The sequence below is a fragment of the Struthio camelus genome, chromosome 3 (genome assembly GCF_040807025.1).
Source record: "Struthio camelus isolate bStrCam1 chromosome 3, bStrCam1.hap1, whole genome shotgun sequence".
Taxonomy (NCBI): Eukaryota; Metazoa; Chordata; class Aves; order Struthioniformes; family Struthionidae; genus Struthio; species Struthio camelus.
In genome coordinates, this window is record NC_090944.1 from 22,097,770 (window position 1) to 22,165,944 (window position 68,175).

A 68,175-nucleotide genomic window follows, 5' to 3' on the forward strand; every position below is an offset into this window, starting at 1 on the left:
AACCATCTAGGGACGCCCCCCACCACCGCCACCCCCGCCACCACCCCGCTACACGCTCCTTTCCACTGCAAAGCGGCCTAGGGCAGAAGGGCTGTCAGGAGGCACGGTGGCAACAAAATGTGCAAGGTGGCAAGGATTACACTGTTACCAGAGGCTGGAAGTTTTGGCAAGGGTCCCAGCCGAGGCACCCTGCCTTGGAGCAAGTGTTGCGAGCTGCCTAAGAAGGGCAGCTCACGACTGAGCCACGGTGGCCAGAGGGGGAAAAAGCTCTGTGTGCTGGGCAGTGTAGAAGGCCCTCGTCGGAACGCAGCTACCGAAGAACTCTTATTCGCCTTGCCAGGGAGTGCAGCGACTAGGCACGCTCCTGCAAAAAGCAAGACTGGAGGCCGACGGGCTCTCCTTCCTGGCGTCCTTCAGGGGAACACGTGGGTACCTACGGCGGCAGGAGCTGCTTTGCCTGGCCTCAGGCACGGCACTTAGGAGAGCAGTAAGCGCTGCAGCTCCTGGCTAGGCAGTCGAGGATGGAGCTGTCCTACCGTGGCCAGAGCTCGGGAGGAAACACTGCAGGAGGAAACGCTGCCCCGGGGCCTGCGTCTGGCAACGCGGCTGTGCTACTGAGGCAGCGGCATGTGGCAATGGCTTGGGAGGCGTCTGTGTCTCCACCTTCAAGACTATTCGCGGCAAAGAGGAGGTCAAGTGGGAAGCTGGCAACCTTAGGCATCGTAACGTGCCGTACGCTTCGCAACAAATCGCCGAGGAGAACGACTGCTTACCTTCTCGTGTGACTGAACCCGAGGCGTCTTCTGTGGCACCGCTGAATACCTCCGTAACACTGCCAGTAACCTTCCCTCAACTAGACAACTGCCTCCAAACCAAGAAAACCAACCGCCCAGCAACCTCCCAAAGAAGCCAAGGTTACTGAATGCCTGTCCACCAAGTGGACAACACTTTGAAGGGGAGGAAGCAAAAAGGAGGTAGGGCAACAGTACCAAACCGGCTGAGTGAGCAACAGTGGACAGCAGTCTCAGTGGTCGTCAGTGGGATGAGAGCTTGAATGGCTGCTCCCCAAAAGCTCTCAAGGCCTTGCGAATGACGGTGCATCCTCTGCTCGTCCAGTTCCTAAACACCGCCTTGTTCTTTGTTGTAGCCTTGCTATGGACCTGTTACTTTGGAATGTGACTAGCTCCCCTGCCACGCGGGGAAGCCCTCTGCGAAGCTGCTCAGAGAGGACGGGGCTGTGAGAGCCCGCCCTCCTGAGAGGGGCTGCAGGCAGTAGGCCTGCTCTGCACACCCAGGAGCCCTGAGAGCGGGGCAAAGCAGGCGCAAAATGCTGCTTTCTTGGGCCACCTTGCCTGCCTCTGCATGGCTGGAGGCCCCCGGCTCCCATGGCAAGCAGCGCAGCAAGGCCGGCGCGAAGGTCACTTGGCAACTCAGCCAGGCAGGCAACCTCGGAAGGGAACCTCAGTGGTGAGTTCCCTGAGCCCACAAGTGATGGAGTGCCCGTAGCTGAGCACGTCCCGCTGCAAAACTCAGAGGAGAACAGGCTGTTGCTCTGCTACTGCTTACCCTTCTGTCTGAACTGCCGTAGCAGGCCGTCCTTACTGCCTGCCTCACCTGGACAAAGAGGGAAAGCTTCTGAGCAACTGCTGAAGGCTCCACAGGGAGAAGAGGAGGCGACTTTGTAAAGCAAGAGGCTGAGAGGAGCAGCAAGGCAAATGCCTGGCGAAAGGGCATCTGCTCCGGCGAAAGCGATCTAACGCCCATCCGCACAGCCGGCTCACCTCTGCCCGGGCAGCCACGAGCCTGCGCGGGCGTTGGGGCAGCAGCTGTTCTGAAGGCCTCCCCGAACCAAGCGCTAAAGAAATGGTTCACAGATCCCCAGGAGACGTTGACTCTCGCAAGCTCCTCTTCACCTGCCCTGGAAGAATGTCCAGAGGTTTCACCCGCTCCAAACAAAACTGGCTCTTTAGGCAAGCAGCTCGTGACAGAAGGGATCCCGCGGCCGCTCCACGCTCGCCCGTCCTACCAGCCACAGTGCTGCCGCCAGCCTCGCTGACCGAGGCGGCCATCGAAACGCAAAGCCTGCACCTTCAGGCTGCCACGCGCAACGCTGGCAGCACGGAGCAGCATTTTGTTCAGTTGTGAGGCCCCCGGCAAGACACTTGCAGGACACGTGTGCCGGGAGGACAGCCTGGGGATAAAGGCTGAAGGCTTGCAGTTGGGTAATTTCACTGCAGCCTCCTTTTGCCTCATGCTTGCTGCACAGCCTGGCCCTTTGCCCTTCAAGCCCACGGCTCGCAGGGCACATGCCTGTCTACTTCCTCCATGCCCTGAGGAGGAGGTTGCTGTGCTCAGCTTTCTCCGCGCCCCCCCACCCCGCGCCGCTGACTTCTCTGCCTCTGGTTCTGCAGCACAAAGGTGGGACTTCCCACAGCACGGGCAGCTGGCCACCTCTGTCTGGGATTCGCCAGCCCGCTCTCTCGAGCACCACCGCTTAGGCGGTGAGTGAGGGACGGCAGCGTCACTCCCGAGCTTGGCAGAGCCCTGTCCTCCAAGGGCGACGGCACGTGGCACGACACAAAGCACGCCGGCGCACCCACTCGGTGCCTAACAGACGCCAGAAGACACGGTGTTTGAGAAGCCTCCTTGGGCTGTGCAAAAGAGAAGAGCAGTCCCGCCTTCTGCACGGGTGACCGGGGACGATGGCCTGGAGAGGAAGATGGGAGACCTGGAGAAAGCCTTCACTTGTCTTTCACGCCAAGGTCTGCTTTTGCCACAGCCTTGCTGCCCAGCCGGAAACAGCCCAGCTGGGGCACCAGCAATCGCATGCAGCTGCGGGAGCGTGGTGCCAGGCTCCCCACTCTCCCTCCTGCTCCTCCGCACCGCCTCACCTGCCAGCCCTCGCTGCCCCAGCCGCAGGCTCCCGGAACGGGCAAGGCACAGCATACGCGTCCACACTCCAATAAAAGAATTACTGACGCTAGAGCGGGTGTTGCGCGGTGTATCAAAAGCTACAGCTCGGCAAAAACGACCGCAAAACAACTGCAGAGCAGCTTTGCGCTCGGGCAAAGCCTGCCCCATGTACGAGGCCGAGCTCTTTGCAGCCCCCAGCAGGAGGGGAAAAGCAAGCGTTAGGCCAGCCTGAGTGCGTTTTTGGGAAGCGAGCACACAGGACAGTCCCTTTTGCTCCCACCTGCGCCTCACTCCTTGGCTCTCCCTGGTCTTGTTTTTCAAGGGCTCATTGAGGAGCGGCAGACCTCCTCCAAGCGGGGCTGGAGGAAAGGAGAGGTGCACATCTTCTGCTACTCAGCAGTCATGCCTTCGCCCCCGCCTGGCCGTGCATGCCCTCAGCTACAGCCGCAAAGGCCATGGCCATGGCCAGGCAGCCTCCCGCAAAGCAAGAGGTTCTCCTGGCAATACAAAAGCAGGCTGTTTCTGCCTCCAAGGCGTGTTCAGAGAGCCCCAGGAAAGCAGGAGGCAGAGCAGCCCCTGGTCTGCAGCTTGCAGATCAGCCAGGTTGCTTGTGGCTGCCCAAGGGGCAGAAGGGGCTGAGAGCCTGGAGGGTGGTGCTGCCGTTGGGAGGGATCTGGACAGGCTGGACCGTCAGGCAGACAGGACCCTCGTGAAGGTCAGCACAGGCAAGGGCAGAGTGGCAGTGCCCGCCAGGAGGACTAAGGCCCGCCAGCCGGGCCGCGTGCGGGCCGACCTGCTGCAGAGCAGCTTGGCAGAGGAGAGCGTGGGGGTGCTGGTGGAAAAGAGGTTGCGCAGGAGGCAGCAGGGTGCCCTGGTGGCAAATGTGGTCTCTGGGGCTGCGTTAGGAAGGGTGTTGCCAGCAGGCTGAGGGAGGTGATGGGGCCGGGCGGCTGAGCATGGCTGAGAGCCCTGTGGAGTGCTGGGTGCAGCGCTGGGCTGCGCAGGGCAAGGGAGCCACGGAGCTCGGGGAGCGACTGCAGCAAAGGGCTCCTCAGGGGAGGAAGGGGCTGACGCAGGTGTGCTGTGAGGAACGGCTGCGAGAGCTGGGCCTGTTGCGCGTGGACAAGGGGAGAGCGAGGGCGGATCTGATCGCTGTGCAGCTGTGTGGAAATAGCTGAAGAGATGGGATAGGCAGGATGGAGGCAGACTCGTGTGCAGGCTGCCCAGTGACAGCACAAGAGGCCCTGGGCACCAACGGCAAATCGGCAGAACGGCAGCTGCTGTCCGACTCGACGGCAGACCTTCTTTGCTGTGAGGGTGCGGGAGCCCGGGAAGAGGTTGCCCAGAGAGGTGGTGGAGTCTCCACCTTAGGCGACAGGCAGAAGGCGGGTGCCCACGGTCCTGGGCAACCTGCTGCGGGGGAGCGTGCTGGAGCAGGGGGGTTGGACTAGATGATCTGCAGAGGGGCCTTGCAAACTCAGCCGGCCAGGCGGGAGAGCGAAGGGCGCCTGGCGGCAGCGAGCAACGGTGGCCCGGGCCACGCGCTGCGCTCCCAGGCTGCAGGCTTGGCAATCAGGCGGCGGCGGCGGAGGCGCTGGAGGCGGGGAGACCGCCCGGAGTTCCCGCAGCCCCCGCGGCCGGCGCATCACAATGTGCCACCGTGGCACCGTAGCGACCCCGGCCACGGGCGGCAGCGCGGGTGGCCCAGGTGGGCACTGTGCTGGTGCGGGACAGCGCAGGCTGAGGCGGCTCCCAGCCTGGTGACACTGCCCGGCACCGGGACGCGCTTCCAGGCTCGCGCAGGCCGGAGCAGCGCCGAGCACTGCGCGGCGCGGGACAGGGCCCCACGGCAGCCGCCTGCCCGGCGGCAGCGGCATGGGGCAGGCCCACTGCTGCGGCGCCCGGGGCGCTGCCGGCCCCGCTGCCGGCACGCGGGCACAGCCCGCGGCCCCCGGCCCCGCAGCTCCTGGCGCCCGCCACGGGCTCTGGGGCAGGGCAGCCTGCCGGCCCGCGCCGCCCCTCGGCCCCTTTGTCTCCAGCAGCAGCTCCCAGCTGCTGCTCGCCCTCCGCGTGCGGGTCACCCGGCACCACCGCACGCGCCACAGGCACCTCCTGCTCTTCCCCCACGCAGTCGCCATCGCCAGCTTCAGGTAAGAAGAGCGGCGCGCGCCTCCTTCCTCCCCGCCACCCCCTCCGCCCCCCGGCCCCGGGCACATCCCCTCGCCCAGGGGCTCCCGCCAAACCGGGCACGCCAGGAGCTTCTCTGCAAGGCGGCCGGGTGGCCGCACAAGGGCGCAGGCTCCTGCCCTTGTCCTCCTGCCCCGCGCGCCCTGCCCGAGCGTCCTGCTGCCAGCGCTGCCCGGCAGCGCCTTCGGCAAAGTGCCCTGCGCCTGCGCGGCCAAGGAGGCTCCTTGCTGCCGCCCGGGGCTCGGCGCCGCCCTGCCCACGCGCAGCTGGCCTTGCCCCCCGGCGCACCCGCGCACCGCAGGCGCTGCTCTTCCTCCCTGCAGATGCGGCTCCACCTTCCGCCTGAAGCACCGGCTGCATCTCAGCGACCTCTGGGTGCTGTGCAGCGAGGAGGTGGCCGCGGCCCGGCCGCAGGACGAGGAGGAGGTCTTTGGCCTCAAGTGCAGCCACAGCCTCATCCTCGTCTGGCCCAGCAACCTCTGCGTGGTGACTTTTGGGTGAGTCGGGGCGCCGCGTCCCAGGGCCGCGCACCGCTCCCTGCCCTGGCCCAGAGCTGCTTGGGGCCGCCTCTGCGGCACGGCGCAGGAGCAGGAGCAGCGCGGGCTGAGGCTGCGTCTCCTGTGCGCTGCAGGTCGCAGGAGGTGAAGCAGCTCTGGCTGGACGCCCTGCTCCGGTAAGCCCTGCCGGGCAATTGCACCTGGGGCCGCGGGGCTGCGGGCGGGCGAGCGCTGCAGGGGGAGCTGCAGGCGGGCAGAGCAAAGGAGCCGCGGGCAGAGGTGCAGCCGCTGCTCAGGGCAGCCGCTGGGCCGAGCGGCGGGAGTCGCTCCGCCTCGGCCTTGCACGGCAGCAGCGCCGCCCGCCCGCCCGCCCGCCCGCCCGCCGGGAGCGGAGAGCACAGCTGCTTGCGGGCAGGCCGGCGGGCCGCGAGCCGCGGGCGCCTGTCGCCGGCCGGAGGAAGGAGGCCCGCAGGCAGCCGGAGGCAGGGCGCTGCGGAGCGGTGCTGGCAGCCCGCCCTGCTGCAGGGCCTCGGGGGCCGGGGGCCGGCCGCGGAGAGCCGCGAGGGCGGGGGCTGAGAGAGCTCTTCCCGCGCCCTTCCCTGTGCGCAGGCCGAGCCCAGGAGCCCCGGGAGCCAGAGTCACCCGCCTGCCCTCCCTGCGGCTCCTCACCAAGGTGGTCGGCTTCTACGGCCCCGTAAGTGTCCTCCCGCAGCGCCCTCCGCCCCAACAGCCCCTCGCCGGCCCCCAAGGCACCCTCCGCCGAGTTGCTGACGGCGCCTCTCGCCTCTCTCGCCCAGGAGGTGTCGCTGACGGCCGCCACCGTGGAGACGCTCCTTGTGGTGGAGGTGAGCAGGGGCTCCCTTGCCGCGGCCCGGGCTGCCTGTGCACGGCACCCGGGGCAGCACCGTGGGGCAGCGGCCCGGGGCACGCCAAGGCAGCAGACGGCCCGTGCCGGGCAGAGCACCCCAGCGCAGACCGTGCCGCGCGGCCCCGCGCAGAGCCCTCGGGCCGCCCTGCGGCTGCTCGGCCCCAGGGCAGCCGCCTCCGCCTGCGCGCGGGCGGCTGTGGGCTGCAGGGCCCGTCTGGGGGCGCTGGCTCCAGCAGCAGCCTTTGCCACAGCCCCCGTGCCCCAGGCAGGCAGTGTCCGGCCCGCACCTGGGCCTCTCCTCCGCAGGCCTTGGGCCACCTCTGCTTCTCCCGGCAGCCTCGCACACAGCTGCCTGCCGCGCTGCAGCAGCTGCCTGCTGGCCCCAGCTGCTGACGGGCCGCCCTCTAACCTTCAGCCGTTTCTCCCAGGCGGACGCCAAGAAACGTCCCCGCTTGGACCCGTCCCCCACGGAGGAGGCACTCGGCCGCTCCGCTGGTGAGCCTGAGAAAGAAAGGCAGCAGCTGCCTTGTGACACGCTGCTGCTTTCCTCCCGCCCGGCACAACCTCTGCGCCCGGCCACAAGCTGGAGGAGCTGCCTCACAGGGCGCCGCACGCAGGCGGACGGCACCATCCGGCTCTCTCGGGCCGCTTTGCTCCCCTGAGTTTTGCTTTCCTTTTGCTTGCAGCAGAGGGAGCGAAGGCAAGGAGGCAGGGGATCTCCTGGCCGCTCGCTCGGACAGGGACCTCTGCCAGCGGGGACTGCCCAGGGCAGCGCGACTCTGGCGCCAGGCTCGCTCTCTTTGGGCAGCCTCTGGCAGTCACCTGCGCCGAAGACGGCAGCCTGGCCCAGCCAGTCCAGGTAAGCAAGCCTGCCGACAGAGGCGTCCCGCTTGGGCCTTCTGGAGCGAGGCAGCTTCCCGCCGCCAGCAGCTGTGCCGGGGCTCTGCAGAGAGAGGCGATGTGGGGATTTGCCCTCCTCACGCGCTGCCGACGCCCAGCCATGTGGCCGGATTCAGGATGCTCCTTTTCTGCCCATGTCTTGCTGCAGGATCTCCTGGCTATCTTGTACCAGAAAGGGCCGGGCACGGAGGGCATCTTCAGGAAGGCGGCCAACGAGAAGGCTCGCAAGGAGCTCAAGGAGGTCCTCAACCAGGGCGAGAGCGCTGACCTGCACAGCAAACCCGTGCACCTCTTGGCAGCGGTGCTGAAGGTGACTTGCTCTGGCGTTTAGCTCTCCGAGCACGGGGGTAATGCGCACGGGCCCCTGCCAGTGCCTCGACGGAGCTTGCTGGGACTCCAAGCTCAGAGCACACTGAAGCCACGCTCCGTGGCTCCGGCGCAGGACAGTTGGGCCTTTCTCTTTGCCAGGGCATTCTTCAGCCGCCCTCCTCCTGCCCCTCATTCCTTGCATGCCCGTGGCAAAGTCCCTGCCTCCGCCTGCGCCTGCGCCTCCTCCTCCTCAGCACCCTCGTCTCCTCACTGAGCACTGCCGAGCCTGAGGCCGGCCCCCAAGGCTCAGCTGGGAGCTGGGGCCCGCTCCTGCACTCGCCCCAGGGCACTTGGCCTGTGCTGCCGCAGCCCGCTCCTCTGCCAGCGGCCAGCAGCACCTCTGGCAGCTCTGGGCAGCTCAAACCTACCTGCCTCCGAGGGAGCCCAAGCCACGGCCAGGCTCCCGCTCTGCTCAGCAGCAGTGTCCAGAGCCTCCCCCTAAGTTCCTTGGCCTTGCAGGACTTCCTCCGAAGCATCCCCTCCAGTCTCCTCTTGGACAAGCTCTACGACGAGTGGATGCTAGCGCTGGAGGAGCCAAGGCAGCAGGACAAGATTGACAAACTGCAAGAGTAAGCTTTGGGAGCAGTCCGCCCGGGTGGGAGGGGCTGGGAGAGGCCCGGGCCTTCTCTGCAGAAGGGCGGTGTCCTGTAGAAAGCTGCCGTTCCTGTCAGCTTGCTGTTGCTCCGGAGGGGGCTGGTGTTGGGCGCCAGGGGCCCGGAGAAGCCCTTCTCTCCCAGGAGCTCTTCCACGAAAGACAGAGCACGAGGAAGCCTCGTTGCTCAGGAGAGCTTGCTGCGGGGAAGAAGGAGCGGCCCCTGCAGGCCGCATGACTCTGAGCTCTTGCTGGTGTTCCCGCAGGGTGGCTGGCAAGCTGCCGAGGGCCAACCGGCTCCTGCTGCAGCGTTTGCTCGCCGTGCTGCACCACGTCAGCGAAAACGTGGAGAGCAGCAGGATGAATGCCAGCAACCTGGCCATCTGTGTGGGGCCAAATATGCTGAGCGCCGACCCAGACAACGTGCTCCCGCTGGCCGTGCAGAGGGAGAGGACCGACAAGGTGTGCTGAAGTCAGCCCCGAGCTCTGGCCTTGCGGGCAGCTCTGGGCCACCCGCACAGCTCCCCCTGCCCTTGCCAAGCAGCACCGCTGAACAGGGCCCGTGCTCGACGCTCGGCACGCTCTGCCACGCGGCAGGCACATCTCTGAAACCAATGGGTGTCTGCGTGCAGGTCACAGCCCTGGTGCAGTTCCTCATCGACAACTGCCGAGCAGTATTTGGCCAGGACATCGCCTTGCCTTTCAGGCGCTCGGCCGAGGAGGCACCGCTGGAGCAGCCCGACAGCTGCCCAGGTAGGAGGCTGGGCGGGGGACGGCCACAGGCCAGGGCTGCTGCTTTACAGCCTTCCACTGGCTCTCAGAAGACATCGGTGGCAACGCAGGCAGGTGCCGAGGGTTGGCTACGGTCTTGCGGTGCTTTTCTACTGCTGCGCCAGGAAAAGGACAGCCGTGCCAGAGCAGCTTTCGTGGCAGACGGCCAACGTGTGTACGCTGCTGCTGTGTAGCTAGTTGCTAACTGTGGCCCAGAAGTGCCCTCGGCCCAGACGTTGCCCTGGGGGTCCCTTGTGCTTCCTTAGCTTCTCCTCTAGCGCAGAGGCCAGAGGAGATGGCATCAGGCGCGGCTGTGCCGGCCCACAGAGACTGTCCCCTTGGACCTCGGCATGGCCCCTAACAAATACCTGACGGGCTCTCGCTCCCCACAGGACAGCCAGGGGCTCCGCAGCACAACGCTCCTGCCTGCGACAGCCCAGAGCCGGCAGCTGCAGGCAGCCCCCCAACCTCACCGATGGAGCAGCCCAGCGGGAGCAGCAGCACTCGCCACCCACCATATCCTACCTGCGCCTCTTCCCCTTCCCTCCACAATGTTGACAACGGCATCCGCAGCATGCCCAGGTGGCTCTCGGAGCCGCAGCTCGCCTTCCACAACCGCTCGGAAGGCAGGCGAAGGGAGCAGGAGCTGAGCGCAAGCGAGGGCGGTTCTCCAGGCCAGCAGTAACAGCTGAGGCTGGCGAAGGAGACGCTTGAAACAAGGCCTTGCAGTGTTGCCTTGGCAAGTAGCCAACAGCCCTCTCCACACAAACCCTCCTCCAGCTGCTCCCTGCAGACCTCCTCCTCTGGTGGGATGCCTCCGTCTGCAGCAGCTCCACGCTGCTTTCACCCTCGCCTCCCGCCCAGACCTTGTGACACGGGCGCCAGGCTGCTTCCAGCAAGCGCCACCACCGGAGCCCAGCAGGACAGCTAGCAGCATTGCAGGTCATGCTCTGCAGCAAAGCGCAGGAAAACGTGTGCAATACAACCAGGGCTCGGGGCCTGGGAAAAGCCTGCGTTTCCAGATAGACAGCTCAACAAGGAGAGACCGTGTGTTCTCCTCCAGAAGTGGGCAGCAAAACAGGCCAGGCAATAAAAGCCATTGCATTGCCCGTGGCATATCAGCAGAGGCCCCGTTCCAGGGCAGCGGAGCAAGTGTTCAGAGAGGAGGGTGGACCAGACCAACGCGCTTGCAAAGAGGCCACCAGAAGCTGCCTGAGCCCACAGCTTCCCTCCTACAGCCTCCCAGTGCTTATTGCCTGAGAGCCCCGTCTCAATGCTGCCAAGCACCCACTGAAGGGCTTCCGTGCTTGGGCCCCCAGTGGCTACGAGGAGGGACAACTGTGCCTGAATCTATCGCAGCAGAGGTAGAAAACATTCCCGCAGCTTCTCCTCAAGAGCCTTGAGAACTGCCTGAGGACCTCTTGGCGGATGGCGAGCAGGCTCTCCTGGCTTCAGGAGTCAAGCAGGAGCTCTGCGTGATTGGCTGACGGTACGCTCCACGTGGAATTGGGACGCTCAGCCTCACGCAGCATGAAGTGCTTTCCACAACAAAATGCTTGCTTAACCATCTAGGGACGCCCCCCACCACCGCCACCCCCGCCACCACCCCGCTACACGCTCCTTTCCACTGCAAAGCGGCCTAGGGCAGAAGGGCTGTCAGGAGGCACGGTGGCAACAAAATGTGCAAGGTGGCAAGGATTACACTGTTACCAGAGGCTGGAAGTTTTGGCAAGGGTCCCAGCCGAGGCACCCTGCCTTGGAGCAAGTGTTGCGAGCTGCCTAAGAAGGGCAGCTCACGACTGAGCCACGGTGGCCAGAGGGGGAAAAAGCTCTGTGTGCTGGGCAGTGTAGAAGGCCCTCGTCGGAACGCAGCTACCGAAGAACTCTTATTCGCCTTGCCAGGGAGTGCAGCGACTAGGCACGCTCCTGCAAAAAGCAAGACTGGAGGCCGACGGGCTCTCCTTCCTGGCGTCCTTCAGGGGAACACGTGGGTACCTACGGCGGCAGGAGCTGCTTTGCCTGGCCTCAGGCACGGCACTTAGGAGAGCAGTAAGCGCTGCAGCTCCTGGCTAGGCAGTCGAGGATGGAGCTGTCCTACCGTGGCCAGAGCTCGGGAGGAAACACTGCAGGAGGAAACGCTGCCCCGGGGCCTGCGTCTGGCAACGCGGCTGTGCTACTGAGGCAGCGGCATGTGGCAATGGCTTGGGAGGCGTCTGTGTCTCCACCTTCAAGACTATTCGCGGCAAAGAGGAGGTCAAGTGGGAAGCTGGCAACCTTAGGCATCGTAACGTGCCGTACGCTTCGCAACAAATCGCCGAGGAGAACGACTGCTTACCTTCTCGTGTGACTGAACCCGAGGCGTCTTCTGTGGCACCGCTGAATACCTCCGTAACACTGCCGGTAACCTTCCCTCAACTAGACAACTGCCTCCAAACCAAGAAAACCAACCGCCCAGCAACCTCCCAAAGAAGCCAAGGTTACTGAATGCCTGTCCACCAAGTGGACAACACTTTGAAGGGGAAGAAGCAAAAAGGAGGTAGGGCAACAGTACCAAACCGGCTGAGTGAGCAACAGTGGACAGCAGTCTCAGTGGTCGTCAGTGGGATGAGAGCTTGAATGGCTGCTCCCCAAAAGCTCTCAAGGCCTTGCGAATGACGGTGCATCCTCTGCTCGTCCGGTTCCTAAACACCGCCTTGTTCTTTGTTGTAGCCTTGCTATGGACCTGTTACTTTGGAATGTGACTAGCTCCCCTGCCACGCGGGGAAGCCCTCTGCGAAGCTGCTCAGAGAGGACGGGGCTGTGAGAGCCCGCCCTCCTGAGAGGGGCTGCAGGCAGTAGGCCTGCTCTGCACACCCAGGAGCCCTGAGAGCGGGGCAAAGCAGGCGCAAAATGCTGCTTTCTTGGGCCACCTTGCCTGCCTCTGCATGGCTGGAGGCCCCCGGCTCCCATGGCAAGCAGCGCAGCAAGGCCGGCGCGAAGGTCACTTGGCAACTCAGCCAGGCAGGCAACCTCGGAAGGGAACCTCAGTGGTGAGTTCCCTGAGCCCACAAGTGATGGAGTGCCCGTAGCTGAGCACGTCCCGCTGCAAAACTCAGAGGAGGAGAACAGGCTGTTGCTCTGCTACTGCTTACCCTTCTGTCTGAACTGCCGTAGCAGGCCGTCCTTACTGCCTGCCTCACCTGGACAAAGAGGGAAAGCTTCTGAGCAACTGCTGAAGGCTCCACAGGGAGAAGAGGAGGCGACTTTGTAAAGCAAGAGGCTGAGAGGAGCAGCAAGGCAAATGCCTGGCGAAAGGGCATCTGCTCCGGCGAAAGCGATCTAACGCCCATCCGCACAGCCGGCTCACCTCTGCCCGGGCAGCCACGAGCCTGCGCGGGCGTTGGGGCAGCAGCTGTTCTGAAGGCCTCCCCGAACCAAGCGCTAAAGAAATGGTTCACAGATCCCCAGGAGATGTTGACTCTCGCAAGCTCCTCTTCACCTGCCCTGGAAGAATGTCCAGAGGTTTCACCCGCTCCAAACAAAACTGGCTCTTTAGGCAAGCAGCTCGTGACAGAAGGGATCCCGCGGCCGCTCCACGCTCGCCCGTCCTACCAGCCACAGTGCTGCCGCCAGCCTCGCTGACCGAGGCGGCCATCGAAACGCAAAGCCTGCACCTTCAGGCTGCCACGCGCAACGCTCGCAGCACGGAGCAGCATTTTGTTCAGTTGTGAGGCCCCCGGCAAGACACTTGCAGGACACGTGTGCCGGGAGGACAGCCTGGGGATAAAGGCTGAAGGCTTGCAGTCGGGTAATTTCACTGCAGCCTCCTTTTGCCTCGTGCTTGCTGCACAGCCTGGCCCTTTGCCCTTCAAGCCCACGGCTCGCAGGGCACATGCCTGTCTACTTCCTCCATGCCCTGAGGAGGAGGTTGCTGTGCTCAGCTTTCTCCGCGCCCCCCCACCCCGCGCCGCTGACTTCTCTGGTTCTGCTGCACAAAGGCGGGACTTCCCACAGCACGGGCAGCTGGCCACCTCTGTCTGGGATTCGCCAGCCCGCTCTCTCGAGCACCACCGCTTAGGCGGTGAGTGAGGGACGGCAGCGTCACTCCCGAGCTTGGCAGAGCCCTGTCCTCCAAGGGCGACGGCACGTGGCACGACACGAAGCACGCTGGCGCACCCACTCGGTGCCTAACAGACGCCAGAAGACACGGTGTTTGAGAAGCCTCCTCGGGCTGTGCAAAAGAGAAGAGCAGTCCCGCCTTCTGCACGGGTGACCGGGGACGATGGCCTGGAGAGGAAGATGGGAGACCTGGAGAAAGCCTTCACTTGTCTTTCACGCCAAGGTCTGCTTTTGCCACAGCCTTGCTGCCCAGCCGGAAACAGCCCAGCTGGGGCACCAGCAATCGCATGCAGCTGCGGGAGCGTGGTGCCAGGCTCCCCACTCTCCCTCCTGCTCCTCCGCACCGCCTCACCTGCCAGCCCTCGCTGCCCCAGCCGCAGGCTCCCGGAACGGGCAAGGCACAGCATACGCGTCCACACTCCAATAAAAGAATTACTGACGCTAGAGCGGGTGTTGCGCGGTGTATCAAAAGCTACAGCTCGGCAAAAACGACCGCAAAACAACTGCAGAGCAGCTTTGCGCTCGGGCAAAGCCTGCCTGATGTACGAGGCCGAGCTCTTTGCAGCCCCCAGCAGGAGGGGAAAAGCAAGCGTTAGGCCAGCCTGAGTGCGTTTTTGGGAAGCGAGCACACAGAGCAGTCCCTTTTGCTCCCACCTGCGCCTCACTCCTTGGCTCTCCCTGGTCTTGTTTTTCAAGGGCTCATTGAGGAGCGGCAGACCTCCTCCAAGCGGGGCTGGAGGAAAGGAGAGGTGCACATCTTCTGCTACTCAGCAGTCATGCCTTCGCCCCTGCCTGGCCGTGCATGCCCTCAGCTACAGCCGCAAAGGCCATGGCCATGGCCAGGCAGCCTCCCGCAAAGCAAGAGGTTCTCCTGGCAATACAAAAGCAGGCTGTTTCTGCCTCCAAGGCGTGTTCAGAGAGCCCCAGGAAAGCAGGAGGCAGAGCAGCCCCTGGTCTGCAGCTTGCAGATCAGCCAGGTTGCTTGTGGCTGCCCAAGGGGCAGAAGGGGCTGAGAGCCTGGAGGGTGGTGCTGCCGTTGGGAGGGATCTGGACAGGCTGGACCGTCAGGCAGACAGGACCCTCGTGAAGGTCAGCACAGGCAAGGGCAGAGTGGCAGTGCCCGCCAGGAGGACTAAGGCCCGCCAGCCGGGCCGCGTGCGGGCCGACCTGCTGCAGAGCAGCTTGGCAGAGGAGAGCGTGGGGGTGCTGGTGGAAAAGAGGTTGCGCAGGAGGCAGCAGGGTGCCCTGGTGGCAAATGTGGTCTCTGGGGCTGCGTTAGGAAGGGTGTTGCCAGCAGGCTGAGGGAGGTGATGGGGCCGGGCGGCTGAGCATGGCTGAGAGCCCTGTGGAGTGCTGGGTGCAGCGCTGGGCTGCGCAGGGCAAGGGAGCCACGGAGCTCGGGGAGCGACTGCAGCAAAGGGCTCCTCAGGGGAGGAAGGGGCTGAAGCAGGTGTGCTGTGAGGAACGGCTGCGAGAGCTGGGCCTGTTGCGCGTGGACAAGGGGAGAGCGAGGGCGGATCTGATCGCTGTGCAGCTGTGTGGAAATAGCTGAAGAGATGGGATAGGCAGGATGGAGGCAGACTCGTGTGCAGGCTGCCCAGTGACAGCACAAGAGGCCCTGGGCACCAACGGCAAATCGGCAGAACGGCAGCTGCTGTCCGACTCGACGGCAGACCTTCTTTGCTGTGAGGGTGCGGGAGCCCGGGAAGAGGTTGCCCAGAGAGGTGGTGGAGTCTCCACCTTAGGCGACAGGCAGAAGGCGGGTGCCCACGGTCCTGGGCAACCTGCTGCGGGGGAGCGTGCTGGAGCAGGGGGGTTGGACTAGATGATCTGCAGAAGGGCCTTGCAAACTCAGCCGGCCAGGCGGGAGAGCGAAGGGCGCCTGGCGGCAGCGAGCAACGGTGGCCCGGGCCACGCGCTGCGCTCCCAGGCTGCAGGCTTGGCAATCAGGCGGCGGCGGCGGAGGCGCTGGAGGCGGGGAGACCGCCCGGAGTTCCCGCAGCCCCCGCGGCCGGCGCATCACAATGTGCCACCGTGGCACCGTAGCGACCCCGGCCACGGGCGGCAGCGCGGGTGGCCCAGGTGGGCACTGTGCTGGTGCGGGACAGCGCAGGCTGAGGCGGCTCCCAGCCTGGTGACACTGCCCGGCACCGGGACGCGCTTCCAGGCTCGCGCAGGCCGGAGCAGCGCCGAGCACTGCGCGGCGCGGGACAGGGCCCCACGGCAGCCGCCTGCCCGGCGGCAGCGGCATGGGGCAGGCCCACTGCTGCGGCGCCCGGGGCGCTGCCGGCCCCGCTGCCGGCACGCGGGCACAGCCCGCGGCCCCCGGCCCCGCGGCTCCTGGCGCCCGCCACGGGCTCTGGGGCAGGGCAGCCTGCCGGCCCGCGCCGCCCCTCGGCCCCTTTGTCTCCAGCAGCAGCTCCCAGCTGCTGCTCGCCCTCCGCGTGCGGGTCACCCGGCACCACCGCACGCGCCACAGGCACCTCCTGCTCTTCCCCCACGCAGTCGCCATCGCCAGCTTCAGGTAAGAAGAGCGGCGCGCGCCTCCTTCCTCCCCGCCACCCCCTCCGCCCCCCGGCCCCGGGCACATCCCCTCGCCCAGGGGCTCCCGCCAAACCGGGCACGCCAGGAGCTTCTCTGCAAGGCGGCCGGGTGGCCGCACAAGGGCGCAGGCTCCTGCCCTTGTCCTCCTGCCCCGCGCGCCCTGCCCGAGCGTCCTGCTGCCAGCGCTGCCCGGCAGCGCCTTCGGCAAAGTGCCCTGCGCCTGCGCGGCCAAGGAGGCTCCTTGCTGCCGCCCGGGGCTCGGCGCCGCCCTGCCCACGCGCAGCTGGCCTTGCCCCCCGGCGCACCCGCGCACCGCAGGCGCTGCTCTTCCTCCCTGCAGATGCGGCTCCACCTTCCGCCTGAAGCACCGGCTGCATCTCAGCGACCTCTGGGTGCTGTGCAGCGAGGAGGTGGCCGCGGCCCGGCCGCAGGACGAGGAGGAGGTCTTTGGCCTCAAGTGCAGCCACAGCCTCATCCTCGTCTGGCCCAGCAACCTCTGCGTGGTGACTTTTGGGTGAGTCGGGGCGCCGCGTCCCAGGGCCGCGCACCGCTCCCTGCCCTGGCCCAGAGCTGCTTGGGGCCGCCTCTGCGGCACGGCGCAGGAGCAGGAGCAGCGCGGGCTGAGGCTGCGTCTCCTTTGCGCTGCAGGTCGCAGGAGGTGAAGCAGCTCTGGCTGGACGCCCTGCTCCGGTAAGCCCTGCCGGGCAATTGCACCTGGGGCCGCGGGGCTGCGGGCGGGCGAGCGCTGCAGGGGGAGCTGCAGGCGGGCAGAGCAAAGGAGCCGCGGGCAGAGGTGCAGCCGCTGCTCAGGGCAGCCGCTGGGCCGAGCGGCGGGAGTCGCTCCGCCTCGGCCTTGCACGGCAGCAGCGCCGCCCGCCCGCCCGCCCGCCCGCCGGGAGCGGAGAGCACAGCTGCTTGCGGGCAGGCCGGCGGGCCGCGAGCCGCGGGCGCCTGTCGCCGGCCGGAGGAAGGAGGCCCGCAGGCAGCCAGAGGCAGGGCGCTGCGGAGCGGTGCTGGCAGCCCGCCCTGCTGCAGGGCCTCGGGGGCCGGGGGCCGGCCGCGGAGAGCCGCGAGGGCGGGGGCTGAGAGAGCTCTTCCCGCGCCCTTCCCTGTGCGCAGGCCGAGCCCAGGAGCCCCGGGAGCCAGAGTCACCCGCCTGCCCTCCCTGCGGCTCCTCACCAAGGTGGTCGGCTTCTACGGCCCCGTAAGTGTCCTCCCGCAGCGCCCTCCGCCCCAACAGCCCCTCGCCGGCCCCCAAGGCACCCTCCGCCGAGTTGCTGACGGCGCCTCTCGCCTCTCTCGCCCAGGAGGTGTCGCTGACGGCCGCCACCGTGGAGACGCTCCTTGTGGTGGAGGTGAGCAGGGGCTCCCTTGCCGCGGCCCGGGCTGCCTGTGCACGGCACCCGGGGCAGCACCGTGGGGCAGCGGCCCGGGGCACGCCAAGGCAGCAGACGGCCCGTGCCGGGCAGAGCACCCCAGCGCAGACCGTGCCGCGCGGCCCCGCGCAGAGCCCTCGGGCCGCCCTGCGGCTGCTCGGCCCCACGGCAGCCGCCTCCGCCTGCGCGCGGGCGGCTGTGGGCTGCAGGGCCCGTCTGGGGGCGCTGGCTCCAGCAGCAGCCTTTGCCACAGCCCCCGTGCCCCAGGCAGGCAGTGTCCGGCCCGCACCTGGGCCTCTCCTCCGCAGGCCTTGGGCCACCTCTGCTTCTCCCGGCAGCCTCGCACACAGCTGCCTGCCGCGCTGCAGCAGCTGCCTGCTGGCCCCAGCTGCTGACGGGCCGCCCTCTAACCTTCAGCCGTTTCTCCCAGGCGGACGCCAAGAAACGTCCCCGCTTGGACCCGTCCCCCACGGAGGAGGCACTCGGCCGCTCCGCTGGTGAGCCTGAGAAAGAAAGGCAGCAGCTGCCTTGTGACACGCTGCTGCTTTCCTCCCGCCCGGCACAACCTCTGCGCCCGGCCACAAGCTGGAGGAGCTGCCTCACAGGGCGCCGCACGCAGGCGGACGGCACCATCCGGCTCTCTCGGGCCGCTTTGCTCCCCTGAGTTTTGCTTTCCTTTTGCTTGCAGCAGAGGGAGCGAAGGCAAGGAGGCAGGGGATCTCCTGGCCGCTCGCTCGGACAGGGACCTCTGCCAGCGGGGACTGCCCAGGGCAGCGCGACTCTGGCGCCAGGCTCGCTCTCTTTGGGCAGCCTCTGGCAGTCACCTGCGCCGAAGACGGCAGCCTGGCCCAGCCAGTCCAGGTAAGCAAGCCTGCCGACAGAGGCGTCCCGCTTGGGCCTTCTGGAGCGAGGCAGCTTCCCGCCGCCAGCAGCTGTGCCGGGGCTCTGCAGAGAGAGGCGATGTGGGGATTTGCCCTCCTCACGCGCTGCCGACGCCCAGCCATGTGGCCGGATTCAGGATGCTCCTTTTCTGCCCATGTCTTGCTGCAGGATCTCCTGGTTATCTTGTACGAGAAAGGGCCGGGCACGGAGGGCATCTTCAGGAAGGCGGCCAACGAGAAGGCTCGCAAGGAGCTCAAGGAGGTCCTCAACCAGGGCGAGAGCGCTGACCTGCACAGCAAACCCGTGCACCTCTTGGCAGCAGTGCTGAAGGTGACTTGCTCTGGCGTTTAGCTCTCCGAGCACGGGGGTAATGCGCACGGGCCCCTGCCAGTGCCTCGACGGAGCTTGCTGGGACTCCAAGCTCAGAGCACACTGAAGCCACGCTCCGTGGCTCCGGCGCAGGACAGTTGGGCCTTTCTCTTTGCCAGGGCATTCTTCAGCCGCCCTCCTCCTGCCCCTCATTCCTTGCATGCCCGTGGCAAAGTCCCTGCCTGCGCCTGCGCCTGAGCCTCCTCCTCCTCAGCACCCTCGTCTCCTCACTGAGCACTGCCGAGCCTGAGGCCGGCCCCCAAGGCTCAGCTGGGAGCTGGGGCCCGCTCCTGCACTCGCCCCAGGGCACTTGGCCTGTGCTGCCGCAGCCCGCTCCTCTGCCAGCGGCCAGCAGCACCTCTGGCAGCTCTGGGCAGCTCAAACCTACCTGCCTCCGAGGGAGCCCAAGCCACGGCCAGGCTCCCGCTCTGCTCAGCAGCAGTGTCCAGAGCCTCCCCCTAAGTTCCTTGGCCTTGCAGGACTTCCTCCGAAGCATCCCCTCCAGTCTCCTCTCGGACAAGCTCTACGACGAGTGGATGCTAGCGCTGGAGGAGCCAAGGCAGCAGGACAAGATTGACAAACTGCAAGAGTAAGCTTTGGGAGCAGTCCGCCCGGGTGGGAGGGGCTGGGAGAGGCCCGGGCCTTCTCTGCAGAAGGGCGGTGTCCTGTAGAAAGCTGCCGTTCCTGTCAGCTTGCTGTTGCTCCGGAGGGGGCTGGTGTTGGGCGCCAGGGGCCCGGAGAAGCCCTTCTCTCCCAGGAGCTCTTCCACGAAAGACAGAGCACGAGGAAGCCTCGTTGCTCAGGAGAGCTTGCTGCGGGGAAGAAGGAGCGGCCCCTGCAGGCCGCATGACTCTGAGCTCTTGCTGGTGTTCCCGCAGGGTGGCTGGCAAGCTGCCGAGGGCCAACCGGCTCCTGCTGCAGCGTTTGCTCGCCGTGCTGCACCACGTCAGCGAAAACGTGGAGAGCAGCAGGATGAATGCCAGCAACCTGGCCATCTGTGTGGGGCCAAATATGCTGAGCGCCGACCCAGACAACGTGCTCCCGCTGGCCGTGCAGAGGGAGAGGACCGACAAGGTGTGCTGAAGTCAGCCCCGAGCTCTGGCCTTGCGGGCAGCTCTGGGCCACCCGCACAGCTCCCCCTGCCCTTGCCAAGCAGCACCGCTGAACAGGGCCCGTGCTCGACGCTCGGCACGCTCTGCCACGCGGCAGGCACATCTCTGAAACCAATGGGTGTCTGCGTGCAGGTCACAGCCCTGGTGCAGTTCCTCATCGACAACTGCCGAGCAGTATTTGGCCAGGACATCGCCTTGCCTTTCAGGCGCTCGGCCGAGGAGGCACCGCTGGAGCAGCCCGACAGCTGCCCAGGTAGGAGGCTGGGCGGGGGACGGCCACAGGCCAGGGCTGCTGCTTTACAGCCTTCCACTGGCTCTCAGAAGACATCGGTGGCAACGCAGGCAGGTGCCGAGGGTTGGCTACGGTCTTGCGGTGCTTTTCTACTGCTGCGCCGGGAAAAGGACAGCCCTGCCAGAGCAGCTTTCGTGGCAGACGGTCAACGTGTGTACGCTGCTGCTGTGTAGCTAGGTGCTAACTGTGGCCCAGAAGTGCCCTCGGCCCAGACATTGCCCTGGGGGTCCCTTGTGCTTCCTTAGCTTCTCCTCTAGCGCAGAGGCCAGAGGAGATGGCATCAGGCGCGGCTGTGCCGGCCCACAGAGACTGTCCCCTTGGACCTCGGCATGGCCCCTAACAAATACCTGACGGGCTCTCGCTCCCCACAGGACAGCCAGGGGCTCCGCAGCACAACGCTCCTGCCTGCGACAGCCCAGAGCCGGCAGCTGCAGGCAGCCCCCCAACCTCACCGATGGAGCAGCCCAGCGGGAGCAGCAGCACTCGCCACCCACCATATCCTACCTGCGCCTCTGCCCCTTCCCTCCGCAATGTTGACAACGGCATCCGCAGCATGCCCAGGTGGCTCTCGGAGCCGCAGCTCGCCTTCCACAACCGCTCGGAAGGCAGGCGAAGGGAGCAGGAGCTGAGCGCAAGCGAGGGCGGTTCTCCAGGCCAGCAGTAACAGCTGAGGCTGGCGAAGGAGGCGCTTGAAACAAGGCCTTGCAGTGTTGCCTTGGCAAGTAGCCAACGGCCCTCTCCACACAAACCCTCCTCCAGCTGCTCCCTGCAGACCTCCTCCTCTGGTGGGATGCCTCCGTCTGCAGCAGCTCCACGCTGCTTTCACCCTCGCCTCCCGCCCAGACCTTGTGACACGGGCGCCAGGCTGCTTCCAGCAAGCGCCACCACCGGAGCCCAGCAGGACAGCTAGCAGCATTGCAGGTCATGCTCTGCAGCAAAGCGCAGGAAAACGTGTGCAATACAACCAGGGCTCGGGGCCTGGGAAAAGCCTGCGTTTCCAGATAGACAGCTCAACAAGGAGAGACCGTGTGTTCTCCTCCAGAAGTGGGCAGCAAAACAGGCCAGGCAATAAAAGCCATTGCATTGCCCGTGGCATATCAGCAGAGGCCCCGTTCCAGGGCAGCGGAGCAAGTGTTCAGAGAGGAGGGTGGACCAGACCAACGCGCTTGCAAAGAGGCTGCCAGAAGCTGCCTGAGCCCACAGCTTCCCTCCTACAGCCTCCCAGTGCTCATTGCCTGAGAGCCCCGTCTCAATGCTGCCAAGCACCCACTCAAGAGCTTCCGTGCTTGGGCCCCCAGTGGCTACGAGGAGGGACAACTGTGCCTGAATCTATCGCAGCAGAGGTAGAAAACATTCCCGCAGCTTCTCCTCAAGAGCCTTGAGAACTGCCTGAGGACCTCTTGGCGGATGGCGAGCAGGCTCTCCTGGCTTCAGGAGTCAAGCAGGAGCTCTGCGTGATTGGCTGACGGTACGCTCCACGTGGAATTGGGACGCTCAGCCTCACGCAGCATGAAGTGCTTTCCACAACAAAATGCTTGCTTAACCATCTAGGGACGCCCCCCACCACCGCCACCCCCGCCACCACCCCGCTACACGCTCCTTTCCACTGCAAAGCGGCCTAGGGCAGAAGGGCTGTCAGGAGGCACGGTGGCAACAAAATGTGCAAGGTGGCAAGGATTACACTGTTACCAGAGGCTGGAAGTTTTGGCAAGGGTCCCAGCCGAGGCACCCTGCCTTGGAGCAAGTGTTGCGAGCTGCCTAAGAAGGGCAGCTCACGACTGAGCCACGGTGGCCAGAGGGGGAAAAAGCTCTGTGTGCTGGGCAGTGTAGAAGGCCCTCGTCGGAACGCAGCTACCGAAGAACTCTTATTCGCCTTGCCAGGGAGTGCAGCGACTAGGCACGCTCCTGCAAAAAGCAAGACTGGAGGCCGACGGGCTCTCCTTCCTGGCGTCCTTCAGGGGAACACGTGGGTACCTACGGCGGCAGGAGCTGCTTTGCCTGGCCTCAGGCACGGCACTTAGGAGAGCAGTAAGCGCTGCAGCTCCTGGCTAGGCAGTCGAGGATGGAGCTGTCCTACCGTGGCCAGAGCTCGGGAGGAAACACTGCAGGAGGAAACGCTGCCCCGGGGCCTGCGTCTGGCAACGCGGCTGTGCTACTGAGGCAGCGGCATGTGGCAATGGCTTGGGAGGCGTCTGTGTCTCCACCTTCAAGACTATTCGCGGCAAAGAGGAGGTCAAGTGGGAAGCTGGCAACCTTAGGCATCGTAACGTGCCGTACGCTTCGCAACAAATCGCCGAGGAGAACGACTGCTTACCTTCTCGTGTGACTGAACCCGAGGCGTCTTCTGTGGCACCGCTGAATACCTCCGTAACACTGCCAGTAACCTTCCCTCAACTAGACAACTGCCTCCAAACCAAGAAAACCAACCGCCCAGCAACCTCCCAAAGAAGCCAAGGTTACTGAATGCCTGTCCACCAAGTGGACAACACTTTGAAGGGGAAGAAGCAAAAAGGAGGTAGGGCAACAGTACCAAACCGGCTGAGTGAGCAACAGTGGACAGCAGCCTCAGTGGTCGTCAGTGGGATGAGAGCTTGAATGGCTGCTCCCCAAAAGCTCTCAAGGCCTTGCGAATGACGGTGCATCCTCTGCTCGTCCAGTTCCTAAACACCGCCTTGTTCTTTGTTGTAGCCTTGCTATGGACCTGTTACTTTGGAATGTGACTAGCTCCCCTGCCACGCGGGGAAGCCCTCTGCGAAGCTGCTCAGAGAGGACGGGGCTGTGAGAGCCCGCCCTCCTGAGAGGGGCTGCAGGCAGTAGGCCTGCTCTGCACACCCAGGAGCCCTGAGAGCGGGGCAAAGCAGGCGCAAAATGCTGCTTTCTTGGGCCACCTTGCCTGCCTCTGCATGGCTGGAGGCCCCCGGCTCCCATGGCAAGCAGCGCAGCAAGGCCGGCGCGAAGGTCACTTGGCAACTCAGCCAGGCAGGCAACCTCGGAAGGGAACCTCAATGGTGAGTTCCCTGAGCCCACAAGTGATGGAGTGCCCGTAGCTGAGCACGTCCCGCTGCAAAACTCAGAGGAGGAGAACAGGCTGTTGCTCTGCTACTGCTTACCCTTCTGTCTGAACTGCCGTAGCAGGCCGTCCTTACTGCCTGCCTCACCTGGACAAAGAGGGAAAGCTTCTGAGCAACTGCTGAAGGCTCCACAGGGAGAAGAGGAGGCGACTTTGTAAAGCAAGAGGCTGAGAGGAGCAGCAAGGCAAATGCCTGGCAAAAGGGCATCTGCTCCGGCGAAAACGATCTAACGCCCATCTGCACAGCCGGCTCACCTCTGCCCGGGCAGCCACGAGCCTGCGCGGGCGTTGGGGCAGCAGCTGTTCTGAAGGCCTCCCCGAACCAAGCGCTAAAGAAATGGTTCACAGATCCCCAGGAGACGTTGACTCTCGCAAGCTCCTCTTCACCTGCCCTGGAAGAATGTCCAGAGGTTTCACCCGCTCCAAACAAAACTGGCTCTTTAGGCAAGCAGCTCGTGACAGAAGGGATCCCGCGGCCGCTCCACGCTCGCCCGTCCTACCAGCCACAGTGCTGCCGCCAGCCTCGCTGACCAAGGCGGCCATCGAAACGCAAAGCCTGCACCTTCAGGCTGCCACGCGCAACGCTGGCAGCACGGAGCAGCATTTTGTTCAATTGTGAGGCCCCCGGCAAGACACTTGCAGGACACGTGTGCCGGGAGGACAGCCTGGGGATAAAGGCTGAAGGCTTGCAGTCGGGTAATTTCACTGCAGCCTCCTTTTGCCTCGTGCTTGCTGCACAGCCTGGCCCTTTGCCCTTCAAGCCCACGGCTCGCAGGGCACATGCCTGTCTACTTCCTCCATGCCCTGAGGAGGAGGTTGCTGTGCTCAGCTTTCTCCGCGCCCCCCCACCCCGCGCCGCTGACTTCTCTGCCTCTGGTTCTGCAGCACAAAGGTGGGACTTCCCACAGCACGGGCAGCTGGCCACCTCTGTCTGGGATTCGCCAGCCCGCTCTCTCGAGCACCACCGCTTAGGCGGTGAGTGAGGGACGGCAGCGTCACTCCCGAGCTTGGCAGAGCCCTGTCCTCCAAGGGCGACGGCACGTGGCACGACACGAAGCACGCCGGCGCACCCACTCGGTGCCTAACAGACGCCAGAAGACACGGTGTTTGAGAAGCCTCCTCGGGCTGTGCAAAAGAGAAGAGCAGTCCCACCTTCTGCACGGGTGACCGGGGACGATGGCCTGGAGAGGAAGATGGGAGACCTGGAGAAAGCCTTCACTTGTCTTTCACGCCAAGGTCTGCTTTTGCCACAGCCTTGCTGCCCAGCCGGAAACAGCCCAGCTGGGGCACCAGCAATCGCATGCAGCTGCGGGAGCGTGGTGCCAGGCTCCCCACTCTCCCTCCTGCTCCTCCGCACCGCCTCACCTGCCAGCCCTCGCTGCCCCAGCCGCAGGCTCCCGGAACGGGCAAGGCACAGCATACGCGTCCACACTCCAATAAAAGAATTACTGACGCTAGAGCGGGTGTTGCGCGGTGTATCAAAAGCTACAGCTCGGCAAAAACGACCGCAAAACAACTGCAGAGCAGCTTTGCGCTCGGGCAAAGCCTGCCTGATGTACGAGGCCGAGCTCTTTGCAGCCCCCAGCAGGAGGGGAAAAGCAAGCGTTAGGCCAGCCTGAGTGCGTTTTTGGGAAGCGAGCACACAGAGCAGTCCCTTTTGCTCCCACCTGCGCCTCACTCCTTGGCTCTCCCTGGTCTTGTTTTTCAAGGGCTCATTGAGGAGCGGCAGACCTCCTCCAAGCGGGGCTGGAGGAAAGGAGAGGTGCACATCTTCTGCTACTCAGCAGTCATGCCTTCACCCCCGCCTGGCCGTGCATGCCCTCAGCTACAGCTGCAAAGGCCATGGCCATGGCCAGGCAGCCTCCCGCAAAGCAAGAGGTTCTCCTGGCAATACAAAAGCAGGCTGTTTCTGCCTCCAAGGCGTGTTCAGAGAGCCCCAGGAAAGCAGGAGGCAGAGCAGCCCCTGGTCTGCAGCTTGCAGATCAGCCAGGTTGCTTGTGGCTGCCCAAGGGGCAGAAGGGGCTGAGAGCCTGGAGGGTGGTGCTGCCGTTGGGAGGGATCTGGACAGGCTGGACCGTCAGGCAGACAGGACCCTCGTGAAGGTCAGCACAGGCAAGGGCAGAGTGGCAGTGCCCGCCAGGAGGACTAAGGCCCGCCAGCCGGGCCGCGTGCGGGCCGACCTGCTGCAGAGCAGCTTGGCAGAGGAGAGCGTGGGGGTGCTGGTGGAAAAGAGGTTGCGCAGGAGGCAGCAGGGTGCCCTGGTGGCAAATGTGGTCTCTGGGGCTGCGTTAGGAAGGGTGTTGCCAGCAGGCTGAGGGAGGTGATGGGGCCGGGCGGCTGAGCATGGCTGAGAGCCCTGTGGAGTGCTGGGTGCAGCGCTGGGCTGCGCAGGGCAAGGGAGCCACGGAGCTCGGGGAGCGACTGCAGCAAAGGGCTCCTCAGGGGAGGAAGGGGCTGACGCAGGTGTGCTGTGAGGAACGGCTGCGAGAGCTGGGCCTGTTGCGCGTGGACAAGGGGAGAGCGAGGGCGGATCTGATCGCTGTGCAGCTGTGTGGAAATAGCTGAAGAGATGGGATAGGCAGGATGGAGGCAGACTCGTGTGCGGGCTGCCCAGTGACAGCACAAGAGGCCCTGGGCACCAACGGCAAATCGGCAGAACGGCAGCTGCTGTCCGACTCGACGGCAGACCTTCTTTGCTGTGAGGGTGCGGGAGCCCGGGAAGAGGTTGCCCAGAGAGGTGGTGGAGTCTCCACCTTAGGCGACAGGCAGAAGGCGGGTGCCCACGGTCCTGGGCAACCTGCTGCGGGGGAGCGTGCTGGAGCAGGGGGGTTGGACTAGATGATCTGCAGAGGGGCCTTGCAAACTCAGCCGGCCAGGCGGGAGAGCGAAGGGCGCCTGGCGGCAGCGAGCAACGGTGGCCCGGGCCACGCGCTGCGCTCCCAGGCTGCAGGCTTGGCAATCAGGCGGCGGCGGCGGAGGCGCTGGAGGCGGGGAGACCGCCCGGAGTTCCCGCAGCCCCCGCGGCCGGCGCATCACAATGTGCCACCGTGGCACCGTAGCGAGCCCGGCCACGGGCGGCAGCGCGGGTGGCCCAGGTGGGCACTGTGCTGGTGCGGGACAGCGCAGGCTGAGGCGGCTCCCAGCCTGGTGACACTGCCCGGCACCGGGACGCGCTTCCAGGCTCGCGCAGGCCGGAGCAGCGCCGAGCACTGCGCGGCGCGGGACAGGGCCCCACGGCAGCCGCCTGCCCGGCGGCAGCGGCATGGGGCAGGCCCACTGCTGCGGTGCCCGGGGCGCTGCCGGCCCCGCTGCCGGCACGCGGGCACAGCCCGCGGCCCCCGGCCCCGCGGCTCCTGGCGCCCGCCACGGGCTCTGGGGCAGGGCAGCCTGCCGGCCCGCGCCGCCCCTCGGCCCCTTTGTCTCCAGCAGCAGCTCCCAGCTGCTGCTCGCCCTCCGCGTGCGGGTCACCCGGCACCACCGCACGCGCCACAGGCACCTCCTGCTCTTCCCCCACGCAGTCACCATCGCCAGCTTCAGGTAAGAAGAGCGGCGCGCGCCTCCTTCCTCCCCGCCACCCCCTCCGCCCCCCGGCCCCGGGCACATCCCCTCGCCCAGGGGCTCCCGCCAAACCGGGCACGCCAGGAGCTTCTCTGCAAGGCGGCCGGGTGGCCGCACAAGGGCGCAGGCTCCTGCCCTTGTCCTCCTGCCCCGCGCGCCCTGCCCGAGCGTCCTGCTGCCAGCGCTGCCCGGCAGCGCCTTCGGCAAAGTGCCCTGCGCCTGCGCGGCCAAGGAGGCTCCTTGCTGCCGCCCGGGGCTCGGCGCCGCCCTGCCCACGCGCAGCTGGCCTTGCCCCCCGGCGCACCCGCGCACCGCAGGCGCTGCTCTTCCTCCCTGCAGATGCGGCTCCACCTTCCGCCTGAAGCACCGGCTGCATCTCAGCGACCTCTGGGTGCTGTGCAGCGAGGAGGTGGCCGCGGCCCGGCCGCAGGACGAGGAGGAGGTCTTTGGCCTCAAGTGCAGCCACAGCCTCATCCTCGTCTGGCCCAGCAACCTCTGCGTGGTGACTTTTGGGTGAGTCGGGGCGCCGCGTCCCAGGGCCGCGCACCGCTCCCTGCCCTGGCCCAGAGCTGCTTGGGGCCGCCTCTGCGGCACGGCGCAGGAGCAGGAGCAGCGCGGGCTGAGGCTGCGTCTCCTGTGCGCTGCAGGTCGCAGGAGGTGAAGCAGCTCTGGCTGGACGCCCTGCTCCGGTAAGCCCTGCCGGGCAATTGCACCTGGGGCCGCGGGGCTGCGGGCGGGCGAGCGCTGCAGGGGGAGCTGCAGGCGGGCAGAGCAAAGGAGCCGCGGGCAGAGGTGCAGCCGCTGCTCAGGGCAGCCGCTGGGCCGACCGGCGGGAGTCGCTCCGCCTCGGCCTTGCACGGCAGCAGCGCCGCCCGCCCGCCCGCCCGCCGGGAGCGGAGAGCACAGCTGCTTGCGGGCAGGCCGGCGGGCCGCGAGCCGCGGGCGCCTGTCGCCGGCCGGAGGAAGGAGGCCCGCAGGCAGCCGGAGGCAGGGCGCTGCGGAGCGGTGCTGGCAGCCCGCCCTGCTGCAGGGCCTCGGGGGCCGGGGGCCGGCCGCGGAGAGCCGCGAGGGCGGGGGCTGAGAGAGCTCTTCCCGCGCCCTTCCCTGTGCGCAGGCCGAGCCCAGGAGCCCCGGGAGCCAGAGTCACCCGCCTGCCCTCCCTGCGGCTCCTCACCAAGGTGGTCGGCTTCTACGGCCCCGTAAGTGTCCTCCCGCAGCGCCCTCCGCCCCAACAGCCCCTCGCCGGCCCCCAAGGCACCCTCCGCCGAGTTGCTGACGGCGCCTCTCGCCTCTCTCGCCCAGGAGGTGTCGCTGACGGCCGCCACCGTGGAGACGCTCCTTGTGGTGGAGGTGAGCAGGGGCTCCCTTGCCGCGGCCCGGGCTGCCTGTGCACGGCACCCGGGGCAGCACCGTGGGGCAGCGGCCCGGGGCACGCCAAGGCAGCAGACGGCCCGTGCCGGGCAGAGCACCCCAGCGCAGACCGTGCCGCGCGGCCCCGCGCAGAGCCCTCGGGCCGCCCTGCGGCTGCTCGGCCCCACGGCAGCCGCCTCCGCCTGCGCGCGGGCGGCTGTGGGCTGCAGGGCCCGTCTGGGGGCGCTGGCTCCAGCAGCAGCCTTTGCCACAGCCCCCGTGCCCCAGGCAGGCAGTGTCCGGCCTGCACCTGGGCCTCTCCTCCGCAGGCCTTGGGCCACCTCTGCTTCTCCCGGCAGCCTCGCACACAGCTGCCTGCCGCGCTGCAGCAGCTGCCTGCTGGCCCCAGCTGCTGACGGGCCGCCCTCTAACCTTCAGCCGTTTCTCCCAGGCGGACGCCAAGAAACGTCCCCGCTTGGACCCGTCCCCCACGGAGGAGGCACTCGGCCGCTCCGCTGGTGAGCCTGAGAAAGAAAGGCAGCAGCTGCCTTGTGACACGCTGCTGCTTTCCTCCCGCCCGGCACAACCTCTGCGCCCGGCCACAAGCTGGAGGAGCTGCCTCACAGGGCGCCGCACGCAGGCGGACGGCACCATCCGGCTCTCTCGGGCCGCTTTGCTCCCCTGAGTTTTGCTTTCCTTTTGCTTGCAGCAGAGGGAGCGAAGGCAAGGAGGCAGGGGATCTCCTGGCCGCTCGCTCGGACAGGGACCTCTGCCAGCGGGGACTGCCCAGGGCAGCGCGACTCTGGCACCAGGCTCGCTCTCTTTGGGCAGCCTCTGGCAGTCACCTGCGCCGAAGACGGCAGCCTGGCCCAGCCAGTCCAGGTAAGCAAGCCTGCCGACAGAGGCGTCCCGCTTGGGCCTTCTGGAGCGAGGCAGCTTCCCACCGCCAGCAGCTGTGCCGGGGCTCTGCAGAGAGAGGCGATGTGGGGATTTGCCCTCCTCACGCGCTGCCGACGCCCAGCCATGTGGCCGGATTCAGGATGCTCCTTTTCTGCCCATGTCTTGCTGCAGGATCTCCTGGCTATCTTGTACGAGAAAGGGCCGGGCACGGAGGGCATCTTCAGGAAGGCGGCCAACGAGAAGGCTCGCAAGGAGCTCAAGGAGGTCCTCAACCAGGGCGAGAGCGCTGACCTGCACAGCAAACCCGTGCACCTCTTGGCAGCGGTGCTGAAGGTGACTTGCTCTGGCGTTTAGCTCTCCGAGCACGGGGGTAATGCGCACGGGCCCCTGCCAGTGCCTCGACGGAGCTTGCTGGGACTCCAAGCTCAGAGCACACTGAAGCCACGCTCCGTGGCTCCGGCGCAGGACAGTTGGGCCTTTCTCTTTGCCAGGGCATTCTTCAGCCGCCCTCCTCCTGCCCCTCATTCCTTGCATGCCCGTGGCAAAGTCCCTGCCTCCGCCTGCGCCTGCGCCTCCTCCTCCTCAGCACCCTCGTCTCCTCACTGAGCACTGCCGAGCCTGAGGCCGGCCCCCAAGGCTCAGCTGGGAGCTGGGGCCCGCTCCTGCACTCGCCCCAGGGCACTTGGCCTGTGCTGCCGCAGCCCGCTCCTCTGCCAGCGGCCAGCAGCACCTCTGGCAGCTCTGGGCAGCTCAAACCTACCTGCCTCCGAGGGAGCCCAAGCCACGGCCAGGCTCCCGCTCTGCTCAGCAGCAGTGTCCAGAGCCTCCCCTAAGTTCCTTGGCCTTGCAGGACTTCCTCCGAAGCATCCCCTCCAGTCTCCTCTCGGACAAGCTCTACGACGAGTGGATGCTAGCGCTGGAGGAGCCAAGGCAGCAGGACAAGATTGACAAACTGCAAGAGTAAGCTTTGGGAGCAGTCCGCCCGGGTGGGAGGGGCTGGGAGAGGCCCGGGCCTTCTCTGCAGAAGGGCGGTGTCCTGTAGAAAGCTGCCGTTCCTGTCAGCTTGCTGTTGCTCCGGAGGGGGCTGGTGTTGGGCGCCAGGGGCCCAGAGAAGCCCTTCTCTCCCAGGAGCTCTTCCACGAAAGACAGAGCACGAGGAAGCCTCGTTGCTCAGGAGAGCTTGCTGCGGGGAAGAAGGAGCGGCCCCTGCAGGCCGCATGACTCTGAGCTCTTGCTGGTGTTCCCGCAGGGTGGCTGGCAAGCTGCCGAGGGCCAACCGGCTCCTGCTGCAGCGTTTGCTCGCCGTGCTGCACCACGTCAGCGAAAACGTGGAGAGCAGCAGGATGAATGCCAGCAACCTGGCCATCTGTGTGGGGCCAAATATGCTGAGCACCGACCCAGACAACGTGCTCCCGCTGGCCGTGCAGAGGGAGAGGACCGACAAGGTGTGCTGAAGTCAGCCCCGAGCTCTGGCCTTGCGGGCAGCTCTGGGCCACCCGCACAGCTCCCCCTGCCCTTGCCAAGCAGCACCGCTGAACAGGGCCCGTGCTCGACGCTCGGCACGCTCTGCCACGCGGCAGGCACATCTCTGAAACCAATGGGTGTCTGCGTGCAGGTCACAGCCCTGGTGCAGTTCCTCATCGACAACTGCCGAGCAGTATTTGGCCAGGACATCGCCTTGCCTTTCAGGCGCTCGGCCGAGGAGGCACCGCTGGAGCAGCCCGACAGCTGCCCAGGTAGGAGGCTGGGCGGGGGACGGCCACAGGCCAGGGCTGCTGCTTTACAGCCTTCCACTGGCTCTCAGAAGACATCGGTGGCAACGCAGGCAGGTGCCGAGGGTTGGCTACGGTCTTGCGGTGCTTTTCTACTGCTGCGCCGGGAAAAGGACAGCCGTGCCAGAGCAGCTTTCGTGGCAGACGGCCAACGTGTGTACGCTGCTGCTGTGTAGCTAGGTGCTAACTGTGGCCCAGAAGTGCCCTCGGCCCAGACGTTGCCCTGGGGGGCCCTTGTGCTTCCTTAGCTTCTCCTCTAGCGCAGAGGCCAGAGGAGATGGCATCAGGCGCGGCTGTGCCGGCCCACAGAGACTGTCCCCTTGGACCTCGGCATGGCCCCTAACAAATACCTGACGGGCTCTCGCTCCCCACAGGACAGCCAGGGGCTCCGCAGCACAACGCTCCTGCCTGCGACAGCCCAGAGCCGGCAGCTGCAGGCAGCCCCCCAACCTCACCGATGGAGCAGCCCAGCGGGAGCAGCAGCACTCGCCACCCACCATATCCTACCTGCGCCTCTGCCCCTTCCCTCCGCAATGTTGACAACGGCACCCGCAGCATGCCCAGGTGGCTCTCGGAGCCGCAGCTCGCCTTCCACAACCGCTCGGAAGGCAGGCGAAGGGAGCAGGAGCTGAGCGCAAGCGAGGGCGGTTCTCCAGGCCAGCAGTAACAGCTGAGGCTGGCGAAGGAGACGCTTGAAACAAGGCCTTGCAGTGTTGCCTTGGCAAGTAGCCAACAGCCCTCTCCACACAAACCCTCCTCCAGCTGCTCCCTGCAGACCTCCTCCTCTGGTGGGATGCCTCCGTCTGCAGCAGCTCCACGCTGCTTTCACCCTCGCCTCCCGCCCAGACCTTGTGACACGGGCGCCAGGCTGCTTCCAGCAAGCGCCACCACCGGAGCCCAGCAGGACAGCTAGCAGCATTGCAGGTCATGCTCTGCAGCAAAGCGCAGGAAAACGTGTGCAATACAACCAGGGCTCGGGGCCTGGGAAAAGCCTGCGTTTCCAGATAGACAGCTCAACAAGGAGAGACCGTGTGTTCTCCTCCAGAAGTGGGCAGCAAAACAGGCCAGGCAATAAAAGCCATTGCATTGCCCGTGGCATATCAGCAGAGGCCCCGTTCCAGGGCAGCGGAGCAAGTGTTCAGAGAGGAGGGTGGACCAGACCAACGCGCTTGCAAAGAGGCTGCCAGAAGCTGCCTGAGCCCACAGCTTCCCTCCTACAGCCTCCCAGTGCTCATTGCCTGAGAGCCCCGTCTCAATGCTGCCAAGCACCCACTGAAGGGCTTCCGTGCTTGGGCCCCCAGTGGCTACGAGGAGGGACAACTGTGCCTGAATCTATCGCAGCAGAGGTAGAAAACATTCCCGCAGCTTCTCCTCAAGAGCCTTGAGAACTGCCTGAGGACCTCTTGGCGGATGGCGAGCAGGCTCTCCTGGCTTCAGGAGTCAAGCAGGAGCTCTGCGTGATTGGCTGACGGTACGCTCCACATGGAATTGGGACGCTCAGCCTCACGCAGCATGAAGTGCTTTCCACAACGAAATGCTTGCTTAACCATCTAGGGACGCCCCCCACCACCGCCACCCCCGCCACCACCCCGCTACACGCTCCTTTCCACTGCAAAGCGGCCTAGGGCAGAAGGGCTGTCAGGAGGCACGGTGGCAACAAAATGTGCAAGGTGGCAAGGATTACACTGTTACCAGAGGCTGGAAGTTTTGGCAAGGGTCCCAGCCGAGGCACCCTGCCTTGGAGCAAGTGTTGCGAGCTGCCTAAGAAGGGCAGCTCACGACTGAGCCACGGTGGCCAGAGGGGGAAAAAGCTCTGTGTGCTGGGCAGTGTAGAAGGCCCTCGTCGGAACGCAGCTACCGAAGAACTCTTATTCGCCTTGCCAGGGAGTGCAGCGACTAGGCACGCTCCTGCAAAAAGCAAGACTGGAGGCCGACGGGCTCTCCTTCCTGGCGTCCTTCAGGGGAACACGTGGGTACCTACGGCGGCAGGAGCTGCTTTGCCTGGCCTCAGGCACGGCACTTAGGAGAGCAGTAAGCGCTGCAGCTCCTGGCTAGGCAGTCGAGGATGGAGCTGTCCTACCGTGGCCAGAGCTCGGGAGGAAACACTGCAGGAGGAAACGCTGCCCCGGGGCCTGCGTCTGGCAACGCGGCTGTGCTACTGAGGCAGCGGCATGTGGCAATGGCTTGGGAGGCGTCTGTGTCTCCACCTTCAAGACTATTCGCGGCAAAGAGGAGGTCAAGTGGGAAGCTGGCAACCTTAGGCATCGTAACGTGCCGTACGCTTCGCAACAAATCGCCGAGGAGAACGACTGCTTACCTTCTCGTGTGACTGAACCCGAGGCGTCTTCTGTGGCACCGCTGAATACCTCCGTAACACTGCCAGTAACCTTCCCTCAACTAGACAACTGCCTCCAAACCAAGAAAACCAACCGCCCAGCAACCTCCCAAAGAAGCCAAGGTTACTGAATGCCTGTCCACCAAGTGGACAACACTTTGAAGGGGAAGAAGCGAAAAGGAGGTAGGGCAACAGTACCAAACCGGCTGAGTGAGCAACAGTGGACAGCAGCCTCAGTGGTCGTCAGTGGGATGAGAGCTTGAATGGCTGCTCCCCAAAAGCTCTCAAGGCCTTGCGAATGACGGTGCATCCTCTGCTCGTCCAGTTCCTAAACACCGCCTTGTTCTTTGTTGTAGCCTTGCTATGGACCTGTTACTTTGGAATGTGACTAGCTCCCCTGCCACGCGGGGAAGCCCTCTGCGAAGCTGCTCAGAGAGGACGGGGCTGTGAGAGCCCGCCCTCCTGAGAGGGGCTGCAGGCAGTAGGCCTGCTCTGCACACCCAGGAGCCCTGAGAGCGGGGCAAAGCAGGCGCAAAATGCTGCTTTCTTGGGCCACCTTGCCTGCCTCTGCATGGCTGGAGGCCCCCGGCTCCCATGGCAAGCAGCGCAGCAAGGCCGGCGCGAAGGTCACTTGGCAACTCAGCCAGGCAGGCAACCTCGGAAGGGAACCTCAATGGTGAGTTCCCTGAGCCCACAAGTGATGGAGTGCCCGTAGCTGAGCACGTCCCGCTGCAAAACTCAGAGGAGAACAGGCTGTTGCTCTGCTACTGCTTACCCTTCTGTCTGAACTGCCGTAGCAGGCCGTCCTTACTGCCTGCCTCACCTGGACAAAGAGGGAAAGCTTCTGAGCAACTGCTGAAGGCTCCACAGGGAGAAGAGGAGGCGACTTTGTAAAGCAAGAGGCTGAGAGGAGCGGCAAGGCAAATGCCTGGCGAAAGGGCATCTGCTCTGGTGAAAGCGATCTAACGCCCATCCGCACAGCCGGCTCACCTCTGCCCGGGCAGCCACGAGCCTGCGCGGGCGTTGGGGCAGCAGCTGTTCTGAAGGCCTCCCCGAACCAAGCGCTAAAGAAATGGTTCACAGATCCCCAGGAGACGTTGACTCTCGCAAGCTCCTCTTCACCTGCCCTGGAAGAATGTCCAGAGGTTTCACCCGCTCCAAACAAAACTGGCTCTTTAGGCAAGCAGCTCGTGACAGAAGGGATCCCGCGGCCGCTCCACGCTCGCCCGTCCTACCAGCCACAGTGCTGCCGCCAGCCTCGCTGACCGAGGCGGCCATCGAAACGCAAAGCCTGCACCTTCAGGCTGCCACACGCAACGCTGGCAGCACGGAGCAGCATTTTGTTCAATTGTGAGGCCCCCGGCAAGACACTTGCAGGACACGTGTGCCGGGAGGACAGCCTGGGGATAAAGGCTGAAGGCTTGCAGTCGGGTAATTTCACTGCAGCCTCCTTTTGCCTCGTGCTTGCTGCACAGCCTGGCCCTTTGCCCTTCAAGCCCACGGCTCGCAGGGCACATGCCTGTCTACTTCCTCCATGCCCTGAGGAGGAGGTTGCTGTGCTCAGCTTTCTCCGCGCCCCCCCACCCCGCGCCGCTGACTTCTCTGGTTCTGCTGCACAAAGGCGGGACTTCCCACAGCACGGGCAGCTGGCCACCTCTGTCTGGGATTCGCCAGCCCGCTCTCTCGAGCACCACCGCTTAGGCGGTGAGTGAGGGACGGCAGCGTCACTCCCGAGCTTGGCAGAGCCCTGTCCTCCAAGGGCGACGGCACGTGGCACGACACAAAGCACGCCGGCGCACCCACTCGGTGCCTAACAGACGCCAGAAGACACGGTGTTTGAGAAGCCTCCTCGGGCTGTGCAAAAGAGAAGAGCAGTCCCGCCTTCTGCACGGGTGACCGGGGACGATGGCCTGGAGAGGAAGATGGGAGACCTGGAGAAAGCCTTCACTTGTCTTTCACGCCAAGGTCTGCTTTTGCCACAGCCTTGCTGCCCAGCCGGAAACAGCCCAGCTGGGGCACCAGCAATCGCATGCAGCTGCGGGAGCGTGGTGCCAGGCTCCCCACTCTCCCTCCTGCTCCTCCGCACCGCCTCACCTGCCAGCCCTCGCTGCCCCAGCCGCAGGCTCCCGGAACGGGCAAGGCACAGCATACGCGTCCACACTCCAATAAAAGAATTACTGATGCTAGAGCGGGTGTTGCGCGGTGTATCAAAAGCTACAGCTCGGCAAAAACGACCGCAAAACAACTGCAGAGCAGCTTTGCGCTCGGGCAAAGCCTGCCCGATGTACGAGGCCGAGCTCTTTGCAGCCCCCAGCAGGAGGGGAAAAGCAAGCGTTAGGCCAGCCTGAGTGCGTTTTTGGGAAGCGAGCACACAGAGCAGTCCCTTTTGCTCCCACCTGCGCCTCACTCCTTGGCTCTCCCTGGTCTTGTTTTTCAAGGGCTCATTGAGGAGCGGCAGACCTCCTCCAAGCGGGGCTGGAGGAAAGGAGAGGTGCACATCTTCTGCTACTCAGCAGTCATGCCTTCGCCCCCGCCTGGCCGTGCATGCCCTCAGCTACAGCCGCAAAGGCCATGGCCATGGCCAGGCAGCCTCCCGCAAAGCAAGAGGTTCTCCTGGCAATACAAAAGCAGGCTGTTTCTGCCTCCAAGGCGTGTTCAGAGAGCCCCAGGAAAGCAGGAGGCAGAGCAGCCCCTGGTCTGCAGCTTGCAGATCAGCCAGGTTGCTTGTGGCTGCCCAAGGGGCAGAAGGGGCTGAGAGCCTGGAGGGTGGTGCTGCCGTTGGGAGGGATCTGGACAGGCTGGACCGTCAGGCAGACAGGACCCTCGTGAAGGTCAGCACAGGCAAGGGCAGAGTGGCAGTGCCCGCCAGGAGGACTAAGGCCTGCCAGCCGGGTCGCGTGCGGGCCGACCTGCTGCAGAGCAGCTTGGCAGAGGAGAGCGTGGGGGTGCTGGTGGAAAAGAGGTTGCGCAGGAGGCAGCAGGGTGCCCTGGTGGCAAATGTGGTCTCTGGGGCTGCGTTAGGAAGGGTGTTGCCAGCAGGCTGAGGGAGGTGATGGGGCCGGGCGGCTGAGCATGGCTGAGAGCCCTGTGGAGTGCTGGGTGCAGCGCTGGGCTGCGCAGGGCAAGGGAGCCACGGAGCTCGGGGAGCGACTGCAGCAAAGGGCTCCTCAGGGGAGGAAGGGGCTGACGCAGGTGTGCTGTGAGGAACGGCTGCGAGAGCTGGGCCTGTTGCGCGTGGACAAGGGGAGAGCGAGGGCGGATCTGATCGCTGTGCAGCTGTGTGGAAATAGCTGAAGAGATGGGATAGGCAGGATGGAGGCAGACTCGTGTGCGGGCTGCCCAGTGACAGCACAAGAGGCCCTGGGCACCAACGGCAAATCGGCAGAACGGCAGCTGCTGTCCGACTCGACGGCAGACCTTCTTTGCTGTGAGGGTGCGGGAGCCCGGGAAGAGGTTGCCCAGAGAGGTGGTGGAGTCTCCACCTTAGGCGACAGGCAGAAGGCGGGTGCCCACGGTCCTGGGCAACCTGCTGCGGGGGAGCGTGCTGGAGCAGGGGGGTTGGACTAGATGATCTGCAGAGGGGCCTTGCAAACTCAGCCGGCCAGGCGGGAGAGCGAAGGGCGCCTGGCGGCAGCGAGCAACGGTGGCCCGGGCCACGCGCTGCGCTCCCAGGCTGCAGGCTTGGCAATCAGGCGGCGGCGGCGGAGGCGCTGGAGGCGGGGAGACCGCCCGGAGTTCCCGCAGCCCCCGCGGCCGGCGCATCACAATGTGCCACCGTGGCACCGTAGCGACCCCGGCCACGGGCGGCAGCGCGGGTGGCCCAGGTGGGCACTGTGCTGGTGCGGGACAGCGCAGGCTGAGGCGGCTCCCAGCCTGGTGACACTGCCCGGCACCGGGACGCGCTTCCAGGCTCGCGCAGGCCGGAGCAGCGCCGAGCACTGCGCGGCGCGGGACAGGGCCCCACGGCAGCCGCCTGCCCGGCGGCAGCGGCATGGGGCAGGCCCACTGCTGCGGCGCCCGGGGCGCTGCCGGCCCCGCTGCCGGCACGCGGGCACAGCCCGCGGCCCCCGGCCCCGCGGCTCCTGGCGCCCGCCACGGGCTCTGGGGCAGGGCAGCCTGCCGGCCCGCGCCGCCCCTCGGCCCCTTTGTCTCCAGCAGCAGCTCCCAGCTGCTGCTCGCCCTCCGCGTGCGGGTCACCCGGCACCACCGCACGCGCCACAGGCACCTCCTGCTCTTCCCCCACGCAGTCGCCATCGCCAGCTTCAGGTAAGAAGAGCGGCGCGCGCCTCCTTCCTCCCCGCCACCCCCTCCGCCCCCCGGCCCCGGGCACATCCCCTCGCCCAGGGGCTCCCGCCAAACCGGGCACGCCAGGAGCTTCTCTGCAAGGCGGCCGGGTGGCCGCACAAGGGCGCAGGCTCCTGCCCTTGTCCTCCTGCCCCGCGCGCCCTGCCCGAGCGTCCTGCTGCCAGCGCTGCCCGGCAGCGCCTTCGGCAAAGTGCCCTGCGCCTGCGCGGCCAAGGAGGCTCCTTGCTGCCGCCCGGGGCTCGGCGCCGCCCTGCCCACGCGCAGCTGGCCTTGCCCCCCGGCGCACCCGCGCACCGCAGGCGCTGCTCTTCCTCCCTGCAGATGCGGCTCCACCTTCCGCCTGAAGCACCGGCTGCATCTCAGCGACCTCTGGGTGCTGTGCAGCGAGGAGGTGGCCGCGGCCCGGCCGCAGGACGAGGAGGAGGTCTTTGGCCTCAAGTGCAGCCACAGCCTCATCCTCGTCTGGCCCAGCAACCTCTGCGTGGTGACTTTTGGGTGAGTCGGGGCGCCGCGTCCCAGGGCTGCGCACCGCTCCCTGCCCTGGCCCAGAGCTGCTTGGGGCCGCCTCTGCGGCACGGCGCAGGAGCAGGAGCAGCGCGGGCTGAGGCTGCGTCTCCTGTGCGCTGCAGGTCGCAGGAGGTGAAGCAGCTCTGGCTGGACGCCCTGCTCCGGTAAGCCCTGCCGGGCAATTGCACCTGGGGCCGCGGGGCTGCGGGCGGGCGAGCGCTGCAGGGGGAGCTGCAGGCGGGCAGAGCAAAGGAGCCGCGGGCAGAGGTGCAGCCGCTGCTCAGGGCAGCCGCTGGGCCGAGCGGCGGGAGTCGCTCCGCCTCGGCCTTGCACGGCAGCAGCGCCGCCCGCCCGCCCGCCCGCCGGGAGCGGAGAGCACAGCTGCTTGCGGGCAGGCCGGCGGGCCGCGAGCCGCGGGCGCCTGTCGCCGGCCGGAGGAAGGAGGCCCGCAGGCAGCCGGAGGCAGGGCGCTGCGGAGCGGTGCTGGCAGCCCGCCCTGCTGCAGGGCCTCGGGGGCCGGGGGCCGGCCGCGGAGAGCCGCGAGGGCGGGGGCTGAGAGAGCTCTTCCCGCGCCCTTCCCTGTGCGCAGGCCGAGCCCAGGAGCCCCGGGAGCCAGAGTCACCCGCCTGCCCTCCCTGCGGCTCCTCACCAAGGTGGTCGGCTTCTACGGCCCCGTAAGTGTCCTCCCGCAGCGCCCTCCGCCCCAACAGCCCCTCGCCGGCCCCCAAGGCACCCTCCGCCGAGTTGCTGACGGCGCCTCTCGCCTCTCTCGCCCAGGAGGTGTCGCTGACGGCCGCCACCGTGGAGACGCTCCTTGTGGTGGAGGTGAGCAGGGGCTCCCTTGCCGCGGCCCGGGCTGCCTGTGCACGGCACCCGGGGCAGCACCGTGGGGCAGCGGCCCGGGGCACGCCAAGGCAGCAGACGGCCCGTGCCGGGCAGAGCACCCCAGCGCAGACCGTGCCGCGCGGCCCCGCGCAGAGCCCTCGGGCCGCCCTGCGGCTGCTCGGCCCCAGGGCAGCCGCCTCCGCCTGCGCGCGGGTGGCTGTGGGCTGCAGGGCCCGTCTGGGGGCGCTGGCTCCAGCAGCAGCCTTTGCCACAGCCCCCGTGCCCCAGGCAGGCAGTGTCCGGCCCGCAGCTGGGCCTCTCCTCCGCAGGCCTTGGGCCACCTCTGCTTCTCCCGGCAGCCTCGCACACACCTGCCTGCCGCGCTGCAGCAGCTGCCTGCTGGCCCCAGCTGCTGACGGGCCGCCCTCTAACCTTCAGCCGTTTCTCCCAGGCGGACGCCAAGAAACGTCCCCGCTTGGACCCGTCCCCCACGGAGGAGGCACTCGGCCGCTCCGCTGGTGAGCCTGAGAAAGAAAGGCAGCAGCTGCCTTGTGACACGCTGCTGCTTTCCTCCCGCCCGGCACAACCTCTGCGCCCGGCCACAAGCTGGAGGAGCTGCCTCACAGGGCGCTGCACGCAGGCGGACGGCACCATCCGGCTCTCTCGGGCCGCTTTGCTCCCCTGAGTTTTGCTTTCCTTTTGCTTGCAGCAGAGGGAGTGAAGGCAAGGAGGCAGGGGATCTCCTGGCCCCTCGCTCGGACAGGGACCTCTGCCAGCGGGGACTGCCCAGGGCAGCGCGACTCTGGCGCCAGGCTCGCTCTCTTTGGGCAGCCTCTGGCAGTCACCTGCGCCGAAGACGGCAGCCTGGCCCAGCCAGTCCAGGTAAGCAAGCCTGCCGACAGAGGCGTCCCGCTTGGGCCTTCTGGAGCGAGGCAGCTTCCCGCTGCCAGCAGCTGTGCCGGGGCTCTGCAGAGAGAGGCGATGTGGGGATTTGCCCTCCTCACGCGCTGCCGACGCCCAGCCATGTGGCCGGATTCAGGATGCTCCTTTTCTGCCCATGTCTTGCTGCAGGATCTCCTGGCTATCTTGTACGAGAAAGGGCCTGGCACGGAGGGCATCTTCAGGAAGGCGGCCAACGAGAAGGCTCGCAAGGAGCTCAAGGAGGTCCTCAACCAGGGCGAGAGCGCTGACCTGCACAGCAAACCCGTGCACCTCTTGGCAGCGGTGCTGAAGGTGACTTGCTCTGGCGTTTAGCTCTCCGAGCACGGGGGTAATGCGCACGGGCCCCTGCCAGTGCCTCGACGGAGCTTGCTGGGACTCCAAGCTCAGAGCACACTGAAGCCACGCTCCGTGGCTCCGGCGCAGGACAGTTGGGCCTTTCTCTTTGCCAGGGCATTCTTCAGCCGCCCTCCTCCTGCCCCTCATTCCTTGCATGCCCGTGGCAAAGTCCCTGCCTCCGCCTGCGCCTGCGCCTCCTCCTCCTCAGCACCCTCGTCTCCTCACTGAGCACTGCCGAGCCTGAGGCCGGCCCCCAAGGCTCAGCTGGGAGCTGGGGCCCGCTCCTGCACTCGCCCCAGGGCACTTGGCCTGTGCTGCCGCAGCCCGCTCCTCTGCCAGCGGCCAGCAGCACCTCTGGCAGCTCTGGGCAGCTCAAACCTACCTGCCTCCGAGGGAGCCCAAGCCACGGCCAGGCTCCCGCTCTGCTCAGCAGCAGTGTCCAGAGCCTCCCCCTAAGTTCCTTGGCCTTGCAGGACTTCCTCCGAAGCATCCCCTCCAGTCTCCTCTCGGACAAGCTCTACGACGAGTGGATGCTAGCGCTGGAGGAGCCAAGGCAGCAGGACAAGATTGACAAACTGCAAGAGTAAGCTTTGGGAGCAGTCCGCCCGGGTGGGAGGGGCTGGGAGAGGCCCGGGCCTTCTCTGCAGAAGGGCGGTGTCCTGTAGAAAGCTGCCGTTCCTGTCAGCTTGCTGTTGCTCCGGAGGGGGCTGGTGTTGGGCGCCAGGGGCCCGGAGAAGCCCTTCTCTCCCAGGAGCTCTTCCACGAAAGACAGAGCACGAGGAAGCCTCGTTGCTCAGGAGAGCTTGCTGCGGGGAAGAAGGAGCGGCCCCTGCAGGCCGCATGACTCTGAGCTCTTGCTGGTGTTCCCGCAGGGTGGCTGGCAAGCTGCCGAGGGCCAACCGGCTCCTGCTGCAGCGTTTGCTCGCCGTGCTGCACCACGTCAGCGAAAACGTGGAGAGCAGCAGGATGAATGCCAGCAACCTGGCCATCTGTGTGGGGCCAAATATGCTGAGCGCCGACCCAGACAACGTGCTCCCGCTGGCCGTGCAGAGGGAGAGGACCGACAAGGTGTGCTGAAGTCAGCCCCGAGCTCTGGCCTTGCGGGCAGCTCTGGGCCACCCGCACAGCTCCCCCTGCCCTTGCCAAGCAGCACCGCTGAACAGGGCCCGTGCTCGACGCTCGGCACGCTCTGCCACGCGGCAGGCACATCTCTGAAACCAATGGGTGTCTGCGTGCAGGTCACAGCCCTGGTGCAGTTCCTCATCGACAACTGCCGAGCAGTATTTGGCCAGGACATCGCCTTGCCTTTCAGGCGCTCGGCCGAGGAGGCACCGCTGGAGCAGCCCGACAGCTGCCCAGGTAGGAGGCTGGGCGGGGGACGGCCACAGGCCAGGGCTGCTGCTTTACAGCCTTCCACTGGCTCTCAGAAGACATCGGTGGCAACGCAGGCAGGTGCCGAGGGTTGGCTACGGTCTTGCGGTGCTTTTCTACTGCTGCGCCGGGAAAAGGACAGCCATGCCAGAGCAGCTTTCGTGGCAGACGGCCAACGTGTGTACGCTGCTGCTGTGTAGCTAGGTGCTAACTGTGGCCCAGAAGTGCCCTCGGCCCAGACGTTGCCCTGGGGGGCCCTTGTGCTTCCTTAGCTTCTCCTCTAGCGCAGAGGCCAGAGGAGATGGCATCAGGCGCGGCTGTGCCGGCCCACAGAGACTGTCCCCTTGGACCTCGGCATGGCCCCTAACAAATACCTGACGGGCTCTCGCTCCCCACAGGACAGCCAGGGGCTCCGCAGCACAACGCTCCTGCCTGCGACAGCCCAGAGCCGGCAGCTGCAGGCAGCCCCCCAACCTCACCGATGGAGCAGCCCAGCGGGAGCAGCAGCACTCGCCACCCACCATATCCTACCTGCGCCTCTGCCCCTTCCCTCCGCAATGTTGACAACGGCACCCGCAGCATGCCCAGGTGGCTCTCGGAGCCGCAGCTCGCCTTCCACAACCGCTCGGAAGGCAGGCGAAGGGAGCAGGAGCTGAGCGCAAGCGAGGGCGGTTCTCCAGGCCAGCAGTAACAGCTGAGGCTGGCGAAGGAGGCGCTTGAAACAAGGCCTTGCAGTGTTGCCTTGGCAAGTAGCCAACAGCCCTCTCCACACAAACCCTCCTCCAGCTGCTCCCTGCAGACCTCCTCCTCTGGTGGGATGCCTCCGTCTGCAGCAGCTCCACGCTGCTTTCACCCTCGCCTCCCGCCCAGACCTTGTGACACGGGCGCCAGGCTGCTTCCAGCAAGCGCCACCACCGGAGCCCAGCAGGACAGCTAGCAGCATTGCAGGTCATGCTCTGCAGCAAAGCGCAGGAAAACGTGTGCAATACAACCAGGGCTCGGGGCCTGGGAAAAGCCTGCGTTTCCAGATAGACAGCTCAACAAGGAGAGACCGTGTGTTCTCCTCCAGAAGTGGGCAGCAAAACAGGCCAGGCAATAAAAGCCATTGCATTGCCCGTGGCATATCAGCAGAGGCCCCGTTCCAGGGCAGCGGAGCAAGTGTTCAGAGAGGAGGGTGGACCAGACCAACGCGCTTGCAAAGAGGCTGCCAGAAGCTGCCTGAGCCCACAGCTTCCCTCCTACAGCCTCCCAGTGCTCATTGCCTGAGAGCCCCGTCTCAATGCTGCCAAGCACCCACTGAAGGGCTTCCGTGCTTGGGCCCCCAGTGGCTACGAGGAGGGACAACTGTGCCTGAATCTATCGCAGCAGAGGTAGAAAACATTCCCGCAGCTTCTCCTCAAGAGCCTTGAGAACTGCCTGAGGACCTCTTGGCGGATGGCGAGCAGGCTCTCCTGGCTTCAGGAGTCAAGCAGGAGCTCTGCGTGATTGGCTGACGGTACGCTCCACATGGAATTGGGACGCTCAGCCTCACGCAGCATGAAGTGCTTTCCACAACAAAATGCTTGCTTAACCATCTAGGGACACCCCCCACCACCGCCACCCCCGCCACCACCCCGCTACACGCTCCTTTCCACTGCAAAGCGGCCTAGGGCAGAAGGGCTGTCAGGAGGCACGGTGGCAACAAAATGTGCAAGGTGGCAAGGATTACACTGTTACCAGAGGCTGGAAGTTTTGGCAAGGGTCCCAGCCGAGGCACCCTGCCTTGGAGCAAGTGTTGCGAGCTGCCTAAGAAGGGCAGCTCACGACTGAGCCACGGTGGCCAGAGGGGGAAAAAGCTCTGTGTGCTGGGCAGTGTAGAAGGCCCTCGTCGGAACGCAGCTACCAAAGAACTCTTATTCGCCTTGCCAGGGAGTGCAGCGACTAGGCACGCTCCTGCAAAAAGCAAGACTGGAGGCTGACGGGCTCTCCTTCCTGGCGTCCTTCAGGGGAACACGTGGGTACCTACGGCGGCAGGAGCTGCTTTGCCTGGCCTCAGGCACGGCACTTAGGAGAGCAGTAAGCGCTGCAGCTCCTGGCTAGGCAGTCGAGGATGGAGCTGTCCTACCGTGGCCAGAGCTCGGGAGGAAACACTGCAGGAGGAAACGCTGCCCCGGGGCCTGCGTCTGGCAACGCGGCTGTGCTACTGAGGCAGCGGCATGTGGCAATGGCTTGGGAGGCGTCTGTGTCTCCACCTTCAAGACTATTCGCGGCAAAGAGGAGGTCAAGTGGGAAGCTGGCAACCTTAGGCATCGTAACGTGCCGTACGCTTCGCAACAAATCGCCGAGGAGAACGACTGCTTACCTTCTCGTGTGACTGAACCCGAGGCGTCTTCTGTGGCACCGCTGAATACCTCCGTAACACTGCCAGTAACCTTCCCTCAACTAGACAACTGCCTCCAAACCAAGAAAACCAACCGCCCAGCAACCTCCCAAAGAAGCCAAGGTTACTGAATGCCTGTCCACCAAGTGGACAACACTTTGAAGGGGAAGAAGCGAAAAGGAGGTAGGGCAACAGTACCAAACCGGCTGAGTGAGCAACAGTGGACAGCAGCCTCAGTGGTCGTCAGTGGGATGAGAGCTTGAATGGCTGCTCCCCAAAAGCTCTCAAGGCCTTGCGAATGACGGTGCATCCTCTGCTCGTCCAGTTCCTAAACACCGCCTTGTTCTTTGTTGTAGCCTTGCTATGGACCTGTTACTTTGGAATGTGACTAGCTCCCCTGCCACGCGGGGAAGCCCTCTGCGAAGCTGCTCAGAGAGGACGGGGCTGTGAGAGCCCGCCCTCCTGAGAGGGGCTGCAGGCAGTAGGCCTGCTCTGCACACCCAGGAGCCCTGAGAGCGGGGCAAAGCAGGCGCAAAATGCTGCTTTCTTGGGCCACCTTGCCTGCCTCTGCATGGCTGGAGGCCCCCGGCTCCCATGGCAAGCAGCGCAGCAAGGCCGGCGCGAAGGTCACTTGGCAACTCAGCCAGGCAGGCAACCTCGGAAGGGAACCTCAGTGGTGAGTTCCCTGAGCCCACAAGTGATGGAGTGCCCGTAGCTGAGCACGTCCCGCTGCAAAACTCAGAGGAGGAGAACAGGCTGTTGCTCTGCTACTGCTTACCCTTCTGTCTGAACTGCCGTAGCAGGCCGTCCTTACTGCCTGCCTCACCTGGACAAAGAGGGAAAGCTTCTGAGCAACTGCTGAAGGCTCCACAGGGAGAAGAGGAGGCGACTTTGTAAAGCAAGAGGCTGAGAGGAGCGGCAAGGCAAATGCCTGGCGAAAGGGCATCTGCTCTGGTGAAAGCGATCTAACGCCCATCCGCACAGCCGGCTCACCTCTGCCCGGGCAGCCACGAGCCTGCGCGGGCGTTGGGGCAGCAGCTGTTCTGAAGGCCTCCCCGAACCAAGCGCTAAAGAAATGGTTCACAGATCCCCAGGAGACGTTGACTCTCGCAAGCTCCTCTTCACCTGCCCTGGAAGAATGTCCAGAGGTTTCACCCGCTCCAAACAAAACTGGCTCTTTAGGCAAGCAGCTCGTGACAGAAGGGATCCCGCGGCCACTCCACGCTCGCCCGTCCTACCAGCCACAGTGCTGCCGCCAGCCTCGCTGACCGAGGCGGCCATCGAAACGCAAAGCCTGCACCTTCAGGCTGCCACACGCAACGCTGGCAGCACGGAGCAGCATTTTGTTCAGTTGTGAGGCCCCCGGCAAGACACTTGCAGGACACGTGTGCCGGGAGGACAGCCTGGGGATAAAGGCTGAAGGCTTGCAGTCGGGTAATTTCACTGCAGCCTCCTTTTGCCTCGTGCTTGCTGCACAGCCTGGCCCTTTGCCCTTCAAGCCCACGGCTCGCAGGGCACATGCCTGTCTACTTCCTCCATGCCCTGAGGAGGAGGTTGCTGTGCTCAGCTTTCTCCGCGCCCCCCCACCCCGCGCCGCTGACTTCTCTGGTTCTGCTGCACAAAGGCGGGACTTCCCACAGCACGGGCAGCTGGCCACCTCTGTCTGGGATTCGCCAGCCCGCTCTCTCGAGCACCACCGCTTAGGCGGTGAGTGAGGGACGGCAGCGTCACTCCCGAGCTTGGCAGAGCCCTGTCCTCCAAGGGCGACGGCACGTGGCACGACACAAAGCACGCTGGCGCACCCACTCGGTGCCTAACAGACGCCAGAAGACACGGTGTTTGAGAAGCCTCCTCGGGCTGTGCAAAAGAGAAGAGCAGTCCCGCCTTCTGCACGGGTGACCGGGGACGATGGCCTGGAGAGGAAGATGGGAGACCTGGAGAAAGCCTTCACTTGTCTTTCACGCCAAGGTCTGCTTTTGCCACAGCCTTGCTGCCCAGCCGGAAACAGCCCAGCTGGGGCACCAGCAATCGCATGCAGCTGCGGGAGCGTGGTGCCAGGCTCCCCACTCTCCCTCCTGCTCCTCCGCACCGCCTCACCTGCCAGCCCTCGCTGCCCCAGCCGCAGGCTCCCGGAACGGGCAAGGCACAGCATACGCGTCCACACTCCAATAAAAGAATTACTGATGCTAGAGCGGGTGTTGCGCGGTGTATCAAAAGCTACAGCTCGGCAAAAACGACCGCAAAACAACTGCAGAGCAGCTTTGCGCTCGGGCAAAGCCTGCCCGATGTACGAGGCCGAGCTCTTTGCAGCCCCCAGCAGGAGGGGAAAAGCAAGCGTTAGGCCAGCCTGAGTGCGTTTTTGGGAAGCGAGCACACAGAGCAGTCCCTTTTGCTCCCACCTGCGCCTCACTCCTTGGCTCTCCCTGGTCTTGTTTTTCAAGGGCTCATTGAGGAGCGGCAGACCTCCTCCAAGCGGGGCTGGAGGAAAGGAGAGGTGCACATCTTCTGCTACTCAGCAGTCATGCCTTCGCCCCCGCCTGGCCGTGCATGCCCTCAGCTACAGCCGCAAAGGCCATGGCCATGGCCAGGCAGCCTCCCGCAAAGCAAGAGGTTCTCCTGGCAATACAAAAGCAGGCTGTTTCTGCCTCCAAGGCGTGTTCAGAGAGCCCCAGGAAAGCAGGAGGCAGAGCAGCCCCTGGTCTGCAGCTTGCAGATCAGCCAGGTTGCTTGTGGCTGCCCAAGGGGCAGAAGGGGCTGAGAGCCTGGAGGGTGGTGCTGCCGTTGGGAGGGATCTGGACAGGCTGGACCGTCAGGCAGACAGGACCCTCGTGAAGGTCAGCACAGGCAAGGGCAGAGTGGCAGTGCCCGCCAGGAGGACTAAGGCCTGCCAGCCGGGTCGCGTGCGGGCCGACCTGCTGCAGAGCAGCTTGGCAGAGGAGAGCGTGGGGGTGCTGGTGGAAAAGAGGTTGCGCAGGAGGCAGCAGGGTGCCCTGGTGGCAAATGTGGTCTCTGGGGCTGCGTTAGGAAGGGTGTTGCCAGCAGGCTGAGGGAGGTGATGGGGCCGGGCGGCTGAGCATGGCTGAGAGCCCTGTGGAGTGCTGGGTGCAGCGCTGGGCTGCGCAGGGCAAGGGAGCCACGGAGCTCGGGGAGCGACTGCAGCAAAGGGCTCCTCAGGGGAGGAAGGGGCTGACGCAGGTGTGCTGTGAGGAACGGCTGCGAGAGCTGGGCCTGTTGCGCGTGGACAAGGGGAGAGCGAGGGCGGATCTGATCGCTGTGCAGCTGTGTGGAAATAGCTGAAGAGATGGGATAGGCAGGATGGAGGCAGACTCGTGTGCGGGCTGCCCAGTGACAGCACAAGAGGCCCTGGGCACCAACGGCAAATCGGCAGAACGGCAGCTGCTGTCCGACTCGACGGCAGACCTTCTTTGCTGTGAGGGTGCGGGAGCCCGGGAAGAGGTTGCCCAGAGAGGTGGTGGAGTCTCCACCTTAGGCGACAGGCAGAAGGCGGGTGCCCACGGTCCTGGGCAACCTGCTGCGGGGGAGCGTGCTGGAGCAGGGGGGTTGGACTAGATGATCTGCAGAGGGGCCTTGCAAACTCAGCCGGCCAGGCGGGAGAGCGAAGGGCGCCTGGCGGCAGCGAGCAACGGTGGCCCGGGCCACGCGCTGCGCTCCCAGGCTGCAGGCTTGGCAATCAGGCGGCGGCGGCGGAGGCGCTGGAGGCGGGGAGACCGCCCGGAGTTCCCGCAGCCCCCGCGGCCGGCGCATCACAATGTGCCACCGTGGCACCGTAGCGACCCCGGCCACGGGCGGCAGCGCGGGTGGCCCAGGTGGGCACTGTGCTGGTGCGGGACAGCGCAGGCTGAGGCGGCTCCCAGCCTGGTGACACTGCCCGGCACCGGGACGCGCTTCCAGGCTCGCGCAGGCCGGAGCAGCGCCGAGCACTGCGCGGCGCGGGACAGGGCCCCACGGCAGCCGCCTGCCCGGCGGCAGCGGCATGGGGCAGGCCCACTGCTGCGGCGCCCGGGGCGCTGCCGGCCCCGCTGCCGGCACGCGGGCACAGCCCGCGGCCCCCGGCCCCGCGGCTCCTGGCGCCCGCCACGGGCTCTGGGGCAGGGCAGCCTGCCGGCCCGCGCCGCCCCTCGGCCCCTTTGTCTCCAGCAGCAGCTCCCAGCTGCTGCTCGCCCTCCGCGTGCGGGTCACCCGGCACCACCGCACGCGCCACAGGCACCTCCTGCTCTTCCCCCACGCAGTCGCCATCGCCAGCTTCAGGTAAGAAGAGCGGCGCGCGCCTCCTTCCTCCCCGCCACCCCCTCCGCCCCCCGGCCCCGGGCACATCCCCTCGCCCAGGGGCTCCCGCCAAACCGGGCACGCCAGGAGCTTCTCTGCAAGGCGGCCGGGTGGCCGCACAAGGGCGCAGGCTCCTGCCCTTGTCCTCCTGCCCCGCGCGCCCTGCCCGAGCGTCCTGCTGCCAGCGCTGCCCGGCAGCGCCTTCGGCAAAGTGCCCTGCGCCTGCGCGGCCAAGGAGGCTCCTTGCTGCCGCCCGGGGCTCGGCGCCGCCCTGCCCACGCGCAGCTGGCCTTGCCCCCCGGCGCACCCGCGCACCGCAGGCGCTGCTCTTCCTCCCTGCAGATGCGGCTCCACCTTCCGCCTGAAGCACCGGCTGCATCTCAGCGACCTCTGGGTGCTGTGCAGCGAGGAGGTGGCCGCGGCCCGGCCGCAGGACGAGGAGGAGGTCTTTGGCCTCAAGTGCAGCCACAGCCTCATCCTCGTCTGGCCCAGCAACCTCTGCGTGGTGACTTTTGGGTGAGTCGGGACGCCGCGTCCCAGGGCTGCGCACCGCTCCCTGCCCTGGCCCAGAGCTGCTTGGGGCCGCCTCTGCGGCACGGCGCAGGAGCAGGAGCAGCGCGGGCTGAGGCTGCGTCTCCTGTGCGCTGCAGGTCGCAGGAGGTGAAGCAGCTCTGGCTGGACGCCCTGCTCCGGTAAGCCCTGCCGGGCAATTGCACCTGGGGCCGCGGGGCTGCGGGCGGGTGAGCGCTGCAGGGGGAGCTGCAGGCGGGCAGAGCAAAGGAGCCGCGGGCAGAGGTGCAGCCGCTGCTCAGGGCAGCCGCTGGGCCGAGCGGCGGGAGTCGCTCCGCCTCGGCCTTGCACGGCAGCAGCGCCGCCCGCCCGCCCGCCCGCCGGGAGCGGAGAGCACAGCTGCTTGCGGGCAGGCCGGCGGGCCGCGAGCCGCGGGCGCCTGTCGCCGGCCGGAGGAAGGAGGCCCGCAGGCAGCCGGAGGCAGGGCGCTGCGGAGCGGTGCTGGCAGCCCGCCCTGCTGCAGGGCCTCGGGGGCCGGGGGCCGGCCGCGGAGAGCCGCGAGGGCGGGGGCTGAGAGAGCTCTTCCCGCGCCCTTCCCTGTGCGCAGGCCGAGCCCAGGAGCCCCGGGAGCCAGAGTCACCCGCCTGCCCTCCCTGCGGCTCCTCACCAAGGTGGTCGGCTTCTACGGCCCCGTAAGTGTCCTCCCGCAGCGCCCTCCGCCCCAACAGCCCCTCGCCGGCCCCCAAGGCACCCTCCGCCGAGTTGCTGACGGCGCCTCTCGCCTCTCTCGCCCAGGAGGTGTCGCTGACGGCCGCCACCGTGGAGACGCTCCTTGTGGTGGAGGTGAGCAGGGGCTCCCTTGCCGCGGCCCGGGCTGCCTGTGCACGGCACCCGGGGCAGCACCGTGGGGCAGCGGCCCGGGGCACGCCAAGGCAGCAGACGGCCCGTGCCGGGCAGAGCACCCCAGCGCAGACCGTGCCGCGCGGCCCCGCGCAGAGCCCTCGGGCCGCCCTGCGGCTGCTCGGCCCCAGGGCAGCCGCCTCCGCCTGCGCGCGGGCGGCTGTGGGCTGCAGGGCCCGTCTGGGGGCGCTGGCTCCAGCAGCAGCCTTTGCCACAGCCCCCGTGCCCCAGGCAGGCAGTGTCCGGCCCGCACCTGGGCCTCTCCTCCGCAGGCCTTGGGCCACCTCTGCTTCTCCCGGCAGCCTCGCACACAGCTGCCTGCCGCGCTGCAGCAGCTGCCTGCTGGCCCCAGCTGCTGACGGGCCGCCCTCTAACCTTCAGCCGTTTCTCCCAGGCGGACGCCAAGAAACGTCCCCGCTTGGACCCGTCCCCCACGGAGGAGGCACTCGGCCGCTCCGCTGGTGAGCCTGAGAAAGAAAGGCAGCAGCTGCCTTGTGACACGCTGCTGCTTTCCTCCCGCCCGGCACAACCTCTGCGCCCGGCCACAAGCTGGAGGAGCTGCCTCACAGGGCGCTGCACGCAGGCGGACGGCACCATCCGGCTCTCTCGGGCCGCTTTGCTCCCCTGAGTTTTGCTTTCCTTTTGCTTGCAGCAGAGGGAGTGAAGGCAAGGAGGCAGGGGATCTCCTGGCCCCTCGCTCGGACAGGGACCTCTGCCAGCGGGGACTGCCCAGGGCAGCGCGACTCTGGCGCCAGGCTCGCTCTCTTTGGGCAGCCTCTGGCAGTCACCTGCGCCGAAGACGGCAGCCTGGCCCAGCCAGTCCAGGTAAGCAAGCCTGCCGACAGAGGCGTCCCGCTTGGGCCTTCTGGAGCGAGGCAGCTTCCCGCTGCCAGCAGCTGTGCCGGGGCTCTGCAGAGAGAGGCGATGTGGGGATTTGCCCTCCTCACGCGCTGCCGACGCCCAGCCATGTGGCCGGATTCAGGATGCTCCTTTTCTGCCCATGTCTTGCTGCAGGATCTCCTGGCTATCTTGTACCAGAAAGGGCCGGGCACGGAGGGCATCTTCAGGAAGGCGGCCAACGAGAAGGCTCGCAAGGAGCTCAAGGAGGTCCTCAACCAGGGCGAGAGCGCTGACCTGCACAGCAAACCCGTGCACCTCTTGGCAGCGGTGCTGAAGGTGACTTGCTCTGGCGTTTAGCTCTCCGAGCACGGGGGTAATGCGCACGGGCCCCTGCCAGTGCCTCGACGGAGCTTGCTGGGACTCCAAGCTCAGAGCACACTGAAGCCACGCTCCGTGGCTCCGGCGCAGGACAGTTGGGCCTTTCTCTTTGCCAGGGCATTCTTCAGCCGCCCTCCTCCTGCCCCTCATTCCTTGCATGCCCGTGGCAAAGTCCCTGCCTCCGCCTGCGCCTGCGCCTGCGCCTCCTCCTCCTCAGCACCCTCGTCTCCTCACTGAGCACTGCCGAGCCTGAGGCCGGCCCCCAAGGCTCAGCTGGGAGCTGGGGCCCGCTCCTGCACTCGCCCCAGGGCACTTGGCCTGTGCTGCCGCAGCCCGCTCCTCTGCCAGCGGCCAGCAGCACCTCTGGCAGCTCTGGGCAGCTCAAACCTACCTGCCTCCGAGGGAGCCCAAGCCACGGCCAGGCTCCCGCTCTGCTCAGCAGCAGTGTCCAGAGCCTCCCCCTAAGTTCCTTGGCCTTGCAGGACTTCCTCCGAAGCATCCCCTCCAGTCTCCTCTCGGACAAGCTCTACGACGAGTGGATGCTAGCGCTGGAGGAGCCAAGGCAGCAGGACAAGATTGACAAACTGCAAGAGTAAGCTTTGGGAGCAGTCCGCCCGGGTGGGAGGGGCTGGGAGAGGCCCGGGCCTTCTCTGCAGAAGGGCGGTGTCCTGTAGAAAGCTGCCGTTCCTGTCAGCTTGCTGTTGCTCCGGAGGGGGCTGGTGTTGGGCGCCAGGGGCCCGGAGAAGCCCTTCTCTCCCAGGAGCTCTTCCACGAAAGACAGAGCACGAGGAAGCCTCGTTGCTCAGGAGAGCTTGCTGCGGGGAAGAAGGAGCGGCCCCTGCAGGCCGCATGACTCTGAGCTCTTGCTGGTGTTCCCGCAGGGTGGCTGGCAAGCTGCCGAGGGCCAACCGGCTCCTGCTGCAGCGTTTGCTCGCCGTGCTGCACCACGTCAGCGAAAACGTGGAGAGCAGCAGGATGAATGCCAGCAACCTGGCCATCTGTGTGGGGCCAAATATGCTGAGCGCCGACCCAGACAACGTGCTCCCGCTGGCCGTGCAGAGGGAGAGGACCGACAAGGTGTGCTGAAGTCAGCCCCGAGCTCTGGCCTTGCGGGCAGCTCTGGGCCACCCGCACAGCTCCCCCTGCCCTTGCCAAGCAGCACCGCTGAACAGGGCCCGTGCTCGACGCTCGGCACGCTCTGCCACGCGGCAGGCACATCTCTGAAACCAATGGGTGTCTGCGTGCAGGTCACAGCCCTGGTGCAGTTCCTCATCGACAACTGCCGAGCAGTATTTGGCCAGGACATCGCCTTGCCTTTCAGGCGCTCGGCCGAGGAGGCACCGCTGGAGCAGCCCGACAGCTGCCCAGGTAGGAGGCTGGGTGGGGGACGGCCACAGGCCAGGGCTGCTGCTTTACAGCCTTCCACTGGCTCTCAGAAGACATCGGTGGCAACGCACACAGGTGCCGAGGGTTGGCTACGGTCTTGCGGTGCTTTTCTACTGCTGCGCCGGGAAAAGGACAGCCGTGCCAGAGCAGCTTTCGTGGCAGACGGCCAACGTGTGTACGCTGCTGCTGTGTAGCTAGGTGCTAACTGTGGCCCAGAAGTGCCCTCGGCCCAGACATTGCCCTGGGGGTCCCTTGTGCTTCCTTAGCTTCTCCTCTAGCACAGAGGCCAGAGGAGATGGCATCAGGCGCGGCTGTGCCGGCCCACAGAGACTGTCCCCTTGGACCTCGGCATGGCCCCTAACAAATACCTGACGGGCTCTCGCTCCCCACAGGACAGCCAGGGGCTCCGCAGCACAACGCTCCTGCCTGCGACAGCCCAGAGCCGGCAGCTGCAGGCAGCCCCCCAACCTCACCGATGGAGCAGCCCAGCGGGAGCAGCAGCACTCGCCACCCACCATATCCTACCTGCGCCTCTGCCCCTTCCCTCCGCAATGTTGACAACGGCATCCGCAGCATGCCCAGGTGGTCTCGGAGCCGCAGCTCGCCTTCCACAACCGCTCGGAAGGCAGGCGAAGGGAGCAGGAGCTGAGCGCAAGCGAGGGCGGTTCTCCAGGCCAGCAGTAACAGCTGAGGCTGGCGAAGGAGGCGCTTGAAACAAGGCCTTGCAGTGTTGCCTTGGCAAGTAGCCAACGGCCCTCTCCACACAAACCCTCCTCCAGCTGCTCCCTGCAGACCTCCTCCTCTGGTGGGATGCCTCCGTCTGCAGCAGCTCCACGCTGCTTTCACCCTCGCCTCCCGCCCAGACCTTGTGACACGGGCGCCAGGCTGCTTCCAGCAAGCGCCACCACCGGAGCCCAGCAGGACAGCTAGCAGCATTGCAGGTCATGCTCTGCAGCAAAGCGCAGGAAAACGTGTGCAATACAACCAGGGCTCGGGGCCTGGGAAAAGCCTGCGTTTCCAGATAGACAGCTCAACAGGGAGAGACCGTGTGTTCTCCTCCAGAAGTGGGCAGCAAAACAGGCCAGGCAATAAAAGCCATTGCATTGCCCGTGGCATATCAGCAGAGGCCCCGTTCCAGGGCAGCGGAGCAAGTGTTCAGAGAGGAGGGTGGACCAGACCAACGCGCTTGCAAAGAGGCTGCCAGAAGCTGCCTGAGCCCACAGCTTCCCTCCTACAGCCTCCCAGTGCTCATTGCCTGAGAGCCCCGTCTCAATGCTGCCAAGCACCCACTCAAGAGCTTCCGTGCTTGGGCCCCCAGTGGCTACGAGGAGGGACAACTGTGCCTGAATCTATCGCAGCAGAGGTAGAAAACATTCCCGCAGCTTCTCCTCAAGAGCCTTGAGAACTGCCTGAGGACCTCTTGGCGGATGGCGAGCAGGCTCTCCTGGCTTCAGGAGTCAAGCAGGAGCTCTGCGTGATTGGCTGACGGTACGCTCCACATGGAATTGGGACGCTCAGCCTCACGCAGCATGAAGTGCTTTCCACAACAAAATGCTTGCTTAACCATCTAGGGACGCCCCCCACCACCGCCACCCCCGCCACCACCCCGCTACACGCTCCTTTCCACTGCAAAGCGGCCTAGGGCAGAAGGGCTGTCAGGAGGCACGGTGGCAACAAAATGTGCAAGGTGGCAAGGATTACACTGTTACCAGAGGCTGGAAGTTTTGGCAAGGGTCCCAGCCGAGGCACCCTGCCTTGGAGCAAGTGTTGCGAGCTGCCTAAGAAGGGCAGCTCACGACTGAGCCACGGTGGCCAGAGGGGGAAAAAGCTCTGTGTGCTGGGCAGTGTAGAAGGCCCTCGTCGGAACGCAGCTACCGAAGAACTCTTATTCGCCTTGCCAGGGAGTGCAGCGACTAGGCACGCTCCTGCAAAAAGCAAGACTGGAGGCCGACGGGCTCTCCTTCCTGGCATCCTTCAGGGGAACACGTGGGTACCTACGGCGGCAGGAGCTGCTTTGCCTGGCCTCAGGCACGGCACTTAGGAGAGCAGTAAGCGCTGCAGCTCCTGGCTAGGCAGTTGAGGATGGAGCTGTCCTACCGTGGCCAGAGCTCGGGAGGAAACACTGCAGGAGGAAACGCTGCCCCGGGGCCTGCGTCTGGCAACGCGGCTGTGCTACTGAGGCAGCGGCATGTGGCAATGGCTTGGGAGGCGTCTGTGTCTCCACCTTCAAGACTATTCGCGGCAAAGAGGAGGTCAAGTGGGAAGCTGGCAACCTTAGGCATCGTAACGTGCCGTACGCTTCGCAACAAATCGCCGAGGAGAACGACTGCTTACCTTCTCGTGTGACTGAACCCGAGGCGTCTTCTGTGGCACCGCTGAATACCTCCGTAACACTGCCAGTAACCTTCCCTCAACTAGACAACTGCCTCCAAACCAAGAAAACCAACCGCCCAGCAACCTCCCAAAGAAGCCAAGGTTACTGAATGCCTGTCCACCAAGTGGACAACACTTTGAAGGGGAAGAAGCAAAAAGGAGGTAGGGCAACAGTACCAAACCGGCTGAGTGAGCAACAGTGGACAGCAGCCTCAGTGGTCGTCAGTGGGATGAGAGCTTGAATGGCTGCTCCCCAAAAGCTCTCAAGGCCTTGCGAATGACGGTGCATCCTCTGCTCGTCCAGTTCCTAAACACCGCCTTGTTCTTTGTTGTAGCCTTGCTATGGACCTGTTACTTTGGAATGTGACTAGCTCCCCTGCCACGCGGGGAAGCCCTCTGCGAAGCTGCTCAGAGAGGACGGGGCTGTGAGAGCCCGCCCTCCTGAGAGGGGCTGCAGGCAGTAGGCCTGCTCTGCACACCCAGGAGCCCTGAGAGCGGGGCAAAGCAGGCGCAAAATGCTGCTTTCTTGGGCCACCTTGCCTGCCTCTGCATGGCTGGAGGCCCCCGGCTCCCATGGCAAGCAGCGCAGCAAGGCCGGCGCGAAGGTCACTTGGCAACTCAGCCAGGCAGGCAACCTCGGAAGGGAACCTCAGTGGTGAGTTCCCTGAGCCCACAAGTGATGGAGTGCCCGTAGCTGAGCTCGTCCCGCTGCAAAACTCAGAGGAGGAGAACAGGCTGTTGCTCTGCTACTGCTTACCCTTCTGTCTGAACTGCCGTAGCAGGCCGTCCTTACTGCCTGCCTCACCTGGACAAAGAGGGAAAGCTTCTGAGCAACTGCTGAAGGCTCCACAGGGAGAAGAGGAGGCGACTTTGTAAAGCAAGAGGCTGAGAGGAGCAGCAAGGCAAATGCCTGGCGAAAGGGCATCTGCTCCGGCGAAAGCGATCTAACGCCCATCCGCACAGCCGGCTCACCTCTGCCCGGGCAGCCACGAGCCTGCGCGGGCGTTGGGGCAGCAGCTGTTCTGAAGGCCTCCCCGAACCAAGCGCTAAAGAAATGGTTCACAGATCCCCAGGAGATGTTGACTCTCGCAAGCTCCTCTTCACCTGCCCTGGAAGAATGTCCAGAGGTTTCACCCGCTCCAAACAAAACTGGCTCTTTAGGCAAGCAGCTCGTGACAGAAGGGATCCCGCGGCCGCTCCACGCTCGCCCGTCCTACCAGCCACAGTGCTGCCGCCAGCCTCGCTGACCGAGGCGGCCATCGAAACGCAAAGCCTGCACCTTCAGGCTGCCACGCGCAACGCTCGCAGCACGGAGCAGCATTTTGTTCAGTTGTGAGGCCCCCGGCAAGACACTTGCAGGACACGTGTGCCGGGAGGACAGCCTGGGGATAAAGGCTGAAGGCTTGCAGTCGGGTAATTTCACTGCAGCCTCCTTTTGCCTCGTGCTTGCTGCACAGCCTGGCCCTTTGCCCTTCAAGCCCACGGCTCGCAGGGCACATGCCTGTCTACTTCCTCCATGCCCTGAGGAGGAGGTTGCTGTGCTCAGCTTTCTCCGCGCCCCCCCACCCCGCGCCGCTGACTTCTCTGGTTCTGCTGCACAAAGGCGGGACTTCCCACAGCACGGGCAGCTGGCCACCTCTGTCTGGGATTCGCCAGCCCGCTCTCTCGAGCACCACCGCTTAGGCGGTGAGTGAGGGACGGCAGCGTCACTCCCGAGCTTGGCAGAGCCCTGTCCTCCAAGGGCGACGGCACGTGGCACGACACAAAGCACGCCGGCGCACCCACTCGGTGCCTAACAGACGCCAGAAGACACGGTGTTTGAGAAGCCTCCTCAGGCTGTGCAAAAGAGAAGAGCAGTCCCGCCTTCTGCACGGGTGACCGGGGACGATGGCCTGGAGAGGAAGATGGGAGACCTGGAGAAAGCCTTCACTTGTCTTTCACGCCAAGGTCTGCTTTTGCCACAGCCTTGCTGCCCAGCCGGAAACAGCCCAGCTGGGGCACCAGCAATCGCATGCAGCTGCGGGAGCATGATGCCAGGCTCCCCACTCTCCCTCCTGCTCCTCCGCACCGCCTCACCTGCCAGCCCTCGCTGCCCCAGCCGCAGGCTCCCGGAACGGGCAAGGCACAGCATACGTGTCCACACTCCAATAAAAGAATTACTGACGCTAGAGCGGGTGTTGCGCGGTGTATCAAAAGCTACAGCTCGGCAAAAATGACCGCAAAACAACTGCAGAGCAGCTTTGCGCTCGGGCAAAGCCTGCCTGATGTACGAGGCCGAGCTCTTTGCAGCCCCCAGCAGGAGGGGAAAAGCAAGCGTTAGGCCAGCCTGAGTGCGTTTTTGGGAAGCGAGCACACAGAACAGTCCCTTTTGCTCCCACCTGCGCCTCACTCCTTGGCTCTCCCTGGTTTTATTTTTCAAGGGCTCATTGAGGAGCGGCAGACCTCCTCCAAGCGGGGCTGGAGGAAAGGAGAGGTGCACATCTTCTGCTACTCAGCAGTCATGCCTTCGCCCCTGCCTGGCCGTGCATGCCCTCAGCTACAGCCGCAAAGGCCATGGCCATGGCCAGGCAGCCTCCCGCAAAGCAAGAGGTTCTCCTGGCAATACAAAAGCAGGCTGTTTCTGCCTCCAAGGCGTGTTCAGAGAGCCCCAGGAAAGCAGGAGGCAGAGCAGCCCCTGGTCTGCAGCTTGCAGATCAGCCAGGTTGCTTGTGGGTGCCCAAGGGGCAGAAGGGGCTGAGAGCCTGGAGGGTGGTGCTGCCGTTGGGAGGGATCTGGACAGGCTGGACCGTCAGGCAGACAGGACCCTCGTGAAGGTCAGCACAGGCAAGGGCAGAGTGGCAGTGCCCGCCAGGAGGACTAAGGCCCACCAGCCGGGTCGCGTGCGGGCCGACCTGCTGCAGAGCAGCTTGGCAGAGGAGAGCGTGGGGGTGCTGGTGGAAAAGAGGTTGCGCAGGAGGCAGCAGGGTGCCCTGGTGGCAAATGTGGTCTCTGGGGCTGCGTTAGGAAGGGTGTTGCCAGCAGGCTGAGGGAGGTGATGGTGCCGGGTGGCTGAGCATGGCTGAGAGCCCTGTGGAGTGCTGGGTGCAGCGCTGGGCTGCGCAGGGCAAGGGAGCCACGGAGCTCGGGGAGCGACTGCAGCAAAGGGCTCCTCAGGGGAGGAAGGGGCTGACGCAGGTGTGCTGTGAGGAACGGCTGCGAGAGCTGGGCCTGTTGCGCGTGGACAAGGGGAGAGCGAGGGCGGATCTGATCGCTGTGCAGCTGTGTGGAAATAGCTGAAGAGATGGGATAGGCAGGATGGAGGCAGACTCGTGTGCGGGCTGCCCAGTGACAGCACAAGAGGCCCAGGGCACCAACGGCAAATCGGCAGAACGGCAGCTGCTGTCCGACTTGACGGCAGACCTTTGCTGTGAGGGTGCGGGAGCCCGGGAAGAGGTTGCCCAGAGAGGTGGTGGAGTCTCCACCTTAGGCGACAGGCAGAAGGCGGGTGCCCACGGTCCTGGGCAACCTGCTGCGGGGGAGCGTGCTGGAGCAGGGGGGTTGGACTAGATGATCTGCAGAGGGGCCTTGCAAACTCAGCCGGCCAGGCGGGAGAGCGAAGGGCGCCTGGCGGCAGCGAGCAACGGTGGCCCGGGCCACGCGCTGCGCTCCCAGGCTGCAGGCTTGGCAATCAGGCGGCGGCGGCGGAGGCGCTGGAGGCGGGGAGACCGCCCGGAGTTCCCGCAGCCCCCGTGGCCGGCGCATCACAATGTGCCACCGTGGCACCGTAGCGACCCCGGCCACGGGCGGCAGCGCGGGTGGCCCAGGTGGGCACTGTGCTGGTGCGGGACAGCGCAGGCTGAGGCGGCTCCCAGCCTGGTGACACTGCCCGGCACCGGGACGCGCTTCCAGGCTCGCGCAGGCCGGAGCAGCGCCGAGCACTGCGCGGCGCGGGACAGGGCCCCACGGCAGCCGCCTGCCCGGCGGCAGCGGCATGGGGCAGGCCCACTGCTGCGGCGCCCGGGGCGCTGCCGGCCCCGCTGCCGGCACGCGGGCACAGCCCGCGGCCCCCGGCCCCGCGGCTCCTGGCGCCCGCCACGGGCTCTGGGGCAGGGCAGCCTGCCGGCCCGCGCCGCCCCTCGGCCCCTTTGTCTCCAGCAGCAGCTCCCAGCTGCTGCTCGCCCTCCGCGTGCGGGTCACCCGGCACCACCGCACGCGCCACAGGCACCTCCTGCTCTTCCCCCACGCAGTCGCCATCGCCAGCTTCAGGTAAGAAGAGCGGCGCGCGCCTCCTTCCTCCCCGCCACCCCCTCCGCCCCCCGGCCCCGGGCACATCCCCTCGCCCAGGGGCTCCCGCCAAACCGGGCACGCCAGGAGCTTCTCTGCAAGGCGGCCGGGTGGCCGCACAAGGGCGCAGGCTCCTGCCCTTGTCCTCCTGCCCCGCGCGCCCTGCCCGAGCGTCCTGCTGCCAGCGCTGCCCGGCAGCGCCTTCGGCAAAGTGCCCTGCGCCTGCGCGGCCAAGGAGGCTCCTTGCTGCCACCCGGGGCTCGGCGCCGCCCTGCCCACGCGCAGCTGGCCTTGCCCCCCGGCGCACCCGCGCACCGCAGGCGCTGCTCTTCCTCCCTGCAGATGCGGCTCCACCTTCCGCCTGAAGCACCGGCTGCATCTCAGCGACCTCTGGGTGCTGTGCAGCGAGGAGGTGGCCGCGGCCCGGCCGCAGGACGAGGAGGAGGTCTTTGGCCTCAAGTGCAGCCACAGCCTCATCCTCGTCTGGCCCAGCAACCTCTGCGTGGTGACTTTTGGGTGAGTCGGGGCGCCGCGTCCCAGGGCCGCGCACCGCTCCCTGCCCTGGCCCAGAGCTGCTTGGGGCCGCCTCTGCGGCACGGCGCAGGAGCAGGAGCAGCGCGGGCTGAGGCTGCGTCTCCTGTGCGCTGCAGGTCGCAGGAGGTGAAGCAGCTCTGGCTGGACGCCCTGCTCCGGTAAGCCCTGCCGGGCAATTGCACCTGGGGCCGCGGGGCCGCGGGGCTGCGGGCGGGCGAGCGCTGCAGGGGGAGCTGCAGGCGGGCAGAGCAAAGGAGCCGCGGGCAGAGGTGCAGCCGCTGCTCAGGGCAGCCGCTGGGCCGAGCGGCGGGAGTCGCTCCGCCTCGGCCTTGCACGGCAGCAGCGCCGCCCGCCCGCCCGCCCGCCGGGAGCGGAGAGCACAGCTGCTTGCGGGCAGGCCGGCGGGCCGCGAGCCGCGGGTGCCTGTCGCCGGCCGGAGGAAGGAGGCCCGCAGGCAGCCGGAGGCAGGGCGCTGCGGAGCGGTGCTGGCAGCCCGCCCTGCTGCAGGGCCTCGGGGGCCGGGGGCCGGCCGCGGAGAGCCGCGAGGGCGGGGGCTGAGAGAGCTCTTCCCGCGCCCTTCCCTGTGCGCAGGCCGAGCCCAGGAGCCCCGGGAGCCAGAGTCACCCGCCTGCCCTCCCTGCGGCTCCTCACCAAGGTGGTCGGCTTCTACGGCCCCGTAAGTGTCCTCCCGCAGCGCCCTCTGCCCCAACAGCCCCTCGCCGGCCCCCAAGGCACCCTCCGCCGAGTTGCTGACGGCGCCTCTCGCCTCTCTCGCCCAGGAGGTGTCGCTGACGGCCGCCACCGTGGAGACGCTCCTTGTGGTGGAGGTGAGCAGGGGCTCCCTTGCCGCGGCCCGGGCTGCCTGTGCACGGCACCCGGGGCAGCACCGTGGGGCAGCGGCCCGGGGCACGCCAAGGCAGCAGACGGCCCGTGCCGGGCAGAGCACCCCAGCGCAGACCGTGCCGCGCGGCCCCGCGCAGAGCCCTCGGGCCGCCCTGCGGCTGCTCGGCCCCAGGGCAGCCGCCTCCGCCTGCGCGCGGGCGGCTGTGGGCTGCAGGGCCCGTCTGGGGGCGCTGGCTCCAGCAGCAGCCTTTGCCACAGCCCCCGTGCCCCAGGCAGGCAGTGTCCGGCCCGCACCTGGGCCTCTCCTCCGCAGGCCTTGGGCCACCTCTGCTTCTCCCGGCAGCCTCGCACACAGCTGCCTGCCGCGCTGCAGCAGCTGCCTGCTGGCCCCAGCTGCTGACGGGCCGCCCTCTAACCTTCAGCCGTTTCTCCCAGGCGGACGCCAAGAAACGTCCCCGCTTGGACCCGTCCCCCACGGAGGAGGCACTCGGCCGCTCCGCTGGTGAGCCTGAGAAAGAAAGGCAGCAGCTGCCTTGTGACACGCTGCTGCTTTCCTCCCGCCCGGCACAACCTCTGCGCCCGGCCACAAGCTGGAGGAGCTGCCTCACAGGGCGCCGCACGCAGGCGGATGGCACCATCCGGCTCTCTCGGGCCGCTTTGCTCCCCTGAGTTTTGCTTTCCTTTTGCTTGCAGCAGAGGGAGCGAAGGCAAGGAGGCAGGGGATCTCCTGGCCGCTCGCTCGGACAGGGACCTCTGCCAGCGGGGACTGCCCAGGGCAGCGCGACTCTGGCACCAGGCTCGCTCTCTTTGGGCAGCCTCTGGCAGTCACCTGCGCCGAAGACGGCAGCCTGGCCCAGCCAGTCCAGGTAAGCAAGCCTGCCGACAGAGGCGTCCCGCTTGGGCCTTCTGGAGCGAGGCAGCTTCCCGCCGCCAGCAGCTGTGCCGGGGCTCTGCAGAGAGAGGCGATGTGGGGATTTGCCCTCCTCACGCGCTGCCGACGCCCAGCCATGTGGCCGGATTCAGGATGCTCCTTTTCTGCCCATGTCTTGCTGCAGGATCTCCTGGCTATCTTGTACGAGAAAGGGCCTGGCACGGAGGGCATCTTCAGGAAGGCGGCCAACGAGAAGGCTCGCAAGGAGCTCAAGGAGGTCCTCAACCAGGGCGAGAGCGCTGACCTGCACAGCAAACCCGTGCACCTCTTGGCAGCGGTGCTGAAGGTGACTTGCTCTGGCGTTTAGCTCTCCGAGCACGGGGGTAATGCGCACGGGCCCCTGCCAGTGCCTCGACGGAGCTTGCTGGGACTCCAAGCTCAGAGCACACTGAAGCCACGCTCCGTGGCTCCGGCGCAGGACAGTTGGGCCTTTCTCTTTGCCAGGGCATTCTTCAGCCGCCCTCCTCCTGCCCCTCATTCCTTGCATGCCCGTGGCAAAGTCCCTGCCTCCGCCTGCGCCTGCGCCTGCGCCTCCTCCTCCTCAGCACCCTCGTCTCCTCACTGAGCACTGCCGAGCCTGAGGCCGGCCCCCAAGGCTCAGCTGGGAGCTGGGGCCCGCTCCTGCACTCGCCCCAGGGCACTTGGCCTGTGCTGCCGCAGCCCGCTCCTCTGCCAGCGGCCAGCAGCACCTCTGGCAGCTCTGGGCAGCTCAAACCTACCTGCCTCCGAGGGAGCCCAAGCCACGGCCAGGCTCCCGCTCTGCTCAGCAGCAGTGTCCAGAGCCTCCCCTAAGTTCCTTGGCCTTGCAGGACTTCCTCCGAAGCATCCCCTCCAGTCTCCTCTCGGACAAGCTCTACGACGAGTGGATGCTAGCGCTGGAGGAGCCAAGGCAGCAGGACAAGATTGACAAACTGCAAGAGTAAGCTTTGGGAGCAGTCCGCCCGGGTGGGAGGGGCTGGGAGAGGCCCGGGCCTTCTCTGCAGAAGGGCGGTGTCCTGTAGAAAGCTGCCGTTCCTGTCAGCTTGCTGTTGCTCCGGAGGGGGCTGGTGTTGGGCGCCAGGGGCCCGGAGAAGCCCTTCTCTCCCAGGAGCTCTTCCACGAAAGACAGAGCACGAGGAAGCCTCGTTGCTCAGGAGAGCTTGCTGCGGGGAAGAAGGAGCGGCCCCTGCAGGCCGCATGACTCTGAGCTCTTGCTGGTGTTCCCGCAGGGTGGCTGGCAAGCTGCCGAGGGCCAACCGGCTCCTGCTGCAGCGTTTGCTCGCCGTGCTGCACCACGTCAGCGAAAACGTGGAGAGCAGCAGGATGAATGCCAGCAACCTGGCCATCTGTGTGGGGCCAAATATGCTGAGCGCCGACCCAGACAACGTGCTCCCGCTGGCCGTGCAGAGGGAGAGGACCGACAAGGTGTGCTGAAGTCAGCCCCGAGCTCTGGCCTTGCGGGCAGCTCTGGGCCACCCGCACAGCTCCCCCTGCCCTTGCCAAGCAGCACCGCTGAACAGGGCCCGTGCTCGACGCTCGGCACGCTCTGCCACGCGGCAGGCACATCTCTGAAACCAATGGGTGTCTGCGTGCAGGTCACAGCCCTGGTGCAGTTCCTCATCGACAACTGCCGAGCAGTATTTGGCCAGGACATCGCCTTGCCTTTCAGGCGCTCGGCCGAGGAGGCACCGCTGGAGCAGCCCGACAGCTGCCCAGGTAGGAGGCTGGGCGGGGGACGGCCACAGGCCAGGGCTGCTGCTTTACAGCCTTCCACTGGCTCTCAGAAGACATCGGTGGCAACGCAGGCAGGTGCCGAGGGTTGGCTACGGTCTTGCGGTGCTTTTCTACTGCTGCGCCGGGAAAAGGACAGCCGTGCCAGAGCAGCTTTCGTGGCAGACGGCCAACGTGTGTACGCTGCTGCTGTGTAGCTAGGTGCTAACTGTGGCCCAGAAGTGCCCTCGGCCCAGACGTTGCCCTGGGGGTCCCTTGTGCTTCCTTAGCTTCTCCTCTAGCGCAGAGGCCAGAGGAGATGGCATCAGGCGCGGCTGTGCCGGCCCACAGAGACTGTCCCCTTGGACCTCGGCATGGCCCCTAACAAATACCTGACGGGCTCTCGCTCCCCACAGGACAGCCAGGGGCTCCGCAGCACAACGCTCCTGCCTGCGACAGCCCAGAGCCGGCAGCTGCAGGCAGCCCCCCAACCTCACCGATGGAGCAGCCCAGCGGGAGCAGCAGCACTCGCCACCCACCATATCCTACCTGCGCCTCTGCCCCTTCCCTCCGCAATGTTGACAACGGCATCCGCAGCATGCCCAGGTGGTCTCGGAGCCGCAGCTCGCCTTCCACAACCGCTCGGAAGGCAGGCGAAGGGAGCAGGAGCTGAGCGCAAGCGAGGGCGGTTCTCCAGGCCAGCAGTAACAGCTGAGGCTGGCGAAGGAGACGCTTGAAACAAGGCCTTGCAGTGTTGCCTTGGCAAGTAGCCAACAGCCCTCTCCACACAAACCCTCCTCCAGCTGCTCCCTGCAGACCTCCTCCTCTGGTGGGATGCCTCCGTCTGCAGCAGCTCCACGCTGCTTTCACCCTCGCCTCCCGCCCAGACCTTGTGACACGGGCGCCAGGCTGCTTCCAGCAAGCGCCACCACCGGAGCCCAGCAGGACAGCTAGCAGCATTGCAGGTCATGCTCTGCAGCAAAGCGCAGGAAAACGTGTGCAATACAACCAGGGCTCGGGGCCTGGGAAAAGCCTGCGTTTCCAGATAGACAGCTCAACAGGGAGAGACCGTGTGTTCTCCTCCAGAAGTGGGCAGCAAAACAGGCCAGGCAATAAAAGCCATTGCATTGCCCGTGGCATATCAGCAGAGGCCCCGTTCCAGGGCAGCGGAGCAAGTGTTCAGAGAGGAGGGTGGACCAGACCAACGCGCTTGCAAAGAGGCTGCCAGAAGCTGCCTGAGCCCACAGCTTCCCTCCTACAGCCTCCCAGTGCTTATTGCCTGAGAGCCCCGTCTCAATGCTGCCAAGCACCCACTCAAGAGCTTCCGTGCTTGGGCCCCCAGTGGCTACGAGGAGGGACAACTGTGCCTGAATCTATCGCAGCAGAGGTAGAAAACATTCCCGCAGCTTCTCCTCAAGAGCCTTGAGAACTGCCTGAGGACCTCTTGGCGGATGGCGAGCAGGCTCTCCTGGCTTCAGGAGTCAAGCAGGAGCTCTGCGTGATTGGCTGACGGTACGCTCCACGTGGAATTGGGACGCTCAGCCTCACGCAGCATGAAGTGCTTTCCACAACGAAATGCTTGCTTAACCATCTAGGGACGCCCCCCACCACCGCCACCCCCGCCACCACCCCGCTACACGCTCCTTTCCACTGCAAAGCGGCCTAGGGCAGAAGGGCTGTCAGGAGGCACGGTGGCAACAAAATGTGCAAGGTGGCAAGGATTACACTGTTACCAGAGGCTGGAAGTTTTGGCAAGGGTCCCAGCCGAGGCACCCTGCCTTGGAGCAAGTGTTGCGAGCTGCCTAAGAAGGGCAGCTCACGACTGAGCCACGGTGGCCAGAGGGGGAAAAAGCTCTGTGTGCTGGGCAGTGTAGAAGGCCCTCGTCGGAACGCAGCTACCGAAGAACTCTTATTCGCCTTGCCAGGGAGTGCAGCGACTAGGCACGCTCCTGCAAAAAGCAAGACTGGAGGCCGACGGGCTCTCCTTCCTGGCGTCCTTCAGGGGAACACGTGGGTACCTACGGCGGCAGGAGCTGGTTTGCCTGGCCTCAGGCACGGCACTTAGGAGAGCAGTAAGCGCTGCAGCTCCTGGCTAGGCAGTCGAGGATGGAGCTGTCCTACCGTGGCCAGAGCTCGGGAGGAAACACTGCAGGAGGAAACGCTGCCCCGGGGCCTGCGTCTGGCAACGCGGCTGTGCTACTGAGGCAGCGGCATGTGGCAATGGCTTGGGAGGCGTCTGTGTCTCCACCTTCAAGACTATTCGCGGCAAAGAGGAGGTCAAGTGGGAAGCTGGCAACCTTAGGCATCGTAACGTGCCGTACGCTTCGCAACAAATCGCCGAGGAGAACGACTGCTTACCTTCTCGTGTGACTGAACCCGAGGCGTCTTCTGTGGCACCGCTGAATACCTCCGTAACACTGCCAGTAACCTTCCCTCAACTAGACAACTGCCTCCAAACCAAGAAAACCAACCGCCCAGCAACCTCCCAAAGAAGCCAAGGTTACTGAATGCCTGTCCACCAAGTGGACAACACTTTGAAGGGGAAGAAGCAAAAAGGAGGTAGGGCAACAGTACCAAACCGGCTGAGTGAGCAACAGTGGACAGCAGCCTCAGTGGTCGTCAGTGGGATGAGAGCTTGAATGGCTGCTCCCCAAAAGCTCTCAAGGCCTTGCGAATGACGGTGCATCCTCTGCTCGTCCGGTTCCTAAACACCGCCTTGTTCTTTGTTGTAGCCTTGCTATGGACCTGTTACTTTGGAATGTGACTAGCTCCCCTGCCACGCGGGGAAGCCCTCTGCGAAGCTGCTCAGAGAGGACGGGGCTGTGAGAGCCCGCCCTCCTGAGAGGGGCTGCAGGCAGTAGGCCTGCTCTGCACACCCAGGAGCCCTGAGAGCGGGGCAAAGCAGGCGCAAAATGCTGCTTTCTTGGGCCACCTTGCCTGCCTCTGCATGGCTGGAGGCCCCCGGCTCCCATGGCAAGCAGCGCAGCAAGCCCGGCGCGAAGGTCACTTGGCAACTCAGCCAGGCAGGCAACCTCGGAAGGGAACCTCAGTGGTGAGTTCCCTGAGCCCACAAGTGATGGAGTGCCCATAGCTGAGCTCGTCCCGCTGCAAAACTCAGAGGAGGAGAACAGGCTGTTGCTCTGCTACTGCTTACCCTTCTGTCTGAACTGCCGTAGCAGGCCGTCCTTACTGCCTGCCTCACCTGGACAAAGAGGGAAAGCTTCTGAGCAACTGCTGAAGGCTCCACAGGGAGAAGAGGAGGCGACTTTGTAAAGCAAGAGGCTGAGAGGAGCAGCAAGGCAAATGCCTGGCGAAAGGGCATCTGCTCCGGCGAAAGCGATCTAACGCCCATCCGCACAGCCGGCTCACCTCTGCCCGGGCAGCCACGAGCCTGCGCAGGCGTTGGGGCAGCAGCTGTTCTGAAGGCCTCCCCGAACCAAGCGCTAAAGAAATGGTTCACAGATCCCCAGGAGACGTTGACTCTCGCAAGCTCCTCTTCACCTGCCCTGGAAGAATGTCCAGAGGTTTCACCCGCTCCAAACAAAACTGGCTCTTTAGGCAAGCAGCTCGTGACAGAAGGGATCCCGCGGCCGCTCCACGCTCGCCCGTCCTACCAGCCACAGTGCTGCCGCCAGCCTCGCTGACCGAGGCGGCCATCGAAACGCAAAGCCTGCACCTTCAGGCTGCCACGCGCAACGCTGGCAGCACGGAGCAGCATTTTGTTCAGTTGTGAGGCCCCCGGCAAGACACTTGCAGGACACGTGTGCCGGGAGGACAGCCTGGGGATAAAGGCTGAAGGCTTGCAGTCGGGTAATTTCACTGCAGCCTCCTTTTGCCTCGTGCTTGCTGCACAGCCTGGCCCTTTGCCCTTCAAGCCCACGGCTCGCAGGGCACATGCCTGTCTACTTCCTCCATGCCCTGAGGAGGAGGTTGCTGTGCTCAGCTTTCTCCGCGCCCCCCCACCCCGCGCCGCTGACTTCTCTGGTTCTGCTGCACAAAGGCGGGACTTCCCACAGCACGGGCAGCTGGCCACCTCTGTCTGGGATTCGCCAGCCCGCTCTCTCGAGCACCACCGCTTAGGCGGTGAGTGAGGGACGGCAGCGTCACTCCCGAGCTTGGCAGAGCCCTGTCCTCCAAGGGCGACGGCACGTGGCACGACACGAAGCACGCCGGCGCACCCACTCGGTGCCTAACAGACGCCAGAAGACACGGTGTTTGAGAAGCCTCCTCGGGCTGTGCAAAAGAGAAGAGCAGTCCCGCCTTCTGCACAGGTGACCGGGGACGATGGCCTGGAGAGGAAGATGGGAGACCTGGAGAAAGCCTTCACTTGTCTTTCACGCCAAGGTCTGCTTTTGCCACAGCCTTGCTGCCCAGCCGGAAACAGCCCAGCTGGGGCACCAGCAATCGCATGCAGCTGCGGGAGCGTGATGCCAGGCTCCCCACTCTCCCTCCTGCTCCTCCGCACCGCCTCACCTGCCAGCCCTCGCTGCCCCAGCCGCAGGCTCCCGGAACGGGCAAGGCACAGCATACGTGTCCACACTCCAATAAAAGAATTACTGACGCTAGAGCGGGTGTTGCGCGGTGTATCAAAAGCTACAGCTCGGCAAAAATGACCGCAAAACAACTGCAGAGCAGCTTTGCGCTCGGGCAAAGCCTGCCTGATGTACGAGGCCGAGCTCTTTGCAGCCCCCAGCAGGAGGGGAAAAGCAAGCGTTAGGCCAGCCTGAGTGCGTTTTTGGGAAGCGAGCACACAGAACAGTCCCTTTTGCTCCCACCTGCGCCTCACTCCTTGGCTCTCCCTGGTTTTATTTTTCAAGGGCTCATTGAGGAGCGGCAGACCTCCTCCAAGCGGGGCTGGAGGAAAGGAGAGGTGCACATCTTCTGCTACTCAGCAGTCATGCCTTCGCCCCTGCCTGGCCGTGCATGCCCTCAGCTACAGCCGCAAAGGCCATGGCCATGGCCAGGCAGCCTCCCGCAAAGCAAGAGGTTCTCCTGGCAATACAAAAGCAGGCTGTTTCTGCCTCCAAGGCGTGTTCAGAGAGCCCCAGGAAAGCAGGAGGCAGAGCAGCCCCTGGTCTGCAGCTTGCAGATCAGCCAGGTTGCTTGTGGCTGCCCAAGGGGCAGAAGGGGCTGAGAGCCTGGAGGGTGGTGCTGCCGTTGGGAGGGATCTGGACAGGCTGGACCGTCAGGCAGACAGGACCCTCGTGGAGGTCAGCACAGGCAAGGGCAGAGTGGCAGTGCCCGCCAGGAGGACTAAGGCCCACCAGCCGGGTCGCGTGCGGGCCGACCTGCTGCAGAGCAGCTTGGCAGAGGAGAGCGTGGGGGTGCTGGTGGAAAAGAGGTTGCGCAGGAGGCAGCAGGGTGCCCTGGTGGCAAATGTGGTCTCTGGGGCTGCGTTAGGAAGGGTGTTGCCAGCAGGCTGAGGGAGGTGATGGGGCCGGGCGGCTGAGCATGGCTGAGAGCCCTGTGGAGTGCTGGGTGCAGCGCTGGGCTGTGCAGGGCAAGGGAGCCACGGAGCTCGGGGAGCGACTGCAGCAAAGGGCTCCTCAGGGGAGGAAGGGGCTGACGCAGGTGTGCTGTGAGGAACGGCTGCGAGAGCTGGGCCTGTTGCGCGTGGACAAGGGGAGAGCGAGGGTGGATCTGATCGCTGTGCAGCTGTGTGGAAATAGCTGAAGAGATGGGATAGGCAGGATGGAGGCAGACTCGTGTGCGGGCTGCCCAGTGACAGCACAAGAGGCCCTGGGCACCAACGGCAAATCGGCAGAACGGCAGCTGCTGTCCGACTTGACGGCAGACCTTTGCTGTGAGGGTGCGGGAGCCCGGGAAGAGGTTGCCCAGAGA